The sequence below is a fragment of the Eutrema salsugineum genome, unplaced genomic scaffold (assembly GCF_000478725.1).
Source record: "Eutrema salsugineum unplaced genomic scaffold, Eutsalg1_0 scaffold_8, whole genome shotgun sequence".
Lineage (NCBI taxonomy): Eukaryota > Viridiplantae > Streptophyta > Magnoliopsida > Brassicales > Brassicaceae > Eutrema > Eutrema salsugineum.
This window is the reverse complement of record NW_006256414.1, coordinates 10084588-10156676: the sequence shown is the minus strand read 5'-3', so window position 1 is coordinate 10156676 and position 72089 is coordinate 10084588. Positions and strand designations below refer to the sequence as shown.

The 72089-nt window shown below is 39.4% G+C and overlaps 3 protein-coding genes, 1 long non-coding RNA gene and 1 other non-coding gene across 6 annotated transcripts; 3 read left to right on the top strand and 2 right to left on the bottom strand.

Moving 5' to 3' along the window:
* The first annotated feature begins 922 nt into the window (after positions 1 to 922).
* LOC112088710 lies at positions 923 to 3694 on the top strand. The gene is made up of 4 exons (XM_024159046.1): positions 923 to 927; positions 1099 to 2139; positions 2222 to 2561; positions 2636 to 3694. Exons 1-4 carry the CDS (start codon positions 923 to 925, stop codon positions 3692 to 3694), a joined length of 2445 nt encoding a protein of 814 aa, XP_024014814.1.
* A 25015-nt stretch (positions 3695 to 28709) lies between these two features.
* Positions 28710 to 28816, top strand: LOC112082692. Its single transcript, XR_002897320.1, has one exon. It is a non-coding gene; the product is annotated as a small nucleolar RNA R71 (small nucleolar RNA).
* A 22743-nt stretch (positions 28817 to 51559) lies between these two features.
* Positions 51560 to 52060, bottom strand: LOC18009674 (ubiquitin-conjugating enzyme E2 11). The gene is made up of 2 exons (XM_024159045.1): positions 51821 to 52060; positions 51560 to 51736 (listed from the first exon to the last, which is right to left on the bottom strand). The coding sequence occupies exons 1-2, from the start codon at positions 52058 to 52060 to the stop codon at positions 51560 to 51562; spliced, it is 417 nt and encodes a 138-aa protein (XP_024014813.1).
* A 1060-nt stretch (positions 52061 to 53120) lies between these two features.
* LOC112088650 (uncharacterized protein At3g43530-like) lies at positions 53121 to 54291 on the bottom strand. The gene is made up of 2 exons (XM_024159044.1): positions 53864 to 54291; positions 53121 to 53793 (listed from the first exon to the last, which is right to left on the bottom strand). Exons 1-2 carry the CDS (start codon positions 54289 to 54291, stop codon positions 53121 to 53123), a joined length of 1101 nt encoding a protein of 366 aa, XP_024014812.1.
* Positions 54292 to 58179: 3888 nt separating this feature from the next.
* On the top strand, positions 58180 to 59411 carry LOC112081482. Of its 2 annotated transcripts, none has more exons than XR_002896548.1 (4): positions 58180 to 58348; positions 58443 to 58592; positions 58716 to 58780; positions 58876 to 59411. It is a non-coding gene; the product is annotated as an uncharacterized LOC112081482 (long non-coding RNA). The 2 variants fall into 2 exon arrangements; XR_002896547.1 differs by having other exon boundaries at positions 58873 to 59189.
* The last annotated feature ends 12678 nt before the right edge of the window (positions 59412 to 72089 follow it).

Genomic DNA, 72089 nt, shown 5'->3' with positions numbered 1-72089 from the left:
CATGACAACTAATGACTTGGATGAATTCTTTTAGATGACGACTAAAGAGAGAAAGGATGGCTCACGTAGTATTTTATAGCCCCATACAACAACTATGCTAAATGTCAGTTGCAAATTAGGTTTCCTTTTCTAAGGCGTTTTCAATCATCTCCCAATGCTCTTTTATAGAAACAAATTGATTGAAGAAGAGAAATACATGAATAAGATAAGTTACAAAACAGTATTATAGAAATAATAACGCGAGATCTTTGTTTTGCTCTAGAAATTAGTGTCTTGCTTCTTTAGACCACTTTTGAACCACAATCCTTACTACTCTACTGTACAGTGACTCAACATTTCATTACTGTGTCAAGAATGAAGGCAAATGGAAGCATAAATTGGTAGAATGAATGCTCAGCTCAGGCACGGGAAGTTGGCTTTTTCAGGCTGGAACTTTCAGAAAATGTTAAATATATACTTAAACTTATACATGGTGCTTTAACATACTTCATCTATGTTAACATTTAAATTTCATCCTTAAACATTGTTTTAGTTTGAATTTCATCCTTAATCTTTGCTTGTTGTGCTAAAACCAATTTTTATCCTAACTCTGTTAATTATTCTGTCAGCCTTGGTCTATGTGGCATCCACGTAAGTGAGGAGATCATATTATTCTTTCTCAGTTTTAGAATACACAAACGACATCGGTTAACCCATCAAGTTATCGATTTTTATAAAACCCAATACGTAGTCGTGTAGTCTTTAAAAATTGATAAAAAGATATTACTTGGAAAATACTTAAACATCGATATAACCTTTTATATGCTCGTCTTCTTCGTCAAGCTAAAGTAACAGAGCGATCAAGTGTTTAAAAACCCTAAATATTGAGTTCAGTGTTTAAGTGGTATAAGCTTTTGGTTATCATCACTTACAGCTTGGAGACATGAGGTAAACTTTCAAATAGTGATTTTTTCTTTCTATTTTTGGCTTCGATCAGATCGGTTTAAGAGTTTACACAACGTAGATACGTTTTTTGTTCTAAGTCAATATCTCAGTTGACTTGGACAAGGCCTGTATATGATGTTCTATTCTTACTTTGTTCTAACTCTGTTGTTTTAGTGAGAACGAGGCTGTGTTTCAAGTTTATCACAATGGTAAATTTAAGATCTCCATTGACAACGGAACATCATATGTCGGAGGCGAAGTCCACACACTCATAAGCAACCCGGCATCACTGTTTGTTAATCTGATGGAATCATTGATCATTTCTTTGAGTGGACAAAGAATTTGGTACAAACTTCCGTTTGAAGAACTTGCGGATCTGAAGGTGCTCGAGGATGGGACTGCAAACTTTAAAAAAATGTGTGATGCTGTGTTTTGGACGAAAGCTGCAGATGTTTTCTTGGAACGTGAAGATTTTCTTGAAGGAGTTGATGCTGTTGTGGATCAAAACAAAGACAATGGTGCTGAAAACAGAGCTGCTTTGCATGATGAAATCCCTGCGGAAGAATCTGTGTCCGAGGAAGATTCTGAAGCCGGTGAAAACAATGGTGACGATGAGAGGGTTGATGAGGATGGTATAACTGAGGAAGAAGAGCAACAGCCTGATAATTCTGAGGATACTCCTCCGAATTCAGATGATGAGGATGGTGGTGTTCAAAGACGATTTCTGGCTTGCAAAAAAGGGAGTGGAGAACTTCAATTGGCTCAAGTGTTCGACAGTATTGCAGAGTTCAAGGAAGCAGTTGTCGATTATGTCCTCAAGGAAGGATACAACGTCAAGTACACAAAATGGGGATCAGAGCAGTCTCGGGTGAAGTGTGCACTTGGTGGAGATTGTCCATTCGTAATCTACTGTGCTTTTGAGAAACCAATTGAGAGGTACATGATTAAAACCTTTGTCAAGGAGCACACATGTATGAAAGATGGGCATAGCAAGGTAATAAAAGATGGTGTCATCGCTAAATTGTTCCTGAATGACATAAAAAAAAATCCGGATTACAGACCTTCGGATATGCAAGATGCATTTGAGGAGAAATACAACATTGCTGTCTCCAATGACCAATGTAGGAAAGCTAAGAGAAAAGCTTTAGACATTATTCAAGCTGAACACGATGAACAGTTTGCGAGACTTAAAGACTATAGACTCGCCTTGATTGAGTAAGTTTCTTATTCGTACCTGTACAGTGTTCGATTTCTAAGTGTCCCAATCTAACTTTTAAATTTGTTTTTTCTTATGCAGCTCCAACTCGAATTCAACCGTAGAGGTACGAACGGTGAAAAACGGTGAGGGCAAAGAGATATTTGATTGTTTCTACGTGTGCTTTGCCAATCTCCGAAAGACATGGCGTACTTACTGTCGTCCAATTATTGGATTAGACGGTTGCTTCCTGAAAAACAATGTAGAAGGCCAACTTCTTGCTGCTATCGGACGCGACGCAAATAACCAGTTTTTTCCTGTCGCTTGGGGTGTTGTGAAGAAGAAAAACACAGACAGCTGGCTCTGGTTTATAAAGCTGTTGAAGAATGATTTAAACCTACAAGATGGTTCTGGTTTCACTATTATCTCTGACAGACAGAAGGTTAGTAGCTTCACATTCGTCTTTGTCTTTTATAAACTCAGTTTTCTCTGTTTCTCACATTCTTTTTTTTAAAGGGTTTGATTAATGCTGTGGATCAAGAACTGCCTAAAGTGGAGCATCGGATGTGTGCACGCCACATCTATGGCAACCTGAGAAGAATCTATCCAGGCAAAGAGTTGCCTAAAGCTTTGTTTTGGGCTGTTGCGAAGAGCTACAATATTGGAGAGTATGACAAAGCAATCAAAGAGTTCAAGGAGTTTGATTTTGGTATTTATGAAGAAATGATGAAGAGGAATCCCCGTAACTGCAGTCGTGCTTTCTTCAGTTGCACATCAGTGTGTGAGGATGTCTCCAACAACTTCTCTGAGTCATACAACAACTCAATTAACAAGGCCAGATCGATGCCACTAGTAGAGATGTTAGAGACTATTAGAAGACAGGCTATGATCCGTATGGATGTAAGAAGGAAGAAAGCAATGAAGCATCAAGGGAAATACAGTCCCAAAGTGGCATCGACTATAAAAGCTGAAGAGAAGCAACGCATGTATTGCAGAGTTATCCCGAGTGGAAATGGTGAGTATGAGGTGAAGGAACATACCGTGAGTTATACTGTTGACATGGTTGCCAAAACTTGTGCTTGTAGGCGGTGGAATATGACTGGCATCCCTTGTCGTCATGTCCTTAGAGTGCTTCTGTATAGGAAGCTTGATCCCCAAGATTATGTTTCGAATTGGTACTTGACTTCAAAATGGAGAAACCAGTATAGTAATCCGATCCGGTCTGTGAATGGCATCGATCTGTGGAGGAAGTCTGGTGAGACAAAGATCCAACCACCACCAAGAGAAGAGTCCCATGGTCCTAATAAGAAGCAGAAGAGGATAAAAGGAAAGAATGAATCCCCAAAGAAAAAGAACAAGGGAAAAGAAGTTGTGGAAGAGGCTCCGGAGAAGATTGTGAAGCTTACTAGAGAAGGAAGAATCTCTCACTGTCGAGGTTGTGGTTCAGTCGGACATAACATCAGAAAATGTCCAACCACTGTGTATGTTCCAAAGCCGAAGGTGACACGCAAACCAGATGTCGTTGAGTGCGGTGATGGACCAAGTCAAACACAGCCATCACAAAATGGAGAGTGAAGGTGGTGTTTAAATTCTGTTTACAAACGTATTTTGAAACTTGTTTTGGTGCTTAACATGTTTTTTTTTCTCCGATGATTTTGCAGTGGGTTAAATGTTCATCAGGTGGCATTGAGTTCATGGAGAAGAGTGGTGGGGTTACGGAGTCTGTTTTCTTTGATTTTATGAAACTGTCGTGTTTTTCATTGATATTTCGAGATGGAGTTTGGTTTTTTATCCTGAGATCAGACTATTGCTTTTAAAAGCCCATGTTCATGGCTTCTGTGTTTGTTTTTTGGATTTTGAGACTCATGCTATTACTTCTTGTTTTCAAATCTCTGGTTCTCATAATGACATTGGTTGGTACTTTGTTCTACATTGTTTGTCATTGTCCCTGATTTTGGTTTTAGTTCTCGTTATGTGAATTCCGAGCTCTTGTTCCACGAAATTCTTGAAAGAGCGTTTAGACATGGTGGCTTGTAAAAGCAGAAACAAGAACAAGAGGAAACACAGCAATTGAATAATCATGTGAGATCAACTTGGTCAAAAAGATCAACCAAAAAACAGAGATCATGAGATCTTTCTCACTCTTTTTTGATTTTGTGTTTCTATTTCTGGGCGTGGAGAGTCTAAAACAGACTAGATTACTCTGGAATTTGATATTGACAATTTTAGAGATAATATTAATACGAGAGAGAGAGAGAGCTAGAGAGAGAGAGAGAGAGCTAGAGAGAGAGAGAGCTAGAGAGAGAGAGAGCTAGAGAGAGAGAGAGAGAGAGAAATTGGAATTGTGTAGATTTTTCCAGCTTAGACGTGTGAGGAGAACTTTGTCGTTGAAGGTAAAACTGAACCCAAACCATACATGACCGAAACAGAGGACATGCCAACACACACATACGACATGTACACCATACATGATACATGATATTGTTTGATATACGTTTGTCATTGTCCCTGATTTTGGTTTTAGTGTTCGTTATGTGAATTGAACAAAAATGACCACAAATTAAAATTGAACAAACTTGAAAAATGATGAAGGCTTGTATTCTCATCACCAAAATATAATCGAACCTGAAATAAGAAAATGCCAAACACTATACATGAAACGATGACCACTTCCACTAAACCAACTCAACACAACACAACATATAATCCTAATGGTAAATGAAAAACACGATTACAAGCATCACCAACCCACAAAACATCACATTTTTCATCGAACTAAGGCGTGCATTAAGATTCTCAATCTCATTTTTGCAGCAACTGACATCAGCTTTAAGCTCTGCAATCTCTTTTTCAAATCCAGTGGCTTTAACTTTCAATGCTTCAATTTCAGAAAGAAAGCTGTCTGCTACCGCCTCACAACTACTCTTCTTGCTTTGAACATCTTGAAACTCTTTCTCTAATCTCTTCACATCTATTTGCAGTTTTTCAACCTCTTCTACAATAGAAACATCTGTCCACTTGAACAAATGTTTGTTATCCTAACAACAGTACAAAAAATCGATTTATATGGGTCACTGCAATCAAAATAACGCACAAATTAATGAAAGGAGACTATAAAATACCTCCTTCGATCCATACGGACAACAGTAGAAGAGTCTCCCAGGATTTTGATATGTCTCTGAGGTTCTGATAATTGATCCTGCACCATATCGACATTTCTTCGGTATGCCTCTTCCTTGCTCAGTCTCCTGCCGCTTTAACGTTATTCCTTCACAAAATACAGTGTTAAAAGACAGGATTTCTTAGTCATCAGATATAAAAAATTGTCAATTCCTCAAAAATTTAAACACCCAAAACATAAAAGGAAAAATTGGAATGAACTTACCTGAACTGCTAGAGGAAGACATCAAGCTCTAACAAGAATTAAGAGATTTAAGAACTGGATTTTCAAATCCCTAATTCATCTCAGATTAATGTCGTCGAGGGGTTGAAGACAAAGATGAGACAAAACGGCGTTGTCTGGATTTTTTTTACAAAATCTTCGAAAACCAAATACGACATGTTACTTATGTGGCGGCCACGTAAGCGTCATCTGACGGAGAGTTAACAGAATTAGGATGAAAATTGGTTTTAGCACAACAAGCAAAGATTAAGGATGAAATTCAAACTAAAACAATGTTTAAGAATGAAATTCAAATATTAACATAGATGAAGTATGTTAAAGCACCATGTATAAGTTTAAGTATATATTTAACATTTTCTGAAAGTTCCAGCCTGAAAAAGCCAACTTCCCGCTCAGGCACCCATGCACTCGAATGCGTCTTTTTTGTACGTTGTAGCTAATACCCTGACCTATGAATGAAAACCAACAACGTAAAAAAATAAATGTTTGGAGGCCTGTTATAAGAGGCTTAAATATTTCTTGGATATATGGCGCAGCGTCAAGCTGGATAGACTCGAAGACCGTTGATTCACGAGGAATAGCCGTTCGACGAGTACTCGATGATCGTTGATTCCGAAGAATAGCCGTTCAAACGAGGGTTCTTGATGATCGTTGATTCGCGATGAATGCCGATAACAAGGAGGATGAACTGAAAGTTCTAAGGGTTTATTTTCATTAATCAAAGGCTACTTTACAAATAAGTCTCATGGCTCTTATATAAGAAAAGATATCGCAAAAACCCTAACCTTAACATGATTAAGCTAACGTAAAAACACTTAAAAAGCCCAACAGACATAAAGCCCAAGCAAAGACATAAACTAATATGATGAAAGTCCTTAAAGTCGTGATTGATGTGAAGATGCGCTGCCTCAGGTCCTTCCGGATAGGAAAAGATTCGTCCCTGAATCTGGATCGTCTTCAAGGATGAAAATGAGCTTCGAAATAGGAAAATGCACACAGACAATCTCGAAGTATAATGACGGGTGATAATTAAGCAATCAAGTGTTCACTCCCTTACGTGTGATCCAAATCAGTGCGCCTAGCTCCCAAAAAAAAAACCACCCTCCAATGAATAGATGTATTAGACGTTTGTGTACTATACACATCCCCTATTTTCAACTTAGCAGCTCCACACTTTAATCCATATAGTAACAAAACGGTTGTGAGGATCAACATCGGCACGATCGTGAACGCATGTCCAATAAATACAACAACCGCAATTGCCCACGGTGGCCATAAACACTATAACTCTTCGTCGCGATCGTATATAAGAATCATGAAAGAGTCAAAATGAGTCACAAACTACACTGGCACTCACATCGTGACATTCACTGTACGACAGCCATGCATACAAGAAAGCATTATAGCCCCTCACTATTGAAGGGAAAACAACCTTCTCCAACCGAAGACTTGTTGTGAGCTTCCCCTTGTCAAGTAAGACACATACCACAAAAACGTTGAAATGGAGTCACTAAACCACAATAAAAGGAGACCAAAAAGAGAACATGTTGAGCTTGCACAAGCAGCACGTTGCAAAGTTTTCTTAGAACCCCAACATAAAACACCACACCACTCATGAAAGACTCCCACATGGTTTGTTTTCCTCTGTCCGATAAATGAATTGCACAACCCTGCAAAAATAACCAGTGAGGACAAAGCTGCTGATCACAAATCTGGTCCAGCACGGCGAAGAACGCATTCTGTCCATTGTGCGTGACTTGATAAATAGCTACTCCTTTCCTTAGCCAAACAAGAAGAGATAGACGAGTGTATGATGTTAGTGGAGGAAAATAGTTTGTACCAAGTATTAATGTTTCCCCCACACCTTCAAAATCAGGGTGAAAGAAAGAGTGAAAGCACACCAACAGATTACTTGATTCCCAAGCAACATCAATCCAACAAATATCTGTCGTGGAAGTGTATTTGAAAGAAAGAGATGTCGCTGAATTCCCCATGTCCACAGTGTCAAAGGTCACCAAAGTGCCAAACAGATGAACCACATGCCCAGAAACAGTGATGAAGCGAAGAAAATTCTGTACTGCCACAAGCTCCACGTCAAACCAGTCCATTGAATGGCCAAAATGAGAGATTACACCACCACCATGGATAAGCAAACCCCAAACGATACAAAGGTTGTTGTTCTTTTTGTTGGAAGAAACACTTCCATAAAGGGAGATATCAAATACATGTTGGTGCCGTGAAATCGGGATTGCACGCACAGACCAATGGCTGGCGCAACGCTGTCTTGTTGCCACAATCATCTGTGAAACTTTTCCTTCCCCTGCGAATTGTAAAACAACTGTATCTCCCGCCAATTTTGTCGCGATACCATGCAGCAAAAGTAACGATATAGGAGGACAAATAGAGGTGCTAAAGAACACTAACTCCACACTTGTATGGTGAAAAGAAGGGTGAAAGTCAGATAACGTCAACACCAATTTGCATTAATCTACATTCCTTGAAAGATCCACAGAGCCTGGTTCTAAGTATGACTATGGCATGAAAGAGAATCATCATGGCTTTCAAGACAAGCAACAGAATAAGAAGACTTGAGCTCAATCGTATTTGAAGCCACTCCGTAAGATGCTTGTGTCTTATAGATCGACAAACATTATAATCGTCCACCATTGTCCATGCAAAAATAGCAAACCAATTGAATGATGGCGGTGGAGAAACATAAGTGACAAACCATTCGAAATCTTCACTCACACTGTGATAATCATGGTAGAAGTTAGACCGGGAAAGACACAGCAACCAATACCTGAAACCCGTGTTCTCAATCTCTCGCTGCAAGGCAACATTGAGCGGAACCAGTGGTATCCCTGGATCATGCACGAACATGAATCTCACGGTGGCACAAGTAAAGCTATGAAGGCTACTCTTCTCACTGTTTGTAACGTCTCCATCAAATTGAATTATTGACATGTCGTTAGAATTCCTAAAGGGTACGTCAAGATGCTTATGTGAATATAACAATTTAATTGTGTTATTTTCATCACAAGAATCATCTGCCAAATGAATTCCACCTGTTGTGCAAACTTTCTCCAGACAAATAAAATCATTTTTTCCAAAATCCTGATTCATAAGCTCTGTCTTTGAAGTGCCCACGTGGATGTATTTTTCCATTGGATTTGTTTCATAGCTCTTGTGAAAAACTTCCCTTGTGAACCCAAATTGACGAAGAACTACAAGAGGCATTCTGTACCCAATCACATCCATTGCAACTAAACCCATGTTGTGTTCTTCATAAGCCACACAAATTGAGTTTTCTTCAAAATAACTATCAAAAATTGCACCACCATGCACTTCATCGTAAAGATCTTCCTCACCAGAAAGAAAAAAATTCTGGTATCGACCGCGATCTGGCGGCTCGAAATTGATCTTCTGATGACGATGAACAAGAGAAATAAATTTAACTTGGTGTCGCTCATTCATGTGGCCGTAAGATGAGAGTCTTATTGGATCATCTTCTCCAAAAACCCAATTCGTGAACTCTGTTTTTGAATATCTCACGAGATGTTTTTCTCTTTTGAATTTGTCTTGTAGCTTGCTTCTCTTATCACTCCACATTGACAAAAAAAATTTAAGAGTGTTTGCACTTTCAATCACGTCAACTGCAAATATCCTCTCTCTTCTCCTTCATATGCATCGTTAGTTGAATTTACATCAACTCCGACATTGAGGATTGGCGCTGTAGATAATTCATATAATTCATCGCCATAAACATCATACACGGGCTCGCCGGTAAAGTCTTTAATTTGATCGTAAGAATCATCTGATTCATCTGCAAAGATAAACTGATAGATAAGCTTCTCTCCCCACACATCACCATAAAATTCTGGGAGGAATTGTTTTGGAATTGTTTTTGGGGAAAAGAAACAATAAATCAACGGTGACGTGGCAAGGGCGATTTTTTTTGGCGATTAGGGTTTGGTTTTCTCGAGTTTTTCTTCAGCCGCAAGCATGGCGGCGCCAGAGGATTCTCCGCCTCCGCCGTCGGTGAATAATTGTGTGGAGCTTCCGGCGATTAGTGATCAACAAGGTTTCATTGAAGGTGAAGGGAAAGTAGTGGATGCGACCACGGTTTCAGAGAATTCTTTATCGTCAACTCCGTTGGCTTCTCAGCCAGCATCAAAGCCGCTATACTCCTTTGTCGTTCAGACTAAGTCTGGTTTGCTTAAGCATGATTTTGTCGATTACCACGATTGATGGATCTCCTTTGGTGGAAATTCCAGATGATATTATCGAGGGTTCACTTCCTCTATGGGATGAGATCTTAGTCGGGAAATTTCTTTCTCGAGCCCCACATGTTGCAAAAGTACATGTGATCGTTAATAAGATCTGGCCGGTTGGAAATTCGAACACAAAGGTTGAAATCTTTGTAGTGGATGAATCCACAATGAAGTTCAAGATTCGCGACGAAGCTGTCCGCAACAGAGTCATTCGGCGAGGTATGTGGAATATTGCTAATGTACCTATGGTGGTGTCGAAATGGTCTCCGGTGGTAGAAGAAGCCCAGCCTGCTATTCAAGTAATGCCGATGTGGGTAACTCTCAAAAATGTGCCGCATAAGCTGTTTCATGAAAAAGGATTGGGTTTTCTTGCAAGCGCAGTAGGGAAGCCAACAAGACTTCACCTGGACACGATCGTATGTAAGAGCTTTGATGAGGCAAAAGTTTTTGTGGAGGCTGATCTTACCAAGGATTTACTAACAGAATACTGGTTCACGTCAGAGAAAGGAATTGATTCCTTTGTAGAGTTTGAATATCTGTGGCTGCCTCCGAGATGTTCACATTGTAACAAATGGGGTCATCTTGTTGATGGTTGTATGTTGCTAGGGGGAAAAACAGTGTCAACAAAGAGTAATGTGGAAGGTGCGAAGCAATCGTCCCCTTCTCGCAAAGATAAGGGCGGTGTCACACTTCTCGTCAAGGCTTCTTCTGTCTCTGTAGCAGATAGTATTGACATCACTGGAGAAATTTCTACAAAAGAGCCTCCACACAAGCCGGCTGCAATAAAACGGGGTGGTGGGGAAGTAGAGGATCAAGCTGTTCTTGCTGATAGAGAGGAAGGCGAGTGGTGTTCGCCTAAAAAGATTAGTAAAAGCGGCGAGAAATCTGGTGAGGCAGAGGGTAATTTTAAGATTTCTCCTTCGAGGTTTAGTGCTCTTATCGATTCGGAAGAGCAAGGTGATGAGATTGCGGTAGTGGAAGCTACTGACCTTGATCGCGAGCAGGTGGATGCGGCCTCTAGTGTATTGGTTGGGGATGATGCTATTCATACTAAACACAGTATGAAACAGAAACACAAGGAGAAGCAAGAGGGTCCCAGAACTAGACCTCCTCTACCTCGAGCTTCAAAAACAGCACAAAAACCTTTGGTTGACTCAGTTGCTTCTAGTGCTAGAGATTCAAAATCTAGTGCTTCAAGTAGAAGAGGATCAAAGGCACAAAACTAATCTGTGTCGGGTTTCGTATGGAATGTTCGCGGCTTAAACAAATCATCTAAGCATTCCATTATTAAAAGCTGGATTCAGCAGCATGATTTTCAGCTTGGAGGGTTTTTGGAGACTAGAGTGCAGGAGGGTAAAGCAATGAGGATTGCAGCATCTGTAGTTCGAGATTGGTCGGTAATTTTAAACTACGAATATAATCGTCTTGGCCGCATCTTGGTGGTTTGGAGTCCCAAGGTGAGGGTCACGATATTTTTTAAAAGTGGTCAGATGATCACAGTTTCAGTGAAGCTGGAGGAAAGAGAAGAAGAGTTCTTTTGCTCTTTCATTTACGCTTCAAATTTTATGGAGGAAAGACGCGAGCTGTGGAGCGATATCAAGGATCACCACAGCTCCCCAATAATTTGATCGAAATCATGGATTTGCCTGGGGGGGGGTTACAATGAGATACTTGATATGGAGGAGCATTCAGATTACGATCAATCTCCGTTTTTTACAATGGGTATGAGGGATTTTCAAGGAGTGGTTCGTGACTGTCGTTTGGAGGATTTACCCTATCATGCCCCTGTTTTTACGTGGTGTAACAAGAGGGATGAGGGCATGATTTCGAAAAAACTCGATAGAGTTTTAAAGAATTCAGGATGGTCTCAAGCTTTTCCACAGTCTTATAGCGTCTTTGAGGCAGGGGGATGCTCTGATCATCTGCAATGTCGAGTTCATTTAGATGTGGAGCAACCTGGGGGCAAACGTCCATTCAAGTTTGTCAATGCGCTGGTGGATTTTGAGGAATTTAAACCTATGGTGGAGGGTTTCTGGGGTAATACCCAACCTATATTCTGTTCGACATCCTCAATGTTGTGCTTCACAAAAAAATTAAAAGCTCTCAAACCTTTGATTCGATCCTTGGCAAGAACACGAATGGGGAACCTGACGAAAAAGACAAAGGAGGCGTTTAAAACTCTTTGTGAGAAACAGGAGGCAAATGCTTTTAGTCCTTCGACACAGCTTCTGGAGGAGGAAAATATTGCTTATCAAAGATGGGATTTCATTTCGAGGTTGGAGGAATTTTTTTTAAAACAGCGATATAAGAGTCATTGGCTGAAGGTGGGTGATGGAAATAACAAAATCTTTCATAAAGGAGTGACTGCGCGTGAGTCAGTAAATTCTATTCGAGAGATTAAACGACGTGATGGACTTCTGGTATCGACAAATGAGGAGATTAAGGCTGAAGCGGAGGATTTCTTTAGAGAGTTTTTGCAGCATGTTCCCGCTGACTTTGAGGGAACTTAGCAGGATGTTTTGGAGGATCTCTTGCGATTTAAATGCTCGGATGATGATAGGAATTTTTTGGTGAGTACAGTTACTGAAGAAGAGATCACTAAGGTTCTATTTGCTCTGCCAAGTAACAAATCCCCGGGACCTGATGGTTTCAATGCTGAGTTCTATAGGGCTGTATGGTCTGTTGTTGGTAAGGAATTTGTCATCGCAGTACAATCATTCTTTCAGAAGGGATTTTTACCTAAGGGTGTCAACACCACTATCTTAGCTTTAATCCCGAAGAAAACTTCTGCAGTAGAGATGAAAGACTATCGCCCCATTTCTTGCTGCAATGTCATCTACAAAGTCATCTAAAAAATCATAGCAAATAGACTCAAGTGTATTCTTCCTAAGTTCATTGCTATGAATCAGTCAGCTTTTATCCAGGATCGGCTTCTTATTGAGAATCTCCTCTTAGCCACTGAACTAGTAAAGGATTATCACAAGGATTCTATCTCTGCTCGCTGTGCCATCAAGATCGATATCTCGACAGCTTTCGACTCGGTGCAATGGTCTTTCATCCTCAATGCGCTTAGGGCTATGAACTTTCCTGAGATTTTTATTCATTGGATTTCTCTCTGATAAGTAAGAGTTTTCAAGGCTCTTTGTAGAGGTTATCAATCCCCTGTCTTGTAGTACAAGGGGTTTATCAATCCAGATGTGGTGTTAGACACTAAACTATGTGATCAAGTTCTCGATTCAAGCAAACAAGAGTGGTTTTGATTATCTAAAGACAACTACAAACTTAAACAGGATTAAAGACTAATGAAATGATTAAACAAGAACTAAACAATGACAAATGATGAGAATGTATGAATGATGATGAGAAAGGTATTAGACATGATAGTGGATTAGGGTGCCTTCAGTGATAAACTAATGAGCTAATGAATCATATGATCAAGCAAACCATTCAACATAAACATCTTTAATTAAGTTAATCCTCTCATGAAGGTATTAACTCCTATGCCAAAACAGTTTCTAACCCAATCATCATCAGTGAAACATGAGTTAACAAGCATTAAGAATCAGTTTAATCTGTCATTTAAGCATATAAACAATCATTCCCATGATGAATAACACTTAAACCTCTAACAACCTTGGTTCAGGCATTTCATCAAACACTTTTGGTGCATGAAATGCCAGAATCTAGACCACATATGATTTGTATGGATCTAGCATAGAGAACAGGTTGTAGAGAATGGAATATGCATGATCTAACCCCTAAGCTCACTAATCTACCACTTAAGCACCCTAATCTACATATCTAAGGCCTTAATATGGAGAGTACTCACTAATCATGATCAACACACTAGATCCTTTGCAAGATGTGTTGTTAATCATGATTAGAAGTGTATAGATGAAGAGATAGATGATAGATTTAGAAGAAAGCAGCTTTAAACACAAAGATCTCTTAAACTCTCTTGATTAAACACTCAATAATCGATATTTCTCTTCTTAGTGGAGTCTTTTTCACAAAAGAGGCAAGAGACAAAGGGAATAAAGCTTGGTATTTTCACAAAAAACCCTAAAAAGTATTTATATCTCTCTAAAAACGAACCGGGTCAGCCCAGAACAAACCGGGTCCTGACCCGACTTTAATGGATAAAGTGGGAATCCTGCGGATTGGTCCAGTGTCTCCCAGGTAGCATGCCCAAGTCGCAGTAGATGAAGAACTTGTCTTGTGAGACTTAAATCGCTTTGTCTTAGCCGCACGCCCAAGTAGGAGTGTTTTGCGAGTCTTGCTGCGGCTTAATCTTCTTCTTCTTCAACTCGCAGGACCAAGGCGGTTTCTGGGGAATGTACAAACCGTGCGGGTTGGTCTCCATTACACTCAGGTCGCAGGCTCAAGTCGGAGTAGATTGCGAGTGATCGTGCGGCTTGGTTCCAGGCGCGGCCAACTCGCATGCCTAAGTCGCACGATTGTGGACTTAGCAGTTTTCTTGCTCGGGAGCCTCAGACCTCATCCATTGATAACTTACCCTCACTTCTCAACTTGCAGCATCAATTTCCAGGCATTCGTCTTCAGGCCTGCGAGTTAACCAAGTCGCAAGGCTTTCTCGCAGCATTCAGAGCAGCTTGGAGCACTTCACATTCCGGAGAGTGTAACTTCTACGATACTTGTCCGAATTGAGTAATTCAGGTTGCAGAAGACAGAGGACTCATTTATCTCCAACTTTTGTGAATGAAGTTTCGGTGTTTGGGAAGTGGAAGGCTTCCTGGAGGGCACATCTTTGCAGTGCATTTACACGAACAGAGAGAGGCGTCTAGACATGTGTACATTCCGGAGACCGTATCTTCCTTCTCATAGCTCCGAATTGAATGATCTTGGACGTTATGGAAAGAAGACTCAAATATCCCTGATTCTCATGAAGGCCCCGGAAACTGAATCGGCCTGGAAGTACACCGTACTTCGCATTTTTCAGAGCTCATCGGCTTGGTCCAAAACAGCAGCGAGACAGGGATTTCTTCCGACGAGCTTAACTCTCTGCTCACGCGTCCGAATTCCATTATTACACTTGCTATGGAACCGTGATCCAATCTTCTCCAACCTTGATGAAGCATCCGACAACTGAATCGGACCGGAAGGTTCCCCGGACAGGCGATTTCGGAAACGTGTCTGCACCCGGAGATTTTGGCCGATACAATTCACTCGCGGTACGTGTTTTGGCCGATAGAGTCTACCCGCGGTACATGAAAATGGCCGATAAAAACCTTCCTGGTACGCGAGAATGGCCGATAACCTCCAAAGACCCAGTTTCACCATTTTTCAAGCCTTGATCACCATTCCACTTCCTGGATTCATCTTTTTAGCTCCAAATAGCTCCAAATATACCTGATAAACACTCAAAACATGCAAAGACTCATTGGGACCTAATGCATCTCCTAAGTTCTAAAAAAAAACCTAAGGACCTAAAATGCATAAAATAAAACATGATTTGGAATGAAATATGCAACCTAAATGATGCAAATTATGAACATATCAACTCCCCCACACTTGTCCTTTGCTTGTCCTCAAGCAAAAAGAACAAATGAGAGAGAGAGGTTGAATGCATTGGGAGTTCATATTTCCTTTTTGAGAGAAGTGATCACAATGAGAATTCAAGTTCATGCTCAGTTATGCAATGCAAAGCCATACTCAGATATATATCAACTCAACAAGGAATCTCCACAAGTTCTTCTCTCTCTCAACTCTTTCACATTCATTAAGCTTTTTACCAAGTGGATCAAATGATGCATTGTTTAAACAAACATAGTTTGGCTAGGGTGAGGTTATGAGACTAAAATGATCTCATCAATGCCTGAGTGGGTTCAATGCAGCAAAATGATCTCTCTATGAATGACCAAACTTTGGCAGAATGCTAAAGGTAAAAGGCAACCTATGCATACAAGGGCAAAGAATCATCCCACCCCACACTCTACTCAAAGTTTCCTCACTTGCTTACTTTTCACACTCATTCTTCTCTCACTAGGGGACTCTCTTTTCCTTTTCATACACAAGTCTTGGAGTTCAAACTTTCCATAGCTCTTTTTCACTTTCTTTTGTAACCTCTAACCTCTTTTTTTTTTTCTTTCTTTTTAAAACATTTGAGCTCTTTGGCTTCTTTTCTTTTCACTTAGAGGCTAGACTCTTTCTTTTCAAAACACTAGAGCTCACTTTCTTTGACTCAAAACTCCAAGACTGATTTCTTTTCTTTTTCTATCCCCTAGTTCTCACCATTCTCCTTTTATTTCCACTCATCTCTCCTTTTTCCACTCACCAACATGTATTCCCCCACACTTAGTTCTTGCCAAATCTCTCACCTCCTTGATGTTGGAACTTAGCACTCAATGAGACTTGCCCTTGTCGCCCTAAACCTAACACTTTCTGCTAAGTTTGGTCCAAGGTGGCCTCTCAATCACACAAAAACAATTGGCTTGAAAGAAGGATGGGTTCAGGGTGAGGAAAACTGATCTATTATGCAGATTCAGCTATTTGAGCTAAGGAAGAGGATGGTAAAAACAGGATTCTAGCTCAAATATGTATATTGGTATCCACAAGCTTATTCAAACAATGCATCACAAGATATTTTCAAGTCAAGTTCAAGGTTCCCACTTAATTAGAGTTGAGTTCAATTCAAAATTGCTTCTCAGATTCAGATCATTTCAGACTTTGCAAGCACATAAAAAGATTCACAAGCATATTCAGTTCAAGTTCTCAAAGTGATGTACTCTCTAGAAAACCTATCATTACTCCCTGCAAGATGCAACCTACATGAACATGCAATCTAGACTCAATCCTAAAAATGAGAATGCAACTACATGATCAATTTTTTTTGGTTTTTATATGCATTTAGATGAGACTACATGAATATGCAACTAGAATGTGACTCAAGACTCAAAGTGTAAAATAAGAACAGAGAAAACATGATTAGTAAAAGATGAAACTCCTCCCCCACACTTAAATAACACAGTCTCTTGTGTTATAAAAGCATGAGAAAGGAGTTAAAACAAAGTAAACAAGTAAAATGCAAAAGAAAATGAAAATCTACATGCTATTTACAAGGTTTTGAGTGTTACCTAAAAGCTGTGGAAGTCAGACCCCAATGAGTAAGAGGGGTTTGAAGTGTGACCGGATGGTGTCTCCCAAGAATGATGGCTTGCCTCATCAGACCCGTCGTCAAGATCCACCCAAGTGGTTCCATATGTGACCAGGGCTGTGCAGTTCATGGAACTCTCTCCAACTTCCTCTCTGTTCCTTGGTGAAACCGGTGCTGGAGACCCACCTTTCCAAGGGTTTTCAAGCTTCTTGATCCTCTTCTTCATCTCCTTGATGCACTTGGCCATCTTGTGGATGGTTTTGTCTTGGTACTTGCACCATTGTTGGAGAATACCAATCTTTTGTTGAGCTCTGAACCCTGAAGTGCCTGGCTCCTCCCAGTTCTAATCATCAAAGTGATATCTGTTTCCACCAAAACGTTTTTTTGAGGTGGAGGCAGATCAGCATCTTGAGCACCAGCAGCACTTGTGGTAGCATCTTCAGCGGTTGCTTTCTTTCCTTTGGAGGCTTCTTCTCTGCAAGCTTGCTTGTATGTGAGGATTGGTGGATCAGTTTGGACATTGTACAGCTCTTCCTTCAGCAAGAAGAAGTGAATGTTCCTTTTAACTTGGACTGTGGTGATGGAGGGATTGGGCAGGAGAACTTGGGCTGGCTCACTGATGAGAGTCTTGAAGTTGTATACTACCTTGGTACCCACTCTTCCTTGGAGGAAGCCAATCTTACACAAATGTGCTTCATTAATCAGATCAAACTTTGCCTTGTTCTCCTTGAATCTGTACCCCTTGGCTTTCAAGATCTTTGTTACCACCCATCCATGGGCCAGCTTTGCATCTTGCTTTGTAGAACCCCACATGCACTTTTTGTAGAACATTAAGGACCTTGCTAATTGAGAGGCAAGGCAAAGTGGGTATTCATAACCTTCATAGGGTTCCCCATCTTCATGAGTTGGCATCAGCGGTTTCAGCCCCACACCAAGAAGCATCAGATCTCCTTTGTGAACTCTTCCAACATCAATCTTGAAGTAGAAGCTGTGAGAGAGAATCTTGTGTACATATCTCAGAACTGGATTCCTTATCCAAGAGGACTTAGCTGTTCCAGCTGTGTACTTCCCAGAAGCAATTGATCTCCATAGAAGTTGGACCTCATCTTTTCTGAGATTGACCTGGTTGGAGAGAAGTTCATTTCTAGGTGCTGAAAACCCAAAAATCTCATTCAATTCTCTGAATGACACTGAATAGTCCTTCCCTTTCACAGTAAACTCCACATGTCCAAGCCCATCTCCTTGAATAATTCTTGAATTCCTTGGGTAGTAAATGAAAGCTTCAAAGGAAGCCAAGAATTCTTGAGACTCCTGTTCATAAGCGATCTCTCTCATCTCCAAAAGTGACTCAACACCCATGTTCCCAAGCAAAGTCTTGACATCTTCATAGATGCCAATCTTCTTCAGAAAGTCCAAATCAGGGAATCTCCCTTGCTGGATCTCTATCTGTTGAAACTTAGCGAGATAATCAAGTGTTTCTGGTTCAGTTTTCTTGAACCTCTTTGATCCCTCTTCAATGGTGCCTTGGGAACCACCAACTGAGCTGCTTGAGTCACTTTCAGTCTGTTCACTCTCAGATACCACAGCCAACTGTTTCCCTTTCTTCTTGGAACCAGAAGCAACCACCAAAGCTTTTCCTTCATGCCTTGTCCTTTTTGGCGCTGGATCACACTTCCCTTGCTTTGTGGTATTCTTTGCACCTTGACCTTTTTCTCTTGGCTGTGAAGACCCTGAGACCAAACCCTTGCCCTTGGATGCAGTGCCCTTCTTCTTTGCCAGAGAGTTGGTTCTTTCAGTCATCTGCCAAGAGATTCTCAAAAACAATGTTAGTACAAGAACAAGCTTCATAAAATTCTCCAAAATTTTGAAAAAAATTTGTTGCAAGAATCAATTTTAAAACCACATGAACAGGTTTCTCAAGCCAAGCATCAATCCAATAAGTTCATAGCAATGCAAAAACAAGAGTGCAAGAAACTAATTCATTTCTTTTTTTAAAAAATCGATTTTTCTCATGAATTTCTTGCAACAATTTTCTAAACTCAAGAACAAGGAATTACCAACAAAGTGCTCTGTTTTCCAAAACTATCTAGCACCCTAGCATTTATAAAAATAATCCCAAGATCTAAAACAACCTATTAAAATCGATTCCACACCTTGAAGTTCAAAAATCACCATTGAAGAACATGGAAAAAGGTGAATTTTAACAGAGTGAAATACCTTGGGATTAAGATGCAACGAGTTCGAAATGCAATCACAATGATGTTAACAACTCAAAAACGAGTTCAGAGCACTTTGAATCAACAAATTTGGTGGAGAAATGAGAGAGATATAATGAAAACAATGGAGAGAAATGAGATAAAGAGTTGCAAACTCGGGTTTATGGTGGGGAAGAGAGAGTGTGGGACAGGGTCAAGCCTTTGGACTGGTGGTCAATAGATCTATTTTGACCAGTCAAGGCTTTGACCCGTCCTTTTCTCGTTGACCGGCTTCCTTTCTCTCTTTTGTGCGACTGGGAACCGTCGGGATCGAGCCGCATGACCGTCTTGGTGTAGAACCGGAAATGTTTTTGTGCTACCTGGGATCTTCTGTGCCTACCTAGCACAACTAAGGCGGAGTGATTTGCGACCATGTGTGCGACTTGGTCTTCATACTTCCCTGGTAGCACGACCAAGGCGCAGGTTTTTGGACTTGGACATTTTAGCCTTTCTTCTTTCTTGCTGTGACCTGGAACCCTTGCTTCCCAGCTAGCACGACTAAGGCCCACACTCTTAACACTTAGGCGTCTCAGCATCCTCTTCATTTTGTGCGGCCTGGTCTTGTGTTTTCCAGGTAGCACGCCCGACCCGGAGTGAATTGCGAGTGGACGTGCGGGTTAAACTCCTTTGTTCCCAGGTAGCACGCCCATCTCGCAGGGTTTGTGACTTAAAACACTTCGGCCATTCCTCTCATGCTGCGGCTTGGCCTTCATACTTTCCTGGTAGCATGACTATCTCGCAGGTTTTATGACTTAGACAACTCAGGCTTTCTTTGTTTGGTGCGGCCTAGTCTTCATGCTTCCAGGTAGCACGACCATCTCGGAGTAAAATGCGGATTATCGTGCGGCTTAGCTTCCATTCGTCCCAGTTAGCAGCTCCAGGTCGCAGCTTTTGTGACTTGAACTCCTCGGCCTCTCTTCCAATGCTGCGACCTAACCTCCACGTTTCCCAGCCAGCACACCTAAGCCGGAGTAAATTGCGAGCATATGTGCGACCTAACTCTTTTGGTTCCCAGATGGCATGACTAGGTCGCAGGTTTGGACTTAAGATATCTCGGCCATTCCTCTTTTGCTGCGACCTAGTTTCTCTTTTCCCAGTCAGCACACCTAACTCGCAGCTTTTGTAACTTAGATACCTTGGCCGTTCTCCTAATGCTGCGACCTGGGCTCCTTGTTCCTAGCCAGCACGCCTAACCCGGAGTGATTTGCGAGTCTTCATGCGGCCTGGACTCCTCTCTTCATTGATAGTAGGAATTTTTCAATCCTTGATCAATTCCTCAACTACTCATGTCATTGTAGCACTTGAGGTATCAATCCAAATGGAGAGATTCTAGACACTAGAACTATGAGGATCAATTCTTAATCCAAGTCTAATAAGCAGATGAGTTGGTAACCAAGATTATCTAAAAGCATATAACAAAACAAGCAAGAACAAACAGTAATTAAGAATTAAACAAGCAAGAGAAACTAAACAAACACTCAAATTCAAATAAAAAGAAAGCTAAACCTCTAGATGTGATCATTGATTAGGGTGCTTTAAATGTGAATTCATGATGCTAAGCAAACAATGCAACACTTGCAAATCTTTAGTCTAGACTTCCAATTCAGATTAATTCATTCTCATGACATAAATCCCTTTGTTAATTACCAATTCAAGACTAATTCCCATTAGTGAATAAGCAATTAACAAGCATAAGGTTCCAAGTCTAACATGACCAGACAGCCTCTTTGTGCATCAAAATAAGAGCTAAGAAAGACTGAATCTTATACAGAAAGATAAAGCAAGCATCACATGATCTCAAATTCCAATTAACTTAGAACTCTAATCTAGATTAATCCTCTCATGAAGGCACTAACCTCTACACTAATCCATTTTCAAACCAAATCATCATTTGTGAAATATGAATCAATGAGCATTAAGAAACAGTTCTAATATGCCATTCATGCATTTAACAATCATTCCCATGACATTAATGCATAAACCCTTAGTTAGCTTTCATTCAGGCATTTCATCAAACACTTTTGGTGCATGAAAAACCCAGATTCTAGACCCAAGTGATGTGCAAGGATCTAGCATTAGGATCAGCTAACTAAGGAAAGGAGAAGAGAATCTAAGCTTAAACAATCATTAATCTACATCTAAGCACCCTAATCTACACACCTAGAAGCTTAAAATATGACTACTCACTAATCATGAAGAACACATCTAATCTTTTGCAAGAGATGATGTTAATCATGATTAGAAGCAGAAATGAGATGATGAGATGATGAGAAACAGACTTAGATTGATTAAATCCTTGAGATCTCTCTTAATCAAAAACGTTTTTACACTAAAAAGGAAAGAAAACTAGAGAGAAACTAAGAGAGAAGATGATCTCCCTTGGGTTTTTTCTCCCAAAAAACTATATATACCTAGTGCTAATGGACCGGGTCAGCCCAGGACAAACTGGGTACTGACCCGGCTCAGTTGGGTCAAGTGGAAATCCTGCGGGTCAGTCCAGTATGTCCCAGGTCGCACACCTAAGTCGCAGTAGATGAAGACTTGTCTTGTGAAGCCTGAATCGCCTTGTCTTAGCCGCACGCCTAAGTAGGAGTGTTTTGCGAGTGTTGCTGCGGCTTGGTCTCCTTCCTCTCCAACTCGCAGGGCTAAGGCGGTTTCTGGGGAATGTACAAACTGTGCGGGTTGGTCTCTATTGCACCTAGGTCGCAGGCTCAAGTCGGAGTGATTTGCGAGTGTTGCTGCGGCTTGGTCTCCTTCCTCTCCAACTCGCAGCATCCAGAGCAGCTTAGAACACTTCGCATTCCGGAGAGTGTAACTCCTATGAGACTTGTCCGAATTGAATGATTTCGGTTGCAGAAGACAGAGGACTCATTTATCTCCAACTTTGGTGAAGAAAGCTTCGGTGCTTGGGAAGTGTAAGGCTTCCTGGAGGGCACATCTTTGCAGTGCATGTACACGACCAGAGAGAGGCGTCTAGACATGTGTCCATTCCGGAGGCCGTATCTTCCTGCTCATAGATCCGAATTGAATGCTCTTGGACGTTCTGGAAAGAAGACTCAAATGTCTCTGATTCTCATGAAGGACCCGGAAACTAAATCGGCCTGGAAGTGCACCGTCCTTCGCATCCTTTAGAACTGATCTGCTCGGTCCGGAATACCTGCGAGACTGGGGTTCCTTCCGACAAGCTTATCTCTCTGCTCACGCGTCCGAATTCCACGATTCTACTTGCTAAGAGACCGTGATGCAATGCTCTCCAAATTCTATGAAGCACCCACCGTCTGAATCGGACCGGAAGGCTCCCCGGACAGGCGATCATTCAGGGGTATCGGATTGCTCCGGAATGAGTGCGAGACCTGTTCGTCTTCCGATTACCATATCTTTCAGTTCTGTGGTCCAAATGCCTTGATTCCAACTGTTATGAACTCTTGACTCAATTATCTCCAACCTTTATGAAGACTCCGATAGCTGAATCTGACCGGAAGGTTCCCTGGACGGGCGATTTCGGAAACTTGTCTGCACCCGGAGATTTTGGCCGAGAGACTTGACCGCGGTACGTGTTTTTGGCCGAGAAAGCTACCCGCGGGAAGGATTTTGGCCGAGAACCTTCGACCTTCAGTACACCATTTTGCCGAGAAACCCAAAATTGTTCCTTTTCACCATGTTTGATCATTCCAACTCCATTTCTTCATCTGAATCATATCCTCCACTCCAAATTGGCTCCAAAAGCACCTGTTTAACACTCCAAAACATGGAAAACTCTCTTGGACCTAATGAAATCTCCTAAGTCCTAAAACAATGCCTAAAGACCTAAAATGCATGCAAATGAGACATGATTTTGACTAGAATATGTACATTAAATGATGCAATTTATGAATATATCATTCATACCCGCAGCACCAGCTAGCACAACCTCGGACTTAGACATTTTGGACTGGTTCTGTTTGTTGCGGCCTAGTCTTCTTTCTCCCTGCCAGCACACCTAACCCGGAGTGAATTGCGAGTGGACGTGCGGCCTAGCTTCCATGCTTCCCAGGTAGCACACCTAACTCGCAGGTTTTGTGACTTAGACACTTTGGGCCTCTTCATGGCTTTGTGCAGCCTGGTTCCTCTTACACCAGGTAGCACGCCCAGGCCGGAGTAAATTGCGAGTTGGGCTGCGACTTAGCTTCCTTGGGTTTCAGGCCGCAGCACCAGGTAGCAGAGTTTGGGACTTAGAACTCTTGGCCTTTTCTTCTTCTTTCTGCGGCCTGGACCTCTTTCACCAGGTAGCACGCCCAGGCCGGAGTAAATTACGAGTCCTGCTGCGGCCTGGGCTCTTCTTGATCCAAACCGCACACCTAGGTAGCACTGAGGCGTTCTCCAAGTTTTTCATGCCTTAAACACTTCTCTCAGCCCTCTCACATGCTCCATTCCATTCATCACTGAGCTATGTCCTCCAAAAATCACCTAGAACCTGATACCAACTCACAAAACCCATCAAAAAGTTCTAAAACATAAAAGAAAAGAGAAGAAATCAAAAGAACTATGTACAAGGATAAGCTTGGGGTGTCTCCCAAGAGCACTTTGTTTAAAGTCTCTAAGTTTGAATTTGGAAACCTGTTTAACAGGCTGGTGGTGGATCAAGAAGGGGAACTGATGTAGCTTCCTCCTTCCTTTGTGAAACCAAATAGTGCTTGATCCTTTGGCCATTTACCACAAACTCTTGATCATTCTTTCCTTCCAAGACAACAGCTCCATATGGCCTGACTTCAAGAACCTTAAAGGGACCAGACCATCTAGACTTAAGTTTTCCAGGAAACAACTTAAGCCTAGAGTTGAACAGCAACACCAGATCACCATTCTTGAACTCCCTTTTCAGAATCTTTTGATCATGCAAAACCTTGGTCTTCTCCTTATAGATCTTTGAGCTCTCAAAAGCCTCAAGCCTAATCTTCTCAAGTTCATGGAGTTGCATGACCCTTTTCTCTTGAGCTGTCTTGATATCAAAGTTCAGCAACTTAACAGTCCACAAAGCCTTGTATTCCAACTCAACAGGAAGGTGGCAGCTCTTCCCATATAGCAGATTGAAAGGTGATGTCCCAATAGGAGTTTTGAAGGCAGTCCTATAAGCCCACAATGCATCATCTAGCCTTTTGCTCCAATCTTTTCTGCTTGAGCTCACAGTCCTCTCAAGAATGGCATTGATCTGTCTATTAGATACTTCAACCTGGCCACTAGTTTGAGGATGATAAGGAGTAGCTACCTTGTGTTTCACTCCATGCTTTCTCAGCAAACCCTCCAAAGTCTTGTTCACAAAATGAGATCCTCCATCAGAGATAACAACCCTTGGAACTCCAAATCTTGGGAAGATAATGCTCTTGAACAGCTTCACTACAACCTTGGAATCATTGGTAGGGGAAGCAATGGCCTCAACCCATTTGGACACATAGTCCACAGCAACAAGTATATACTGATTCCCATAGGATGAAATGAAGGGCCCCATAAAGTCAATCCCCCAGCAATCAAAGATCTCAACTTCTAGAATTGGGTTTTGAGGCATCTCACTCCTCTTTGATATGTTCCCATGCCTCTGACAGGCATCACATGCTGAAACAACTAACTGAGCATCTTTGAACATTGTGGGCCACCAAAACCCACTCTGAAGAACCTTGGCCACAGTCTTGAATGCTCCCATGTGACCTCCAAAAGCTGAACCATGACACTCTTGCAACACAGGTTGCATCTCCTCCTCAGCAAGACACCTCCTATACAGCTGATCTTTATTCAGAACATAGAGGTAAGGCTCATCCCAATGGTATCTTTGAACTTCTCTGAAGAACTTCTTCCTGTGGTAAGCATCTAATTCAGGTGGTTCCACTCCACAAGCAAGATAGTTCACAATGTCTGCAAACCAAGGCATCCTCCTCTCTTGAATGTTGTCCACTTCTTCAAACTCCAAATAAGAATGGAGCACCATCAGTGATTCCTCAGGAAGACTGTCATTAAGAGGCACTTCAGAGTCAATTCTCAGCCTAGAGAGATGGTCTGCAGCTCCATTCTCTATACCCTTTTTGTCCTGTACTTCCATATCAAACTCCTGAAGTAGAAGAACCCATCTCAATAGTCTTGGCTTAGCATCTTTCTTGGTCATCAGATACCTGAGGGCTGCATGATCAGTATATACAATGACTTTTGATCTCACCAGGTAACTTCTGAATTTATCAAAGGCAAAGACTATTGCCAACATTTCCTTCTCAGTGGTAGCATACTTCTCTTGTACAGAGTCAAGTGTTCTACTAGCATAGTAGATAACATGAAGCTTCTTATCTTTCTTCTGGCCAAGTACTGCTCCAACTGCAAAATCAGATGCATCTGTCATAACCTCAAAAGGAAGGGACCAGTCTGGGGCTTGGACAATTGGTGCACTGACTAATGCATCCTTGATCATCTTGAAGGCCTCTTCACATTCAGCATCAAAGATGAAATCCACTTCTTTACACAACAGCCTTGTCAAGGGCCTGGCAATTCTTGAGAAGTCTTTGATGAATTTTCTATAAAACCCTGCATGCCCAAGGAAACTCCTTATCCCTTTGACTGAAGTGGGAGTTTGCAGGTTCACCATCACTTCTACTTTTGCTCTGTCAACCTCTATACCCTTCTCAGATATCTTGTGCCCAAGAACTATTCCTTCCTGCACCATGAAGTGGCATTTCTCCCAGTTCAACACCAAGTTATGCTGCTCACATCTCTCCAAGACCTGTGACAAATTAGAGAGACAATCCGAGAAGGAGGAGCCATAGACACTAAAGTCATCCATGAACACCTCCACCTTCTCTTCAATAATGTCAGAGAAGATATGCATCATGCAACGTTGAAATGTGGCAGGGGCATTACAGAGACCAAAAGGCATTCGCCTGTATGCAAATGTGCCATAAGGGCATGTGAATGTTGTTTTCTCTTGATCCCGGGGATCTATGGGAATTTGGAAGAACCCCGAGTACCCATCGAGAAAACAAAAGAAGGGATGGTTTGCAAGCCTCTCTAACATCTGATCAATGAAAGGTAAAGGAAAATGATCCTTCCTAGAGGCTGCATTGAGCTTTCTATAGTCTATACACATTCTGTGTCCTGTGACAGTCCTGGTAGCTATCAGCTCATCCTTCTCGTTTTTAACCACTGTGATCCCACCCTTCTTGGGCACAACATGAACAGGAGACACCCATCTTGAGTCAGAGATTGGGTAAATTATCCCTGCCTCAAGAAGTTTTAGTATCTCCTTCTTAACCACTTCCTTAAGGTTGGGGTTAAGTCGTCGTTGATGCTCAATAGAGGACATAGATTGGTCCTCTAGGTGGATCCTGTGGGTGCAAATGTCAGGAGAGATCCCTCTAATATCAGCCAAAGAGTATCCTATGGCTCTCCTGAACTTTCTTATCTCACTAAGCAATGCACTTTCTTGATCCTCTAATAGGCTATCATTGATGATGACAGGATATGTGGAGTTTAAGCCCAAGAAAGCATACCTGAGCCCTGTTGGTAGAGGCTTGAGCTCAACAGGGGGTGCATCAGCCTCATTCCAATCCTGGTCCAAGCTGCTTTGGCTGTTGTCCGATCCTTTGATAGCAAAAACCTCAGATCCACTTTGTTCCAGCTCCAAAAACCTTGTCTCACGACCCAGCTCTCTTGCATTGTCCAGATACAGCTTATATCCTTCACTTGCTTCAGCTAAGAGCCCATTATCTCTTTGTTCTTGAGTTAGAGCAGCTTGAAGAGGATCCTCAGTGTTCAGCTCCTCAAGCAACTCATCAGCCAACTGATCCATTGTCTCCACATAGAAACATTGACCTTCAATGGTAGGTTTCTTCATCATCTCATTCACATCAAACTTGAGCTTTTCAGACCCAAGTTGAAGCTCTATTATCCCACCTCTCACGTCAATTATGGCTCCTGCAGTGGCTAAGAATGGCCTGCCCAGGATAAGAGGATCTACTGGTTCCTCATCCATTTCCAGCACAACAAAATTTGTTGGAACCTCAAAACCACCAATCTTGACAGGTAGATCTTCCAACATACCAACAGGCAATCTAACTGATCTATCTGCAAGGATAAGAGAAATCCTTGCAGGTTTGAAGACTCTAAAGCCCAGCTTCTTTGCTATGGAGAATGGCATCAAGCTGACTGATGCTCCTAGATCACAAAGACATCCAGAGAATATAAGAGGTCCAATGGCACAAGGGAGTGTGAAACTCCCTGGATCAGTTAACTTTCTTGGAATGGACTTCTTCTGAATGATAGCACTGCATTCATGACTTAGTACCACCATGCCTTGAAGCTCTTTTGTCTTGTTCAGAATGGCATCCTTCAAGAACTTCCCCATCTTTGGCATCATTAAGAATGCATCAATAGTGGTGTCTCATTGAGTGCCTTCTCAAATACAGCTCTTGCCTTGTCCACAAGCTGCTTCTTAAATCTCCCTGGAAATGGGAGCTTGGGTTGGTATGGAGGTGGTGGCACATATACCTTTTCTGGTTCAGGTTCCTTTGCTACCTCTTTACCCTTTTCTGTCCTTGGTTTCTCAGCAACCTGATCATCTTTTAAGGCTGCCTCCCCCTCAGTTTGATCATTGTCCTCAATGATCACATTGTTGTTCTCAATACCAGGTAACTCCTTTCCACTCCTCAGTATAATGGCCTTAGCATATTCCTTGGGGTTGGGTTCTGGTTTTCCAGGTAGGTGACCTTGGTTCCTTGAGCTTGATGCCTGGTTTTGCTTCAGTTCCTTGATTTCCTGCTGCATAGCTGCATTCTGACTTGCAAAGATCTGTTGACCCTGAAGTAGTTGTTGCAGAATACCAACCATATCTGTCCCCATCCGTGGCTGCTGCTGAACCATTGGTGGCTGAAACTGTTGTTGAACCGGCGCCTGCTGTTGGAACTGTGGTGGACCAAACCCTGGATGTGCCTTTTGCTGCTGTGTACTGAAACTAGGACCTTGAAAAGGTTGCTGTTGCTGACCAAAACCTTGATTCTGAGCAAACTGATTCTTTGGTTGAAAAGATCCTTGAAAGTTGTTCTTGGGAACAAAGTTCTGTGGACCTTGAGAATTGGGATACACCTGGTCTTGTGGGTTAGCTACATTGGTGTTCCTGTAAGAAAAGTTTGGATTGGCATTACCATACTGATATCTCTGGAACCTCTGATTCCCAATGTAGTTTAGCTCCTCCTGGGTAAGACCTTCTTCACTTATGTTCTCAAAGATTTGAGAAGGTTCCTCATACTCTCCAACAAAATGCATTGGCTTATGAGTGGTGAATTTCAGCTTGTCCAATTCACTTCTCAACTCCTTAACTTCCCTAGTGAGCCTCTGTTCTGAGCTTGAACCCTCAGACCTATTTAATCTGTCATAGTCTTCACCATAAGTATCATTGCTCAATGCTAAGTTCTCCACTAGCTCTAAAGCAGCATGAATCTCTTTACCCAGAAAGTTCCCATTGGAAGCAGTGTCCAGCTGGTTTCTAATCTTGGGAAAAGCTCCTCTATAAAGTGTGCTGAGAAGGGAAGCTTCACTAAACCCATGGTGTGGGCATTGGTTGGTGTATCTCCTGAATCTCTCATATGTTTCACCAAAACTCTCATTGCTGTGCTGAGTGAAGCTAGAGATTTGGTTTCTCAGTTTTGCAGTTCTTGAGGTGGAGAAGAACTTTGATAGAAAAGCTTGCTTGCATTGCTCCCAGGTTTGAATGGAGCCTCTTGGAAGATTCTTTTCCCATTGGTGAGCTTTGTCACCAAGACTGAATGGAAATAGTCTTAGCTTGAAGCTGTCTTCTGAAACACCATTAATCTTAGTCAGGTCACACACCTTATCAAATTGATCCAAGTGTTCCAAGGGATCTTCCATTGCTAATCCATGGAACGTTGAGTTCTGAACCATATTCAGCAATGATGCCTTCACTTCAAAGTTGTTGTTTTGCACAGGTGGTGTCTGAATTCCAGCTCCATACTGATGAGCATTGGCCCTGTCATTCTCTCCAACATAGACTTGGGGTTGCTCATATCTTCTTTGCTGGTGTTGGAAGGGCTGGTGTTGGTGGTGCACCTGTTGTCTTTGCTGTACATTGGCCTGATGCCTCTGTTGATGAGCTTGAGCTTGTCCCTGGTGGACATAAGCTTGTTGTTGATGCACTTGTTCCTGATGAACATTACCCTGATGTAACCCTTGACCAACTCCATTACCAGCTCCATTACCCTGAGCTTGTTGCTCCTGAACCGGTTGTTCTATATCCACCACATGCTCTCTTTGGTCTTCCATATCAGCCTGATCAATCTGTCTTCCACGTCTGCCCCTTCTCCTCCTTGGTACCAAAAGATTGATGTTGTCGTTGAGAGGGAAAGGTGGACCACAGCTTCTTGATCTAGACCTGAAATCACAAACAGAACTTGAAAGTAATTAGTAAAAACAAGAAAATAAGCACTTGATCTCAAGAGCAGATCAGAGCTTAATGCTAAACAACCACAATCTGGCAACAGCGCCAATTGATAAGTAAGAGTTTTCAAGGCTCTTTGTAGAGGTTATCAATCCCCTGTCTTGTAGTACAAGGGGTTTATCAATCCAGATGTGGTGTTAGACACTAAACTATGTGATCAAGTTCTCGATTCAAGCAAACAAGAGTGGTTTTGATTATCTAAAGACAACTACAAACTTAAACAGGATTAAAGACTAATGAAATGATTAAACAAGAACTAAACAATGACAAATGATGAGAATGTATGAATGATGATGAGAAAGGTATTAGACATGATAGTGGATTAGGGTGCCTTCAGTGATAAACTAATGAGCTAATGAATCATATGATCAAGCAAACCATTCAACATAAACATCTTTAATTAAGTTAATCCTCTCATGAAGGTATTAACTCCTATGCCAAAACAGTTTCTAACCCAATCATCATCAGTGAAACATGAGTTAACAAGCATTAAGAATCAGTTTATTCTGTCATTTAAGCATATAAACAATCATTCCCATGATGAATAACACTTAAACCTCTAACAACCTTGGTTCAGGCATTTCATCAAACACTTTTGGTGCATGAAATGCCCAGAATCTAGACCACATATGATTTGTATGGATCTAGCATAGAGAACAGGTTGTAGAGAATGGAATATGCATGATCTAACCCCTAAGCTCACTAATCTACCACTTAAGCACCCTAATCTATATATCTAAGACCTTAATATGGAGAGTACTCACTAATCATGATCAACACACTAGATCCTTTGCAAGATGTGTTGTTAATCATGATTAGAAGTGTATAGATGAAGAGATAGATGATAGATTTAGAAGAAAGCAGCTTTAAACACAAAGATCTCTTAAACTCTCTTGATTAAACACTCAATAATCGATATTTCTCTTCTTAGTGGAGTCTTTTTCACAAAAGAGGCAAGAGACAAAGGGAATAAAGCTTGGTATTTTCACAAAAAACCCTAAAAAGTATTTATATCTCTCTAAAAACGAACCGGGTCAGCCCAGAACAAACCGGGTCCTGACCCGACTTTAATGGATAAAGTGGGAATCCTGCGGATTGGTCCAGTGTCTCCCAGGTAGCATGCCCAAGTCGCAGTAGATGAAGAACTTGTCTTGTGAGACTTAAATCGCTTTGTCTTAGCCGCACGCCCAAGTAGGAGTGTTTTGCGAGTCTTGCTGCGGCTTAATCTTCTTCTTCTTCAACTCGCAGGACCAAGGCGGTTTCTGGGGAATGTACAAACCGTGCGGGTTGGTCTCCATTACACTCAGGTCGCAGGCTCAAGTCGGAGTAGATTGCGAGTGATCGTGCGGCTTGGTTCCAGGCGCGGCCAACTCGCATGCCTAAGTCGCACGATTGTGGACTTAGCAGTTTTCTTGCTCGGGAGCCTCAGACCTCATCCATTGATAACTTACCCTCACTTCTCAACTTGCAGCATCAATTTCCAGGCATTCGTCTTCAGGCCTGCGAGTTAACCAAGTCGCAAGGCTTTCTTGCAGCATTCAGAGCAGCTTGGAGCACTTCACATTCCGGAGAGTGTAACTTCTACGATACTTGTCCGAATTGAGTAATTCAGGTTGCAGAAGACAGAGGACTCATTTATCTCCAACTTTTGTGAATGAAGTTTCGGTGTTTGGGAAGTGGAAGGCTTCCTGGAGGGCACATCTTTGCAGTGCATTTACACGAACAGAGAGAGGCGTCTAGACATGTGTACATTCCGGAGACCGTATCTTCCTTCTCATAGCTCCGAATTGAATTATCTTGGACGTTATGGAAAGAAGACTCAAATATCCCTGATTCTCATGAAGGCCCCGGAAACTGAATCGGCCTGGAAGTACACCGTACTTCGCATTCTTCAGAGCTCATCGGCTTGGTCCAAAACAGCAGCGAGACAGGGGTTTCTTCCGACGAGCTTAACTCTCTGCTCACGCGTCCGAATTCCATTATTACACTTGCTATGGAAGCGTGATCCAATCCTCTCCAACTTTTATGAAGCACTCGACAACTGAATTGGACCAGAAGGTTCCCCGGACAGGCGATTTCGAAAACGTGTCTGCACCCAGAGATTTTGGCCGATACAATTCACTCGCGGTACGTGTTTTGGCCGATAGAGTCTACCCGCGGTAAATGAAAATGGCGGATAAAAACCTTCCTGGTACGCGAGAATGGCCGATAACCTCCAAAGACCCAGTTTCACCATTTTTCAAGCCTTGATCACCATTCCACTTCCTGGATTCATCTTTTTAGCTCCAAATAGCTCCAAATACACCTGATAAACACTCAAAACATGCAAAGACTCATTGGGACCTAATGCATCTCCTAAGTTCTAAAACAAACCCTAAGGACCTAAAATGCATGAAATAAAACATGATTTGGAATGAAATATGCAACCTAAATGATGCAAATTATGAACATATCACTCTCTGTATCACTACAGCGTCTTTCTCAGTTCAGATTAATGGAGAACTTGCAGGGTTTTTTCGTAGCAGTCGAGGGTTACGGCAAGGATGCTCGCTATCGCCCTATCTGTTTGTGATCAGCATGAATGTGTTGTCGAAAATGCTGGATAAGGCTGCTACTATTAGTCAGTCTGGTTACCATCCCAAGTGCAAAAATTTAGGTCTTACTCACCTAAGTTTTGCAGATGATTTCATGGTGCTAACTGATGGGAAAGTGTGCTCAGTTGAGGGTATTATTAAGATTTTTGAGGAGTTTGCGAGAATCTCAGGTCTTAAAATCAGCATGGAAAAGTCGACTATGTATCTTGCCGGTGTTACTGAATCGGTTCGTACTGAGCTACATAATAGATTTCACTTTGAGATGGGACAGTTACCGGTCCGTTATCTCGGCTTACCGTTGTTCACCAAGCAGATGACGCGGAATGATTATCAGCCATTATTGGAAAAGATTCGAAAACGTATTGGCTCATGGACTACTCGCGCATTATCGATTGGAGGTCATTTACAGCTAATCCGCTCTGTTTTGCTCAGTATCTCAAATTTTTGGCTTTCAGCATTTCGACTGCCACGCAAATGTCTACGGGAAATTGATAAGCTGTGTTCAGCTTTTCTTTGGTCTGGTCCTGAACTTAATCCGAAGAAAGCTAAAATGGCATGGGAAGATGTTTGTCGACCTGTACCAGAAGGAGGTTTGGGTCTTCGACCTCTCAAAGAAGTTAATACGGTTTGCTGTTTAAAGCTGATCTGGCGCATTGTCTCATCTCATTCTTCGCTCTGGGTAAAGTGGATTCAGACATACCTTATTCGTAAAGGTACCTTCTGGTCTATTGATGCCGATACTAAGGCTGGGTCTTGGATGTGGAGAAAGGTTCTCAAGTATCGACTCGCTCGCGAGCTCATTCCATCGAATGGATATTCATGGAGGTGACACAACAAATTTTTGGTTTGACACTTGGTCTGATTTGGGTAGAATCATCGACATTACTGGGCCTCGTGGTATCATTGATATGGGTATTCCTGTTACTGCGACGATTGCTTCGTTGACTCGCCGAAGATGAAGACAACATCGGAATGAGGTTCTTAATGAGATTGAGAATGTTCTTCACAACCAATTAATAACACTCAAGCCAGGGGCGAGTGATATTGCGATGTGGAAGAGCAAAACTGGTTCGTTCAAATCAGGATTTAGCTCGAAGGACACTTGGTTGCTTATTCGACATGAAGCAGGTAGAATCTCCTGGTCTTCAGGCGTCTGGTTCAAGCACTCTACACCAAAGTTTTCAGTATTTTCATGGCTAGCAATCCATGATCGGCTCTCGACAGGTGATCGAATGCAACAGTGGAACGTTGGGGCGAACGCGTCGTGTGTGCTCTGCAACTCTCCACTCGAATCGCGAAATCACCTGTTTTTTGCTTGCTCTTATTCTGCCAAAGTTTGGTCTGCTTTAACAAAGGAACTGCTCAAGAGTAGTTTCTCAGTTGTTTGGCAAGACCTGGTTCACCTCATCTCTGCAAATCAGCCTGATCGTAATGCTCTGTTTCTGCTGTGCTACTCCTTTCAAGCTGTAATTCATTGTCTCTGAAGAGAGCGTAATAATCGACGCCATGGAGAAGCTCTCCAAACAGCTCGCTCTATGATACATCTCATTGACAAACTCATTCGCTGCCGGATCCAATCTATTAGGGACTTGGGCGATCGGAGGTTTGAGGATGCTCTGCAACTTTGGTTTGCGATAAGATAACATAGCCATTGTTTTTAAATTTTTTTCTTTCAGCTCTTTCAATTAAAAAACGATGCACTCTGATGTAAAAAGCAGTTTTTTTTAGGTGAATAAATTTTACATTCTTTCAAAAAAAAAAAAAAAAAAAATTCTGGGATATCAGGCTTGGATCTAGATTTCCACTGGTGATTTTCCATTCGCAGATTTCGTAGAGAAGACGGAGCTGGTAACTCGTCACCGATTAACTTATCTTCCGCCCAAAGACTGTCCACTTCTATTAACTTACGAGGTTGTTCTCTCTGCTGTTGAATGGGTTCAAGCAATTGATGTATGGCTCGTCGGATAGAGGACTGACCCCTTTCATGGATCTCCCGAAGTTGGCATCGCAAGTCAGCCCAATCATGGATTGGTTTGCAGCTGCTTTGATCTGGTGTTAAGGAATTGAAAGATCTTCTCCTCGGTGGCATGATAAATATGTGTGAAAAAAAATTCCGGACAGGAACGTGCTTGCTCTGATACCAAACTGGCGCAGCATTAAGCTAGATAGACTCGAAGACTGTTGATTCACGAGGAATAGCCATTCGACGAGGACTCGATGATGATCGTTGATTCCGAAGAATAGCCGTTCAAAAGAGGGTTTTTGATAATCGTTGATTCGCGATGAATGCCGATAACAAGGAGGATGAACTGAAAGTTCTAAGGGTTTATTTTCATTAATCAAAGGCTACTTTACAAATAAGTCTCACGGCTCTTATATAAGAAAAGATATCGCAAAAACCATAACCTAAACATGATTAAGCTAACGTAAAAACACTTAAAAAGCCCAACAGACATAAACTAATACGATGAAAGTCCTTAAAGTCGTGATTGATGTGAAGATGCGCTGCATCAATATAGCTTTAAATAACTTATCTGTATTCAGCAATATGTAAAGGAGATAAGCTGATCTATTAGTGGAAATTTGATTTGAAAACGTACATGACCATCAACGAATTTTGTGTTCATGATTTTCATTTTAGCCATATCTTTAATAAGTTTTCCTTATTTCTCCATAAAAACAGAAACATTTTACTTTTCTTGCTATTTGTAGTATATATCGTAGACCTGCGGTGCTCAGGTTTGTAAACTTGAGATTGTATTATAAACTTGTATAATTGCATATTCTATAAATAAAGTTTTGAAGTGTTGGAAATTACCCGACTCTGCATGGTGATTTTGGCTCCTATCCAACTTTTTCTTCACTGGACTCCTGCTTGACCATGTATTCTCTTAGGTCTTTATAGGACTATCTACTACCTGCAGAAGGTAGCAGCAAGGCCGGATCTGAGGACAGCTTGATGAAACATTCGCCCATAGCTTCCAAAATTTTTCTTTGATTATTTACGATTTTTTCGGCTCCCAAATCACAAAAAAAAAAATTTGTTCTTAAATTGTTTTTAGCCCAGGGTAGCAGAGAAACGTTATTATAATTCCAAAAGTGAATACATGATGATTCGATCATATCAAAGCTTTACTTGCCGTGCTATAACCTTGATCGAATAACAACTAATCTCCAACACACTTTGATTTACTTTTAAAATAATTGTGGAGCAAAATTTGAGATGATGAGCTACTTAAAAGTAAACTCCAACACAATTTGATTTACTTTTGGAATAATTGTGGAGGCAAATTTGAGATGATGAGCTACTTAAAAGTAACCTCCAACACACTTTGACCTGAATGAATATGCACTCATATTCATTTCTAAGCTATATGGGAACTTGGCAGGCAATATTTCTTTAAATATTAAGGAGTCCAATCACTACCATTATACTTTACAGAAGAGTTATTGATTTTGAAGATGAAATCGTGATGGTCAAGCAAATGGAGATAAGTTCAAACTTACCTTGGTGAAACTAAAGTTTAACTCTGGTTGAGGTAAATGAAAATAGAGTTAGACATGCTTTTGGGACCACAGGCAGAGGAGGCAGCTACTTGGGAAACATGCGCAAGTACTTCTTGTCCTCTGGTGATTTCAAATGTTAAAGGTGTGTTTGTCCAAAATTGCAAACATGATTAAAGGAGCGGTTTTGGCGACTTGAAGAGAAGCCTTTGCGTTAGGTTTTGCACAGGTTCTTTTTTGTGTCATCACTATATACGGCACCAATTTCTTCGAATACGATGCACCAGCAATGTCTTCTCTATGCCTGTTGAACCACTCAGATACTTTTTCAATATACGCATCAATCAACGGCAATAATGCATACTTTCTAGCTTTCTTGAAGACACTGTTCATAGATTCACAGGCGTTGCTTGTGTCCAAGTTATACTTGTCTCCTTTGAAGTAGCACCTTGCCCATTTCTCGAGAGGAAGACCATTCTCTAAGTACTCGAAGCTTTGGGAAACATTCTACCAAATTCGGTATATGCACTTAGAAACTCACTTTCGGTGTACTTGTGAGCGCAGTCAATGAATTTTTTTGAGCGCAAATCTTTCCAACCATTGGCTGCTTTAACCCTCACATTCCGAGACAGGTGCCAAACACAAAATCCATGCTGAGACTGAGGGTACACCTCTTGCACTGCCTTCGCTATGCTTGTGTGTCTGTCACTCATAAAAACAATCTCAGGATTATCTGGTATAACAGTTTTGAGCATCTCTAAAAACCACCTCCAACTAGCATCTTTCTCACTATCGATTACACCCATTGCAATGGGATAATGGTGATGATTAGGATCCTGAGCTGTGGCAAATACGAGCATACCACCATAAACATTCTTAAGAAATGTTGCATCCACAACTATGACTTTTCTCATTGATCTAAACCCACAAAAAGATACTTGAACTTATTATTAGCATCCACTTCCACGCTCGTCACTGTACCGGGGTTCACCAGCTTCAGCATGTACAAATAAGAATGCAATCTTTGAAAGCTCTCAGCCGGACTACCCCTCACTTGACTAATAGCGAGTTTTTTCCCTCTCAATGCAGTAGAGTACGACACATTCACATGAGCTTCAGTTTGAACAACATTTACTATATTTCTAGGAGCGGGTGTATCCACTACACCTGGATACGAAGCACGCAAAACATCTGCTACTACTTGTGGAGTGCCTTTTCTTTTATTCTCAAGTGTGCTGGTAAGGACCCGAGAGCAACAATGCTTATTCCTGTAAACTCTAAGGCTGAAATAAGTTGAATCCTTCATTCTTACAGCATGTAAATACCATGAACAACCATGTTCAGCTTGACGGCATTTTAGAATGAGTCGCCCAGGATCAGACTTCACAGTTTTTACCTCAAAACATCCCTTATGCGAAGCTCTGTCAACCAATACTCGCAACGCCTCTTTCGACCTAAATTCTTGATGTTTCTCAAAACCAGCACCATCATCCCATTCAAGAACAAACTGCTGAGTTGGTTCTACTCGCCCTGCAGGCTCTACGTGATCATCCTCATCCATAATATACTCTGCAGGCTCTACATGTGCATGATCATCCGGTTTTGAAACAACATCATCGATCACCATCTGTTTCTCAGTCTCAGCCACGACCACAATAGCAAGTTCATTCTGTTCTTTCCCTGCTTCTACCGGTGTGTAAGTAGTCATCCCTTCCTCAATATCAAGCATATTATCCCCTGTTGCTAGCTCATCACTCTGATCTTCCATTATCTCCACATTCAACACAGATCTAAGTCCCTCTTTGTCCAGAGTTGTTAGATAGACATACACATCACCATCATCAACAATACGTGACTCATTGCGTGGCTTAGCTACCAATGGAATGTAGCTTAACTTGAGCTTCTTCGTACTATCGTTTATCCCAATCTTCTTGCATATACCATCTACAACCATCGAATAGGTTACCTCGTCGATAGATGTTTTAAATGATATAGCATAGATGGAACTCCTTGAAATCCATTTAAACTCTTCTCTTTCCTTAAAATAACATCCTCCATACTCAAAATGTATGTTTGTGTGGCCGCTCATCCTCTTCTGTTCATAAATACAAAAAAAAAGGCTTTTACGATTTACAGAAAATTAAAATTTACTCACAGTTATACCAATTGTACCAGTTGTCCCACATATCTCTTTAAGTTATCCCAATTGTACCAGTTGTCCCATTTCATTCAGTTTTCCCAATTGTACCAGTTGTCCCACATATCTCATTCAGTTATCCCAATTGTACCAGTTGTCCAATTTCATTCAGTTATCCCAATTGTACCAGTTGTCCCCTTTCATTTAGTTATCCCAATTATACCACTTCTCCTAATTCATTAAGTTATCTCTATTGTACCAGTTGTCCCATTTCATTCAGTTACCAATTGTACCAGTTGTCCCGTTTCCCACAGATTCACTATTTGTACGATTCAGCTCGATTCAGATCGATTCTACCGCACCTCGTTACATTTTAACACAGAGAAAACTAAATCAACCTATATAAGTAACTTAACTATCCAATGTGTAACCTAAACAAACCGAAATTGACAAATCGATTGAAAAATCTCCAAAATACAGAATATGTTCACCTAAAAGCGAAATGGCGGAGGAGAAACCAGTTACGGAGAATAACCCGACTTCAAAGGACGCCGGCGCACCGCTACGAACGAAAATACGCAACAGTTTACAAGATTCGAGCAGATCGAACGATATCTGGGTTTAGGGTGTTCGTTTGAGCGTTTAGGGTTTAGAGACGCAGGATGATTTTGATTTCCCTAATTTTCGGTTCAATATACCCAGAAATTCTGATAATACCCGAAATTGATTTGTTGGTTTGGTTTTTCGATTTCAATTTTCTATTTTCAATTAACTCGATTTTTTTTTCAAACACCAAAAATCATCACAATTCAAGAATGCCATCATCTCCCTTCATTAAGGGTAAAATGGGCATATCACACCTATTATGGCACTCAGACTCATTTGTGGCATAAGAGATTTTTTTTCTAATCTATGGCTTCTCAGCCATTCTTTCGCATCAGTGTTCTCGTCGGAAAAGAAAGGAGAAGAAGTGTAGAGTTGACTTGGGCTTTAGTCAACATTATTCTTGGGCCTATTATTTTTCCCAGCAAAGTTCTGAGTTTGGGCTTCAATGAAATCCATGCCATATGAAGAAGATTTTGTTATCTTGTTTACTAAAGGATAATGAGTTCTTGGTTCTGCAACTTCACGACCGTGAAGGAAAGGAGAATTTTGGAGGTGGGCAGTAAAAGGAAAAATCATGGTGGAAACAATAACACTTCAGGTGAACCTAAAGTGGATTTCTGTGGTGGTTAAATTTGTCTCCATAACAACATTCAAAGACTGATGCTGAATTCACATTATTAAAGATGGTTTTCTTGATATGTGGAGAGTTAAATCAGAGGTAAGTTGATTTGAGGTGGAGGTTCTGCAGTATCAGTTCGGTTCAGGTTTAGGAAGGTAAAAGTCAATGGTTTCCTGTCTAAGAAGAAGAAGAAGGAAAAAGGCATCAAAGGGTGGTTATGGTGAAGCTCGTAATCAAGACAAGCTCTGTAAGCAAGATGAAAGTTTCATCAGGTGAAGTTGGATTCAGATCCTGGAAATGTGTGAGTCGGGGTTCTTTGACTCAACTCATTGGATGAGAATCATTCGTTTTTCTCAAAACTCAAATTTTGGAGAGTTTAAGTCTTCTTCCGCTGCTACACAAGGTGTGTTGTGTGTTACTCTAAACTGAAGTTTCTGGTTTCCCAAAGATCTGCATATTCAAAGGACGTGAAAGCTGGGTGGAACACAAGGTTATGTACTGATTTTACAAGGGACTGGCCAAGATTCAGTGTTGGGTTTTCATGCTGTATTTTGGGATTGAATCAGTTTGGTGAAGTCTGCTACAGTTGGTGTTCAATTACTGTTGGGATGATACCCTCGGAAACTCATAAAGTTCATGGTATTAAGGTACGCCTTATAAGCTTGAATTTTATGGGTATTGGGCTGTCAAGTATCAATAAAGAGTTTTCTGGAATTCAGCTGTGAAAGGAAAATGCAGAATGGAAGCAATAAATCAGGTCATTTGTTGGGTTAAAGACAAGACTTCAGTGGTTGGTTGAGTTTTGAAGAGGATTTGTTGCAGAGTTCTGTCTAAGTATTAAGAGGTTAGCTTCTTGTGAATCTAAGAGTCTACACTCTACAGTCGGTGGATCATCAGAGATCGCAGCTACAAGGTTATTTCAGAGAAGATGACATAAGGTTGCTGAGTCTGTAGCAGTTGTTGATACAGATGTGTGCTGGAACTGAAAAAATGTCTGTTGAGACAGATGGTGAAAGACACGTATAGTGTAAGCCCGGGTGTAAGCTGGAAAGTGTCCTAGTTCTTGTTTCAAGGGTATAAATTCTTGGAAAGATGGCAGTAGCACAGGTTTACGGTTGTGCAGTGTTGTGTTTAATACATGGAAATTCTGCTGGCGTAAATCTGAGAGAACAAGGAGTTCTTATCTCAGGTGGAGCATTGTTTTGCAGGAAATTTTCAAGGAATATCTTGTATTTGGTTCAGATCTTCAAGGAAGAAGAATCTGATGGTCTTAAAGCTAAAGAGATTGGAGACGTCATGTTTCATGAAAGATGTCTCTCAATGTTGTTGTGCAACGGGATATACTATGGTCTAGTATCGAAAGTCTTCCTAGCAAGGAGAGTTAGGCGGCGTGTTCTAATTATTTCAGCGGTACAAGATCAGTATGAGTTGTGTTTTTTGGCTGCAAGAGGATACAAGGTTAAGTTTGTGAATTCTGTGATAGAAGCATGGTTCAATGGTGTATCAATTTAAGTTGATACATTATCATGTCATGAAGATGCTCGAGATAAAGAGAGCTCAAGCTGCTGAAACATATTGAAGTTCATGGCGGTTCTTCTAGTACTAATGACTGTGGTGGAGCTACGCTCATAAGGTGACAGATTAGATTAGATCCTCAATGATCTAAGAATTTTCTGTTAGCCTAAGGGAGAGTTAGAGGAGTATCTCTGTTGGAAAAGATCCATGGAAGCTCTGTGTTGCGAAGAAGAAAAGAATGTCAAGAACAATTGGTCATCAACTTGTTGGTGAGGACACTCAGGAGGAGTTGCAGTTTTCTGGAAGAGAGTTTCAGATTTCAAGGAAAGAGTTGCATTCTTCAGGAAATTTCAGAGGAGACTCGTATATTGAGATGAAGTTATTGAAGTTGTTCAGCGGGTTCTCTACAGAAAAAAGAGACAAGTGGAGGTGTTGCAGGTTTTGTCTCAAGGTAATAAAGTCATCTCAAAGCTGAAATATGCAACCAAGCAGTCCTAGAAATGATACAAATGCAGAGAATTGAAATTGCATTTGAAAAAAAAAAACAACTAAGTTGCATGTCATTCAAGTGAAGTATCTTCAAGTATCGAGTGATGAAAAAGAAGAGAAAGATTTCAGTGTAAGCCTGGAATTGAATGATGCAAGGTTCAAGTCGTTTTGGTAAAGTCTGTATACTGGTTGAAGTATTGCAGGGTATTATGGCTAAAAGAGGCATCGAAGGTTCAATATTTAATGCGGGAGTAGCGGTACATGGTCGTCTCAAGGCTATCACAAGTTTATGATCATATGAGACGAGTTTTAAGGTCCCTAGTAGTGTTTAAAATCTGCTGGTGGATGTTCTGTTGACAAACAAGGTGTTCAAGTGTTGTTTGTTTAAACAGGTTGATCTCAGGTTATACAGTGGTTCGTAAGAAGCTGTTGAGATTGTTACAAGGTTGAATCAGAAGGGTTTCAAGTTCTGAAACAAAGTTGGTTCTGTTTTCTGCATTTGATTCAAGTAATTCAAATGGTTCTTATCACAGTGCACATGAGTCTGAACTCAAAGGCTAGCAAGGGAATCAAGATGTTAGAGGATTAATGTTTTTTTTTCAGTCACAATTCAAGTCAGTGGTACAGACAGAAGCCACGGAGGATATTGTGTGATTGGAAAATTCATAAGTGGTGGAGCTTATGAAGAATTCATAAGTGGTGGAGCTTATGAAGAATTCATAAGTGGTGGAGCTTATGGAGAATTCTGTTGCGGTTAATTGGTTTAATGCAAGTCTAAACTGGTTAATGGGGTTCGCTGAGCAGTTATTTCAGGCATTCAAGATTTGAAAGCGTCATGGACTGATCAGTGGAGAGTTGAGCTTAATACAAGTCTGTATTGAAGCTGGTTTTCACAACTCTGGTGATTAAACGAAGCCTTGGTGGCTCAGGTTCAGCAGTGTGAACGTTGACAGCTGAAGTGCATCGAACATAAGTGAAATGCAGTGTGGATTGAGCAAGATAAGCTCAGGGAATCCGAGACTGGAATCCGGAACTAGATTCGAAGGTACTCTCTCTCAGTGTGTGCAGGTATTTTTGCTTATGCATCATGATTTCAGGTGGAGATTTGTGAAGATGAAATCGTGATGGTCAAGCAAATGGAGATAAGGTCAAACTTACCTTGGTGAAACTAAAGTTTAACTCTGGTTGAGGTAAATGAAAATAGAGTTAGACATGCTTTTGGGACCACAGACAGAAGAGGCAGCTACTTGGCAAACAAGCGCAAGTACTTCTTGTCCTCTGGTGATTTCAAATGTTAAAGGTCTGTTTGTCCAAGATTGCAAACGTGATTAAAGGAGCGGTTTGGCGACTTGAAGAGAAGCCTTTGCGTTAGGTTTTGCACAGGTTCTTTTTTGTGTCATCACTATATAAGGAACACATATGGAATGAGAGAGGGTAACCCGCAGGGGTTCAATGTAGAACGTAAGTTCAAGTGGAAGAAATTTTCATCTGCCAGTAAGTAGTGATGATTTATTCTACCCTGCCCAAGTTATTCTCTCATACCAGCGGTGGTCTTCCTTCCTTTTAATGAAATGTGTTATCCGCATATTACCCTTAACTGTGAATTAGGAAAATGAATAATCGACCAATGAGAATTAAGAATGTTCAGCCAATCATAAGTCTTGGTGGGAATTGTCAACCAATAAGAAAGAAGGAAATTTCAGCCAATAAAAACATTTCAATGAAACTTGTTATCCTTATATTACCCTTTTTTCTCGAAATTTCCATTAATGAAAAAGCCCAACAAGAAGCCCAATCCCCATATTGGTGGGGCAATAACTAAAATGAATAATTGGGATTCATGATAATTTCAACCAATCAAAAGTGTTAGTTTCAACCAATCAAAAGTGCTGGCTTGAAATGTCGACCAATAGGAAATAGGGAAGTTTCAGCCAATTAAAACGTTTCGGACCAAATTTTAAGCCAATCAGAAATCTGGTCGATCTTGGTCTTATTCTACTTTCCTGGGTTTGCTGAAATCAGAAAACTGGGTTTTCATGCAACATCTCCTCGCTCTCTTCGGGAAATTAGACAGGGCTTTTACTCTTCCATTCCAACGCCGAAGGACGAGGTAAGTTTTTTTTCATTCTCGGCGTCTGTATTTTCTTGTGAAGTCGCTAAATGATTATTTTGCCCAGGAACAATTGGGTTTTGGATACAATTTTGATTTACAAAATAGGACAATTCAGAATGGGGAGATTTAATTTTTTTATTCACATTGGGTCGCATATGCTCTTTTAATTGACTGGTGAGGTTTAATCGTAATGAGATTTAGTTTGTACACCAAATTCGCCGATTATAACTGGGGGACAATTTGGTTATAGTAGGAGTTTTCGTATAACTCGGAACAATTGGTATTAATGAGTTAAGTATATAATTTTTTTTTCAGAACACAATGATAACAAACATATTGTTTGATTATGGAGGACATTATTCATGTACCGATGATAAATGGATTTCAAGAGAAGGTTCCATGTACGGTATAATGTTTAAGACATCAGGCTTAGAGGAAATAAGCTATTCTGATTTAGTGGGTAGGATATGCAAGAAGGTTGGGATAGGAGAATCATCCACAAAGTTGAAACTGAGTTATATTCCGGTAGTAGTGCAAACGAAGAAACAGTGGTATATTTTGAATGACGATGATCTCGGTATCTATCTGATGTCTTTTGATAATGAGGGACGCAGAAGTGTCTTGTATGTAGAGGTCATCAATGTAGATGGAGTGTCTGAGGTGGCCGAGCAAGTTTCACGTGTAGAGAGGGTAAGTCCTGTTGTTGTGAATGTCAAGGAGGTGAGCGCAGCTAATGATATAGCGAGTGATGGCGTTTTTGTCGGCAATGCTGAGTTTAATGATGGTGCTATTGTTATGTACACAGGAAACGGTTCAACAGAACAACAACATGTGCCAGTAATGGGGAATGACGAAGGTGTTAATCTATCTCGTGAGAATGAGGAAAACGGTGGAGATCAAGATGACATAAGTCAAATATATCGAATGCTTGTATTGTTGATCCTCCAGACTGTGTAGAAGAACAACGTATTCAACGTGAATGGGCAGACGGTTTGAAACTGAGAGTTGGTGCAGAGTTTAGCTGTAAGCAGGAGCTAATAGATTTAGTTTACAGAGGTTCTCATAAACATTGTTTTGGCATCACTGTACACAAGTCTGATAAGAAACGATACTATGTGAAATGCGGTCAAGCTGAAACTGGATGTAACTGGTATATAAATGCCGCTAAGACAGCTCATTCACATATTTTCACGGTTAGAGTATATAGGAAAATGCATTCTTGCTCTCGGGCTTCTGCGTGTACTAGCAGCAAACGAAGGAAAGGCACACCTGGGTTAGTTGCAGGCGTTGTTAGTAAAACTTACCCAGGTCGATTAAAACCACCACCTCCTAGAGATATCATGGCTTTGGTTCAAACTAGAGGTCGTGTGGAGGTATCATACTCTACGGCATGGAGAGGCTGACAGAAAGCTATAAGTTATGTTCGTGGTACTCCAGAAGAGAGTTTCGAGTGCATTTGTATTTGTATGTGCTAGAGCAGTTTAATCCTGGTACGACATCAAGTGTTGAAGTGGATGAGTTAGGAAGATTCAAGTACCTATTCGTCGCTCTGGGTCCTACCATAGAAGGGTTTGTGGCAATGAGGAAAGTGATAATTGTTGATGCAACTTTTTTGAAGAATGGATTTGGTGGATGCCTTGTATTCGCAACAGCTCAGGATCCGAATCACCACCATTATCCTCTTTCTTTTGGGGTAGTTGATGGGGAAAATAATGATAGTTGGAACTGGTTCTTCACTAAACTTAAAACCCGTATACCTGACAGTTCTGAATTGGTATTTGTTTCTGACAGGAATGTAAGTCTGATCAATGCAATAAGGGATGTGTACCCGCAAGCTAAGCATGGTTATTGCATTTATCATTTGGCCCAGAATGTGAAAAAGAACTTTTGGAGAGAGAAAGAGTTAGTTGTAGGCAAGTTCATGGAAATTGCGAGGAAGTATACAGAGGCTGAGTTTCTTGTGGCTTATGGTCAATTGGGAGAAAGGTATCCGGATGCAATTACATATTTATGTAATAGTTTGCTTGAGGAAAAATTGGCAAGGTGCTATTTTTTGGGAGAAAGGTACAACATCGACACTAGTAGCTGTGTAGAGTCTATGAACAGCGTGTTTGATGATGCGAAGAAGTATGCTTTATTATCTATGATGGATGCCATCTTGTCAAAGGTATCTGAGTGGTGTAAACATAGGAAGGACGCTGCTACAGCACCTGGAGCACATAAACTGGTTCCCTATGTCGAAAATATCTTACATGGGAGAGTTGAAATTGCTCAGTCCCTAAATGTGACTGAGCTGAACTCGAATCTGCTTGAATACGCTGTAGTTGGTGGAGATGGGAAGACTTATCTGGTGAACTTGAAAACCAAATCTTGTTCATGTAGATGATTTGATATAGACAAATATCCTTGCGTCCATGCACTTGCTGCAGTGAGAATTTTTATGGCCAGGAAAGATAGAAGTGAGGACATCCACTCGTATGATTTGTGCTCGAAGTATTATACTACGGAATTGTGGGCACTAGCATATGCCAGGACGGTATACCCTGTTCCTCATCGTTCACAATGGGTAATTCCAGATGATATCAAAAAGAAGACTGCCCCAAAACCACTTGAGGTCCCGAAAAAAGCTGGAAGAAGGCAACAGAGAAGATTTGCATCGGTTGGAGAGCGTGGGCCAAGGCCAAGTAATAAGCGTAAGAAAAGGCAGGGTAATACTGAGGATGGAGTCGGGAATGCACATGGTAATACTCAGGGGAATGAAGGCAGGGATCCAAATTTCAATGCCAGTAATCCTGAAGGGAATGCGCATGGTAATACCCATGGTGGAGGCTGGTGGCAATATTTCAATGCCAGTAATCCTGAGGGCAATACTCAGGGTGGATCTAGTACTCAGGACAGATGACAATTTTAATTTGTAAGCTTATTAATAAATTGGTACAACTATGTGAGAATAAATTGGTACAACTACGTGAGAATGCTCTGTTTCATTTCATAGTAAATAGTTCATAGTCATACGTAGTTAAGTAAACAGTTCATACTAAACAACAATAGAAAATTAGTTCATAGTAAAAAGAAGTTGACTACAAGCAGAATACGGAGTTTTTAACTAATCGATAACACAAACATAACTAGTTCCAACGGATATGTAGCCATTCCCAGCTAGTAGTCAGTTACAGAAGTAGTAAATTCTTCGCACATTGGTAATGCATGTAGAGGAAGCAGAGCTCACAGCACTTGTTGTAGTGCTGGAATCGACATGCAGGGAAATTGAAATGTGGTGAAATAACGGAACCTATTACAAATTTGTAATGGATAAAAAAATAAAATATAAAAAATCAGAAGCATTGTCAGAAGAGAAAATAATTTCCGGAGAAAAACGTTACAACATAACTATGTTCTCACTCCACAATAGTTAACCATTTTAATTTGTAATAGTATGAATAACTTGGTACAACTATGTTCAACTATTTTCAGCTCTTGGTTTTGGGTTTGCTTGTCTCTCGTCCTAAAAATAAAGAAAATTTTATGTGTCCAAGGCTTTTCTAACAATTATGGAAAACGAGTGAGAATGTTCTGTTTCATTTCATCGGAAAATGAGATTCCGTGAGAAATAGACATGTATCAGTTACAATCAGTTACTTTTTACTTTATCAGATAAAGGGTTGTGGGCCAGACACCGTAAGTAGAGTAATGACTATACATTTATCAGACATGACCTTTTTCAGACATTCTAAATTAATATATTATTAAAATATATGAATACATTCTGTTTTGGTTCTAGATTTCGGTATTTATCGGTTCGGTAAACTAATTTCAAATTACAATAACCATGAAATCGAGTTCATATACACCAAATTATATGAAATCAATTACATTCTTGTAGATTGTATGCATAGTTATGTTATGATTAACATTTAAACTAGCCAAAATAAGCAATTTATAAATATTTGAACTTTGAAACAAGTTTTCTCATAATACACATCATAGTTCTATGAAGAGTTCACAATGAGTAACCACATAAGGCATCGAACAGAACGTAAAAAAGCGAAAACGAAATCTGATTACATGAACATGATGGGGCAACAAATTAAGTAGTACTTGTGAAAAGTTCAACTACATAATTACATATTTAATATAAGTATAACTAGTTTTTTGGTTAAAATCGGAAATGTACAACTACTGAGAGTGTGTATAACTGTCATACTAACAAAAACGTATCAAACCTCATATGAAGAAATGACATATGTCCACGCGTTATTGGATATTAGCTATTGGCGGCGGCACGTGACCGAATTCCACACGTGAAGGATAGCCCCATTTTCTGCGTGTAATACTTAAATAATATTATATTTCCCTTTTTCTCAGTTGTAATATAATTCAAATTTGAATTTTCTCCCAATACCCAAATTCACCAAAATTCGAACTTCCCCCCATTTTGAATTTCATTTCACATATTTCTATTCTGTCTCTCTCTCTTGGGACATTCCTCTCTCTCTCTTCAAATTTGTGAACTTTCTTTGCTACAGCGACTATGGACCCGACCTACAGCGACGAGAAGAGAAACAAGAAGCTTATCGACCGCCTTTACCACGTAGCCGATGCAGAGTTTGGGATTCCAACAGTTTGTCCATGTGGTGGAGGAATCATCCAGGAGATTTCTGAAGATCCAGGAAAGAGATACTACACCTGCAAAGTGTATAAGGTTTGAACTACTTTAATTTTCTGGATTTAGATTGATTTAAAATTCCTGGGTTGAATGTAGGTTTAAGTTTATGAATTTTTGTGTAGAACAACGGCTACCACTTTAGGGTATAATGGGATCACGCTGTCGATGATGAGATTTCTAGGCTAAAATGTGAGATTAAGGACCTGCGCTCGAGGATTGCGAAAATGTCAAACCATGAATTTCAAATTAAGCAAATGCGCATGGAGCTGAACAACAATGCTGAAGAGATTGCGAAGCTGAAAGGTGTATTGACGGATTTAAGGTTTAGTGTGTAGAACTGATACAGTTTTTAACAATCCCGTTGTTTAATGAATCCTTGTTTAATTCCCAGATTGTTTCTTTCGCAGACTAAGAAGTATACCAATTAGTACCAGATTTTATGGATTCCCAAAGTTACACGTAGTTGGGCCGAATTATACCAATTAGTACCAGATTTTATGGGTTCCCAATGTTACACGTAGTTGGACCGAATTATACCAAATAGTACCAGATTTTATGGATTCCCAAAGTTACACGTAGTTGGGCCGAATTATACCAAATAGTACCAGATTTTATGGATACCCAAAGTTACACGTAGTTGGGCCGAATTATACCAAATAGTACCAGATTTTAAGGATTCCCAAAGTTACACGTAGTTGGGCCGAATTATATCAAATAATACAGTTATTTCACATATTAAAGCATTAGATTCTTAATACTTACCTATTACAAGGCGATCTGAGTGGATCCTTACTAAGATGGTGCAGGAAGTGGTGGATGAAAAAGATAAACAACTTAGGAGGCTGGTGTTTGGATTTTTCCTCCAAACTCTTCGCTCAGTATCCTAAGTTGCTCATCTTCTCATCAACCACTTTCTGTACGATCTTAGGGTTTCGGGAAAACGATCTATTTCCCCCTGAGAACTTTCATATAATAATAAATCTCCCTGTAGTTTGACCATCGTTCTAATTTTCCCTTTTATCAAAGTTCTAATTCTATTTCCCCATAAAATCAAAATTTTAAACTTGTTTACCCGTATATATCAATTTTATCGGTTTATAACCTAAACCAACCTAACCGAATTAATAATCTAAATTAAATCTAATCTAAACCCAATGCACGAAAAAAAAACAAAAGATAAGTGGTCCCACCCACTTCCTCGCGAGTCTTCTTCTTCTTTTTTTTTGACGTGAGTCTTCTTCTTCCTTGTTTGCTGAAATACAAAATCAAAACAAGACAACTGAAAATCTTTTCAACTAAAATTAAAATTAGTTCTTATTGATATTAAGAGCAAACCCAGAATTTTTTTTGTAAACCACAACCCTTGAAACAAGACAATTGAAGAAATCTTCTAATCAAATTAAATTCAGAAAAAAATAAACTCAGAAATTAGTTTTTATTGAAATTAAAAACGTACATTTCTGCTTTGATTCGTTCAAGACTAATCATCTTTTCGGTCCTTCCTCCACGTGAGTGATCCCAACATCATAGAATTTGATTTTGTTTCTAGGGTTTTAGTTTTGCGATCTGGGTTTTGATTCACGATTCTCGGATCGGAGAAGAGAACAGTTCAATGGAATTGGAGGAGTTCAAGGTTAGCAGAGAGTTTTCATGGTCAGGAAAACGCCTAGTTTGATTGAAAATTCCCCAGTCTCCGGTGTGTTTGAGGTTTCCGGGTCGGGTAATTTCCCGAGACGTGAAGAAGATGATTTGAAAGACATTGAGGGATTAGTTTGGTTTAAATTAGGTTAATTTGGTTTTCTTTGGTATTAGTTTGGTTAACAATTAATTGGTATACAATAAACCAATTAAATCAGAGTTTGTGGGGAAATTGATTTCGAAGTTTGATTGCAGGGGAAAATAGGTTTCCAACTTCTATCTGATGGGGAAATAGAATTAGAACTTTGATAAAAGGGGGAATTAGAACGAGGGTCAAACTTCAGGAAGATCTATTATTATATAAAAGTTCTCAGGTGGAAATTAATCGTTTTCCCTAGGGTTTCATATCGAGAAGGATAAGTAAGCGGTTTTTTTCTAAAAGGAAATGAAAGGTTGGGGTGATGAAATGAGAAGGAGACTAGGGTATTTAAGGATAAGTGGGCGGTGGTTGGTGACGCCTGTACGCGTTACAATTATAATGTAAGACTGGTACAACTACCAAGCCTGGTAAACGGTATCATTTATTATCATTAATGTATTGAAAATAAAATAAAAAAGTCTCTTCCAAATAATAATTAATGTTGGAAAAGTGAATAACAGAGATATCATTACAAATACAAATTAAGTGAAAATATCAAAAAAAAAAGTACAAAATAAGAAAACAAAAACATATCTCAAGAAGATGCGGCCCGTGCCATTTTGAGAGAGTGCACTTGATGAACAGAAAGTTATTTAAAATTAGGGTTTCTGACAAGTCGAGAATAAATAGATGTTATAATGAATTAAATGAAATGAAAGAAATGAAATGAGTAGTGGAATATTAAAGGAAAATTGATGCGTTGGTTATTATCATTAATCTATTTAAAATGGGATTATAAAATTCATTGAAACACGACTACTCGAAAAAAAATTTATTCATTGAATCTAACTGCTTTCTTTACTCATCTTGTCCTTGACTATATATATATATTCCTGATCTTACCCTGGAGAAACGTCGTCCTTCAAAAACACATAAACCCTAAAATAATCATCAATATCTTACTCGCTGATCTCAGACTCTTCATCAGATGAAATACCCATCGTACACCTTAAAAGCAAGAAGGATGGGTATTTGATCTGATGAAGAGTCAGATCAGCGAGTCAGATCTTACCCTGGAGAAATGTCGTCTTTCAAAACACATAAAACTGAAAATAATCATCAATCTCTTATTCGCTGATCTCAGACTCTTCATCAGATGAAATACCCATCGTACTTACACCATAAAAGCAAGAAGGAAGGGTATTTCACTTGATGAAGAGTCAGATCAGCGAGTCAGAGTTTGGTCAGCGAGTTTGGTCACCTGATGTTGCAGACTGGGAAATACAAGGTTTAATCTTTGTTCAGGCAAGAAAAACATGATTATAAGTATAAAGCGTTGATTGGCGTTGATTGCTCATGCTTATATTTGTAATCTTGTTTTTTTTTTCTTGAACAAAATTAGGCTTTGTAGGATGCAAAGACGATGTAGGTTTTTGTATTCAGTTTTTCACATTTGGGTTTAGGTTTTCAGTTTTTGATTTTAGAATTGTGGATATCTTCGTTTGTAGTTTTTGGTTTAACCTCAGTTATTTTAAAAAATATATTTTTAAAGAATAATTACTTTAAATATTATAATAAATTCCCGTGATTTACGCTTATCCATTATGAATAAAAAAAGAGGCGTCTGCTTGATGACGTCTTCACGCGTAACCAGTATAAATGGGGCTATAAATGAGTGCGGATTACCGATGTAAAACTGGTCCAACTACCAAGTCTTATCAGAAGTTAGGGTTGCATGTAGGTTATTAAAAAGTTTGTGAAATATTTCCATTAATCACAAAAAATATAATAATATTAATAACCAAATAAAAACATAATATAACCATACAAAAAACAGAATAATAAGTTCAACGAAAACTAAAAAAAACATAAAAAAACACAATTATGTAGAGTCTTTTCCGCCATGGATGTTATGTTAACCATCCATGACGTGGATCTTGGTGAAGCTACGTGCGAGTTCCTCGTAGCTTGTCCAGTCTTCCCGATACATCACCGCCACCTCCTCCCTCACGACGTCGCCTTCCGCCACCAGCGGATGCAATAGCATTTGGGCCAGACTCATCAGCATCTGGGCCACAGATGTCGCGATGCACTATGTATCAGGCATGAGCATCGGATGGAAAATGTTGCCACGATGGCTCACATTGGGGTGGAAGATGGGGGTCCGGAAGTGCACCTTCGGTGGCTTCCAAGGGAAATCCGGGGGGAAGATGATGCGGGGAAAGAAGACACCCCCTTCGTAGGGAGTTCTCGGCGGACCGGTGATGGTCACCGCCCACACATACACGTCCTCCGCCTCCACCCCGGCAGAGTATATGGGCGATGGGTTTCGTTGGAGGTCAAGCAGGTATCGGTGCATCCAGTACTCGGGACGTGTTGATGATGCCGGACGAATGTTGTGAGTAAAGTGGGCCATTTGGGGAAATTAGGGTTTTGAGTTAGCAAAGGGAAATATAAGATTTACTTTTTTGACGTTTAGGGAATGTTTCTTTCTCTGCGATGGTGTTATGAGAAGGCGAGGGTGTGGTATTTATAGAAGAAGAAGTTAAGTGGTGGCATGCATTAATGGCGTCGTCTCACTATGAGACTTCTCTCACTATACAAATGCTGCCTTTCTCTATTCCCACACGCGTCGTTTTAGATAACATAATTTAATAACGACAAGACAGTTACCCGACAACCAAAGAGCAACAATATTTTAAACCGAGTAATACCAAACCAAAATCCTCTAACTAAATATAAACCAATTCTTATAACAATAACAAAACAATATCCTCAAAATAAATTTAAATTTTGCAAACAACACGATCCCACAATTTAGTTCCTAAAAAAACCATAAATTCAAATCGACAGCATGATAGAATGAACATCTGGGACTGTTAATTCCTACTCTTCTTCTTCTTCTTCTTCTTCTCATGCTGCACCTCCCCTTCCTCGACTGAAACACCAGATTGTTCCTACATGATAACAAAGATATGTGGTTTATACTATAGTTCTACCTATTAGTATCAACTAATACATATTACTACCAAATAATACCTATAAGTACCAAATAATACCTGAATTCCAGTCCGTTGTCTGGTCAAATACTTTCTGACAACCGCTGCCCTCGTCTTCGTCTTATTCTTTTCCTTCTTTGCCACATCACCTCCCACTTCTTCATTCTCTTCAACCCTTTCTTCATTCTCTTCTTCTCCTTTTTTTCCTTCTTCTCCCACTTCTCCTTCATCACCTTGTTCTTCTCCTTCATCACCTTGTTCTTCTCCTTCCTTCTCTTCTCCAAGACATTCACTTCGAATTGCCTCTTTCACATAAGATTCAACGGACTTCAATCTAATATCGATGCCATTGATGTGGTCTCTCATTAGTTGGAACTGCTCATCCATACTCTTCTTCAACCCTTGAATCTGGTCCACAATCCCAGTCGGCGCTGGAGATTTAGAGGAGGCATTCTTCGCTGGTTCAACTCGGTTTTTTTAATCGTCCAAGCTCATATCCTTCCAGAATATCGGCTTCCTATCATCAATTATACGACTCGTCCAAGTATCAGGAATTGTATCATTGTTATCTAGGTCTTCATACTTTTCCATGATACCAGCTAACATATCTTCCTCATCAGCAGATGGTTCCAAGATACTCTTGATATCTTTGGTATTACCTAGTGTTTCGTAGAGGTCCGACAGAGGAAATCCTTTGAGAGTGAATGGTCTGAACTTTGTCTTGCACATCCGAGGACACTCTATGTCTGCTCCTTTAGCTTCTTCTCTGTATGTGTCCTTCAGACAAGGTATTGCTTCAAAAGGTAGCAACTCCAAGGGAGTAACAAAGCCAGGAAATGTCCAAGAATCGGTTTCGACGACCCCATTGAAGTGCCTTAATGTATGTTCAATTTCCTTTAGATTCGCATCAAATGAATACCTCCCCCAAGGAAATGTTCTACACGCATCGAGATCTTCTACCATCCTCAATAATAAAGGGTCTACCGAGGGAGCTCCCTTCCCAGTCTTAGCCTTACCACCTAACACGCTTGCTAGAAAGTACAAAACACACATTCTTAAGCGATGAGGACCACCACGCATCTTTTCAAGCTTCTCTTTAACAACAGCAAGTGCAGGGACAGTTCCTTTCCTTAAAATCACTACTGCCCATCTTCTCATAATTCTTTGGATAATCATGGCAGTCTAATTCAGATATGAGTGCATGTTCCTTAAGCGAATACCGAATTGGAACTCTATTAACAACAAACCAACACTCTCTCCTCTTGTCTGTCTTTGCTGTGCGTAGAAGGAGCATCCACAACCCCTGAGTCTTATGAGTTGTATCCAAATACATGTCCTTGTGCATATGCCAGAAGTGCTTGAATTGAGGATGCTCGCTAAACCATCTTAGCTCCTCGGGTCTCAGTCCCAGTGACGGCGACTCGAGATTCTCCACTGCTTTGTGGATCCAACACCGAGTACCTAACTTTATTGCCTTGTTGTACTGATTTGGACTAAAATACATACTCAGCGGTTGCATTGGCGGCTGGTTTTCCTCATTATTACGCGTTTGCTCATTACGCGTTTGCTCCTCAACCTCACTACGAAAGCGTAATGGCTCCCACAACGTTAATTGAAGCGACTCACTATCTCCTCCGAATGATGTCATTACAGTATTTCTAAAAAGTTAAGACACATCTAATTATCACCGGGATCCACACATCAATCAAAGTGAACTGAACTCAAATTTTGCAGGTAATACTAATTTCAGTTCCTCGTTCCTAAACCCAGGTATCAGACACTACAGATTCATTCGTAAGCCTTCTGCCTAAAATAATCTACAGTAAAACGGCAAAAACGAAGAAGAAACGAAGAAAGAACATGATGCGAATTTGAAGATTGTGACCAGTTTAGAAAATCGAAGACTCTTCGTAGTATCCTCGTAGTTGTACCTAATGGAACGAGTTTCCCAGAAATGATTTACATTCGAATTTAGGATTATTCAAATTTAGACCCGAAATCGGATCCGGTATAGCTAATTGGGTGTGGATATTTGACCCATGACTGGTTGGGTCAGTAAATATTATGATGTTCTAAGGGTGACTGAGTATTTTCTCGCTTTTCCGATTTAAAAATAATTTAAAAATAAACTAATTTTTATAACGCTGGTATATGAGAATAAATTGCTTGGTCAACTGGTATATGAAATCGTGATGGTTAAGCAAATAGAGATAAGGTCAAACTTATCTTGGTGAAACTAAAGTTTAACTCTGGTTGAGGTAAATGAAAATAGAGTTAGACATGCTTTTGGGACCACAGACAGAGGAGGCAGCTACTTGGGAAACAAGTGCAAGTACTTCTTGTCCTCTGGTGATTTCAAATGTTAAAGGTGTGTTTGTCCAAGATTGCAAACGTGATTAAAGGAGCGGTTTTGGCGACTTAAAGAGAAGCCTTTGCGTTAGGTTTTGCACAGGTTTTTTTTTGTGTCATCACTATATAAGGAACATATATGGAATGAGAGAGGGTAACCCGTAGGAGTTCAATGTAGAACGTAAGTTCAAGTAGATAGTGTGAGAAGAGAGAAACTATAGAAAACATAATATGTTCTTAGTGTTCTCTAGCTTAGGAGATTGGTACAGAGTGAGTCTAAGTGCTGGTGAAGAGCATTATGCGGGTCACTTGTAGATCTCCTTTGTAATCACTATCTTGAATCTAGTGGATTCCGAGCACAGTATTGGCGAGATGTAGCGACCCTCATTAACGGGCATGAACTCGTTAAATGTTCTGTGTGCTCTGTTACTTTCTCTTCTTCATATCTTTCTTGCTCTGTTTCTCTTGTGGCTGGTGTTTCATGTCTGCGACAGATCTAAAGCTTGAACCTTAAAGAGGTTAAATCCTAACATTGATAATCCCGAAGAGTATTTAAATTTTTGTTGAGATCCACCATACCATTCGTCCACCTTTGTATAAATTGTGATAAAGTTTGATGATGAAGTGGTCAACCGCAAATACAACTGAAAAGAAAAATTAAGATGTTGTTATTCTTTAAAGCTCCCAGAGAAAATGAGAAAAATGGAGTTAAACTGAAATTCTGATACAGGTGAAACAGCAAGTTCAAACTCATGAGGCACTAAGCCAGTACTTATGGTAGTGAACTTTTTGTTATGAAACGCATGGTATCTCATGTAAACACGCATGCAGAACTATTATAGTTCCATAGATCCATAACTCAAGATAAGTGGAAAGTTAATAATTGGCAATTATATTCTCGAAATTTTCTTATCATCTTCCAGAAACCGTTAACACATTCATTCTTCACTGACATGGCATCATCCTGCAGTCCTCACTTCAACTGCATGAGAAAATAAAATAAATTAATATTATTAGATGTAAGTATAATGTAATAGTTAGATGTTTTACCTTTGGTTGTGTTGTGATCTACAATAAGCTGAGAAAAGGGTAAATCCAGGGTCAAAGTGGTTCATTCTCGTCGCTAAATTTGGAGTTCTTCATCCTCTTTTAGTTTCTTCGTTCCAAGACATGTCTTAAATCCCTGACATCAATTTTCTAAGACGGTGCAAAAAAGAAAAATGAGTACTAAAGGGGATGAATGTGTGGGGTGGTTTAAGGAGCCATAAATTTGCTCTGCAGTTTCGATTTGGAGATAGTGGGCATTGAGGAGAAGAAGGTGGAAGGTTAGTTATTATTTTGGAAACGGTTGCAAGAGGTCTGTCGATTAAACTTTCTGTTACCGTTTTCAGTCTTGCAAAGAATGAAAAAAATGAATATTGGGTTGAAAGTTTAATTTGGGCTCTAACAAATCTTTGGGTATTTTATATTGGGCTTTTGTGTATTCACCTTTTGAGTAATACGATGATTTTTAGAAGAAAATATGAAATATGTGGTGGGACATAAATATTGACGTTTGCATTTCGTTTTTTTTCTTAATGACATTGTTTGATATGATTGGTTGAATATAAACTTGATTATTTTTGCTGATGTGGACAGCCTTAGAAACCTCCAAAATAATCTTTTTTATATAAAAGAGATATAAAATAAGGATATTGTATTATTATTTGAAACAGCATATATATCAAATGAACTAATTGTTTATTTTTGCTATATATTATGATAACGATTTCGACTAATGTCTTAGCTCTTATGGCTTATTTCATTGGATTAGAAATCAACTTACATATCCATTATGACTTAATGTTCCAATGAATACCAGGCCCGAATGGTTTATTACTATTCCTTCTAGTGTAAATCCCATCAGTTCTGGCAGCCCATTCACGTAGCTGACGTTCTCGATTAGTACGTGCTGCTCTGTATACTTCTACGTCAAAAAAATACTCCATTTTAGGCCCATAGCTAAGCACACAATTCCATGTTGTCCTCTTATCTCCAGAATCCTTGAAATTAATGGTATAATTCCCATTGAATTCTAATTTTCTGATTCCTCTATCTTCGTTGTTGATGTTGCAACGACAATGATGCTGGAGAATAATACCAGAACCAAGTTGGTTTCGAATTACAATTACATTATCCTTACTCTTATCAAATACAAAAGATTCATGTAACCTAAAACACATAGAAGTAAATAACAAAAACACTATGAGATAACTCATTTTTTATGGATTAATGATATATATATTTTTTGATTAATAAGGGGGGCATCATTGTGCAGTATTTATAATCATTTTGTTTGGCACACTTTTTTTTGAAATATTTTAATTAGCCAAATTTGGAACAAAATATGAACCACTTAATTAAAATTTTGTCGGAGGAGAATTTAGTGGCTTAAAGTATGGTTGAACGAGAGTATCAAGCCAGATTAACTAACTTTAATATATTACTGGTGGATTATCCATGTCTTACGGTATATTTTATATTCTTTTTAGTGGTGTAGTTAGAAACAATAATAAATTATTATATATACTATTTAAAGGTTTCATATACATAGTATAATATATAGGGGTTTTTGCTAAAAATAACCTAAAACTTGATTCTGAATACAAAAATAGACTCCTAAAAAAACATTTGACAAAAATAACCTAAAAGAGTAGTGAAAGACCATTTAATCCTGTATGACTAAACAAAAAATGGATGTTCTAATTACCGTTTAAACCCTGACGAAGTCTACTAAAGAGTGAAAGAAGTCTAATAGTAGACTTCGTTTAAATGAAAAAAGTCTAATAGTAGACTTCGTTTAAATGAAATGAAGTCTACTATGTAATTAAATCATAAAATTTAATTTTAAAATTAATAAAAAATAATTTTAGTTTCAAATTTGTAATCATAATTTAGATATTGGTTACCCTAATGTATATAAATTATATTTTTGTATTCATAAGTTTAAATTTATGATTTCAAATTGAAAAGAGTAAAATATTTGATTTAAGGTTTACACTTAGTAGATTTCAATATAGAAGTCTACTAAACCGGATAAATGATTTTAACCGAAATTTAAACTAAAAAAAATTAATTAAACCAAAATTTTTTATTTCCGTATATAAAGAAGGTAACCCTAATTTTGTAAAAAAAAATGAACCCTTCTTCTTTCTAAAACGGCGCTGTGGCCATTATCTCTAGCCGCCCACTCTCTCCCCATCCATTCTACTTCCCCTATCTTCTTCTCTTACTCATTGATCTCCTCCCGATGATTTCATCAGGTGGTAGAGAAGCCCATTGCTTTCTCCATAGCTTCAGTTCTGTCCCATGGACAGGTTTCTCTCTCTTTCTTTCTAATCTATATTTCCTGAAATCTAACTTGAAGTAGTTGAAAGTAAGCTTTGTTTGGTTTTGCTGTTGATTTCTCAGAGAAGGCGCTGAGGGAGAGATTCAGGAGGCGTTGTGTTATTAAGACAAAGATCTGAAATTTTGTTCAGTTTCTCCTTTGTTTTTTTCGGTTTATTTATGTGAGATCTGTGAGGAGGAAGATGAAAGGAGAGCGCCATGGTACTCCAGCAGGTTGGTTCTCTTACTCTTCTCTTGTTTTTAACCTTATTGTTTCAGTTGAGTTAAGAAAAAATTGTCATGAATCTTCCTATCTTATTACTGGAACGACAACAAACATTAATTTTGTGAATGCAGAGAGGCTTTTCAATGCAGAGAGGCTTTAAACCCAAGAGATCAGATCCAAGCTTATGTATTTGACGGTAACTTTTGCTCTTTTTTTTTCATTCTTTCTTTTAATTAAGCTCCTTGATTCTTGATTTTCTTCAAATGTATGTTTGTTTCCAAATCAAAGAAGGTTGAGGGAAAAGAATAAGAAGCACAGCATGGGAAGAAGCGGAAGTTAATGGAGAATCTTGAAACACAGCGTGGGAAGAAGCAGTACAAGTGCTCATCTTAATTTTAAAATAGTTATGGTCATTGTTTTTCACTCTAATTGATGTTTTTGGTTTGGAAAATTTTGGGAGGCTTATGTAATGTGAATTTGGAGCGCGTGGCTGATATGCCCTAACTCGCAAAAAAAAAATCTCACCTGCCATAACATAATCTAATGCCATAAGTAAAAGTGTAATGACGTTTATAACTTTAATGAATTGAATATTAAATTTTAAAGAATGAAATTGAGTTTTTTGTTTTTTTTTTTAAAAAGCTGTGGCTTTCTTCTTCCCCTAGCTCGTTTCCGTACACCTCCGGCGAAGAGAGCTTGATTCGAACCACCGTCGTTTGCTGGCGCCGGCTCATTTTTGGTTGTTTAACTACTCTTTCTGATCCGGCCATTTGTGTGAGAAGACTTCGAATAGGTATGGTGGTGTGTATTTTGGGGATTTATAAATTAGGGGTTTTCTTTGTTTGTTTGGTGGTTGTTTAACTATGTACATTGCCTAAGTTTGTTGCTTATTAGTTAAGTTCTCTTCGAATCGATGTTAATTTGTCGATTTTTAGTGTTGAATCTGTTTGGTAGATGTGAAACGAGGATGTGGAACCAAAGGATTTAGGCAAGAAAGTTTGGGAATTTAGATAACTGGTACAAAAAGTATAAGTGAAAGATAGGGGACAAGTAGTACAAGTAGTACAAATGGTGGAACTGATAATTATGGGACAACTAGTACAAGTCTCCGGCTTATGGGACAACTAGTACAAGTCTCGGACTTATCATATTATGGGACAACTAGTACAAGTCTCTGTTCAAACTGATAATGTGGGACAACTGGTACAAATGTTATAGTGAGAAATTCGGGACAACTAGTATAAAAGGTATAATTGTGAGAAACATAATTGGTAATATGATTTTTTTTTGCTGCGTATACCATGATATAATGAGCATTGGCCACACCAACATACATTTTGAGTATGGAGGATATTATTCACGGAACGAGGAGGAGTTTAAATGGATTTCAGTAAAACCTATATATGCAATATCATTTAAAAGATTATCTTTGGATGGGATTACTTATTCAGCTCTTGTAGAGAAGATATGCCAGAAGATTGCACTAAGCTCCAATACGACGAATCTGAAATTGAGCTACATTCCTTTGGTAGCTAAGCCTCAAATGGAGTCATGTATTTTCGGTGATGATGATGTATATGCTTATCTGACGACATTTGATAAAGATGGTCTGAGATCTGTTTTGAATGTGGAGGTTATCGAAGAGGTGGATACAGACAAAAGAGATCAGCTATGTGAGGATGATGTAGCTAATGGGGATAATGTAGCGAATGGTGGTGTTATGGTTCTTTTCAGGGCTGAGGAAGGAGGAAATCAAGAGAACATGCCTACTAATGAGCGTACTAATGAGCCTGATAGTGAGAAGCAGATGGAGAATGAAGATGGCTTGGAAACCGGTTTTGATGAGAATGAGCATGTTGAACTTCCACCGGAAGAAGAACAAACTCAATTTGTTCTAGAATGGGATGATGGTGCAGGTTTTGAAAAAGGTCAACAGTTCTGTTCGAAGGAGGCATTGAGAGTAATGGTTGATAAAGCTGCACATAAAGGGTGTTTTGGGGTAAAAACTGAGAAGTCTGACCAGGGTCGAGTGATACTGAAATGCCAACAAGCTGATCGTGGGTGTCCATGGTATTTACATGCTGCCAGAATTAAGGAATCCACATATTTCAGTGTCAGAGTATATAGGAGTGTTCATACCTGCTCCAGGGTTGTCGCGAGTACAAGTCGGAAGAGAAGAAAAGGTACTCCACAAGTAGTTGCATCCGTCTTGCGTGATGCATATCCAGGTAAGATTGACACCCCCGCGCCCAAAAGTATTATCAATGTTGTTCAGGTAGAAGCTGGAATAAATGTGTCTTACTCTACTGCATTGAGAGGCAAAAAGCTAGCTGTTAGTGAAGTGAGAGGGAGTCCTGTAGAAAGTTTTAGGAAATTGCGTTCTTATCTATACGTGTTAGAGAGGGTAAATCCTGGTACAGTTATATGCGTGAAGGTGGATGCTGAAAATAAGTTCAAATATCTATTCATTGCTTTGGGTGCTTGTATAGAAGGTTTTAGAGCAATGAGAAAAGTCATAGTCATGGATGCAACATTTCTGAAAAATATATATGGTGGTATGCTTGTATTTGCTACAGCTCAAGACCCTAATCATCATCATTACCCCATTGCAATGGGTGTAATTGATAGGGAGAAAGATGGAAGTTGGAATTGGTTTTTAGAAACACTGAAAACTGTCATACCAGATGATGAAGAGCTGGTTTTTATGAGCGATAGGCATAGGAGCATTTTGAAGGCAGTTCATGAGGTGTATCCTAAGTCTCAGCACGGACATTGCGTGTGGCATTTGTCGCAGAACGTGAGAGGTAAAGCTGCTGTTGGTTTTAAAGATATTTGTGCTGCGAGATTTAGAGATTGTGCTCATATGTATACCGAGTATGACTTCATCAGCGCATACACCGATTTTGGGAGGAGGTTTCCTAAAGCCGCCGAGTATCTTGCTGCTGTTCCTGTGGAAAAATGGGCTAGGTGTTATTTTAAAGGAGACAAGTACAATTTGGACACCAGTAATGCTTGTGAGTCGATGAATAGTGTATTCAAGAGGGCAAGGAAGTACTCTCTACTGCCTTTGATTGATGCATATGTTGAAAAATTATCTGAGTGGTTCAATAAGCATAGAAAAGACACTGTTTCTGCAACAAGCTTAGGAAAACAGTTGGTGCCGTATGTGGAAAATGAATTACATACACGTTGTGCAGTTGCAACTCACCTACTAGTAACTGAGCTGAACGGCAGTGAACTTGAATACAGTGTCACTGGAGTTGATGGGAAGAGATATCAGGTTGATTTGTTAAGGAGAAATTGTAGTTGCAGATGTTTTGATATTGACAAGATTCCTTGCGTGCATGCTATAGCAGCGACGATGGCCCTAATGCGCCAAGAAGGAAGATCTGTGGATATAGAACTCTCTGATCTGTGCTCGGAATACTACTTGACAAAGGCTTGGTCATTGGCGTATAGCAGAACCATATATCTGGTTCCACACGAGTCTACTTGGGATGTTCCAGAGAACATAAGACAGTCAATTGTGCACCCACCAGACTACATCAAAAAGCGTGGAAGAAAGCAAGACAAGCGATTCCCCTCCACCGGAGAACCTCGCCGGAAGCGTGCAAACAACAGGTCTAACCCAGGAATTAACTTGGGACGGTGGTTATTCCCAGAGTCAAGTCCAGGAACAAACGACCAACAGGTGTAACCCAGGAAGAACTGGACAACTGTGTTTTTTTCATCTAATCATGTTTTGGGGTTTAGAGACAACTGGACAATTAGTACAACTATGTTGGAATTGTGATGTACAAGTAACGAAACATTTGGAAATATTTGGGACAACTGGACAACTAGTACAACTATGTTTATTGGGACAACTGGACAACTCGGACAACTATGTTGCATTTGTGTTGTACAATTAGAAGAAGCATATGTTTGAAATTGGGACAACTGGACAACTAGTACAACTATTTTATTGGGACAACTGGACAACTCGGACAACTATGTTGCATTTATGCTGTACAAGTGACGAATCATATGTTTGAAATTGGGACAACTGGACAATCAGTACAACTATGTTGTATTTGTGTTGTACAATTAGAAGAAGCATATGTTTTAAGCAACAGGTCAGAAAATAAGATAACAAATTTGTTTCACAGTGAACACTCCTTATAAAACAAGAGAGTCTTCACTAATACTCATCACCTGATGATGGATAAATGCAAATTTTTGTATTTTTCAAAACGGATCAATCAGAACCTTTTAATTGGTGGCATGAAACTGTAAACAATGATGGACAACTACAATCAGTGGTATATGGTCATGGGTCAACTGGAAATATTTGAAAACGCTTAAAGTACAACTCTTACAAATATTGGACAACAATACAACTACGTACAACTATGTGAAAACCTAAATCATATTGTTTTTGCACGTGAAGCACGTGTGTTTACTATGGCGGCAGAATAATTAAATAGTTTTTGAAATCTCTCTTCTTTAAATTGTTCTTCCTCTTATTCTAGTGAGCACTTCCTCGTTTTTTTAGGGTTTCAGCCGCAGAGCAATGTCGATGAAGGAATCTTCCTCAAAAATGTCGAAGAAGGAATCTTCCTAAAAAAAAAACTGCCTGGATTCCCAGAGGTAAGTTAAAATTCCCAGAGGTTGCTGTGGTCCCAAAAATTTCCCAGAGGTAAGTTAAAATTCGGAATTTAAACAATTTACAGATATACTATCTGGATTCCGCGAAAATTAGTTTTTCGTAAGTGGATTTTCAGGTTCCAAGCTGTGGCTTCAAAAAGTGGTGGGATGAAGCCATAGTTGAAGAGATTGAAATGGTAAAAGAAACTCAAGAGGAGATGAAGTCTTTGTTTGATGTCATTATCTTGAGGATTGAAGCTCTTGAGGCTGCTGGGGCAAGAAGAGGTGCTCGAATGAAGGTTGAAGCTCAAGATCCGTTATTGAACTACTTTGTTATCCTGTACTGAACTACTTTGTTGAACAACCGCAAACATCCGCAAGTTAAAAAAAGAACATAACATCCAGAAAACAAGAAAAACTACCACATCCGACACTTCTACTTCGATTTCTTCGTCTTCTTTGGCTTTCCATCTGAGACCCAAGGCGACTTCTTGTACGTCGATTTTGACCGTTTCCTCTTTTTTGGAGGTGATTCTGGTGCTGCTGCTGCTCGTGCTGACGACGCCGGTGCTGCTCGTGATGACGATGCTGCTGCTGGTCGTGAAGAGGATGTTGCTTCTGGTCGTGCTGACGACGCTGGTGGTGTCCTTGAGTGGACTGGCCTAATCTCTGAAGCTTCCACTATACGATTCTCCGCTGTCGCAACAAAGGTGATCAAGTAACGTCCACTCTCTAGAATTGCCTTAACCGTCGCTTGATGCCAAACAGAATCCTGTAACGCCTCTACACGTTCCAACAACTGATACGCTTCATGTGGTTGCCGTGAGGAGGTTTCAGGAAGTGGTGAACCGGTTGTTGCCATAGGAGAAAATGTTTGACCGAGTGGTGAAGATGTTGGTGCCATAAACCCACTCTTCCACATCTCAAGAACTCCAATTCTTCCATCAAAGCTTTCAAGCTTCTCCGACATATCCTTAAAGCCTTTCTCCATCAAAGCTTGGAGCTCCAAGAGTGACGTAATGGAAGGAGGAGGATTCGCTGGATTCGCTGCATTCGCATAATCAGGTGCCACATCCTCTCTGATCACACCGCGGGAGCTAATCTCCATCTCGTATAGATCTTTCCAACAAATCTGCTTATTCTGAATGGTTAGGTAATCAATCCAATTCTCAACAACTGGATCAATAAACCCTATCCCATCATCGAATCCGGGTTCCAATATGCACCCCAATAGACGAACTTCGCCTGAATCAGCTTCCAAGATGCTAGAAATATCCTATTAATAGTAGTACCAATCGCTTATTAAATATCATCATCCAAACATCCATACAAACTCATAATCTAATGCAATGAAAACTCACCTCGGAAGTAGTACCAATGGCTTCATTGATGTCATCCAAAGGTATTCCTTTCATTGCAATTTCAGTGAATTTGTGTTTGCACATCTTTGGACAGTCATCCGCAGCAGGTACAACTTCTCTAAATTTGCGTCCAAGATTTGGAATACACTCAAATGCAAGAATCTACAAAATACAATATCAAAGTTACAATCATAAAATCATAACGTTTAGACACCTATTAAAATGAGACTAACCTGTAGTGGAACAATGAAACCAGAAAACGAAAATGCTTCTCCTTTTGCTCTCACTTGGCCATCAAACTTGGTCACCACTCGCCTGATCTCCTTTACGGTCTCATCAAATGTGTAACGCCCCCATGGAAACCTTTTACACAAATTCAAATCAGAAACCACTCTAAGCAAGAATTCATCAATGTTCCCATCAATCTTGGATTTCGCTTTCAGTACTATGCATAAAAAATACAAGACTGCCAGCTTCTTCCTGTCTAGAGAGGGTTCCTCCATTGAGAGTAACTGAGCTTTCACATCTGCGATTTTGATTTGTGCTTTCCTTCCAAACATTCTCTCCACAAATTTCAAACTACCCAATTTCTTATAGCCTTGCGGGTAATCATGGCAGTCAAGTCCACTTAACAGTGCATGCTCTCTCATAGAATACCTGATAGGAACTCCATTAACCACAAACCAAACCTCATTTCACCTCTCAGTGTAAGCTGTGTGAAGGAGCAGCATCCAAAGTCCTTGATTCATGTGATTTGGCTCCCTAGCCATATGAAATATGTGCTTAAACTGCTGGTGTGATCTGAACCATTTATGCTCTTCTGGAAGAGACTCAATCACTTCAAAAACATGCTTCATACTACATCTCGTCATTATCCTTGCCGTCTTGCTATACTCGGTTGGACCGAAGTAGAGCTTCTCAGGTCCCATTGGTTGGTTTCCCTCATCCGTATCCTGAAATCCAAAGATAGTCTCACAAAGTTATCCCATTTGTTCCAATTGTACAACTACTCTACTTAACTCAGTTGTCCCACTTGTCCGAAACAACTAATCCAGTTAACTCAGTTGTCCCACTTGTACGAAACAACTAATCCAGTTAACTCAGTTGTCCCACTTGTCCGAAACAACTAATCCAGTTAACTCAGTTGTCCCACTTGTACGAAATTGTACCATAACCAATTAATCATATTTCCCACAATTGTCCTATTTGTCCGACTTATACTCCAAATACATAATGTTATCCCAGTAAACCTTAAATTAATCAAAGTTGTCCCATTTATCTCAGTAGACTCTATCTCTTACCCGCATACAATGTTTTCCCAATTGTTCCAATTGTACAAATAATCTAGTTATCTCAGTTGTCCCCCTTGTACGAAATTGTACCAAAACCAGTCAAACATATTCCCCACAATTGTCCTATTTGTCCTACTTATACTCCGATTACATAATTTTATACCACTACACCTTAAATTGGTCAAAGTTGTCCCATTTAACTCAGTAGACTCTATCTATTAAACGCATACCTTCGCCGGTGAGGGTTCGTGTTCCACTTCTTCATCCTCCTGCTCTTGCTCTTCAGCCTCCTGTTCTTGTTCTTCAGCCTCCTGCTCTTGCTCTTCAGCCTCCTGTTCTTGTTCTTCAGCCTCCTGCTCTAGTTCTTCAGCCTCATCCTCTTTTTCGTCAGCCTCCTCCTCTTGTTCTTCGGCCTCCTCCTCTTGTTCTTCGGCCTCCTGCTCTTCTTCTTCAGCCTCATCATTTCCCTCCTCTTGTTCATCAGCCTTTTCATTTCCCGAATCTTGTTCATCACCCTCCTCCTTGCCCTCCTCTTCTTCATCACCCTCCTTTCCCTCCTCTTCTTCTTCACCATCCTCCTTTCCATCCTCTGCTTCATCACCCTCAGCCTCTTCTTCTTCTTCCATGGGGTTAATCGTTTCGGTTTCATCTTCTGTGGTTATTTTTTGGGCCGCGGTCTCCTCAATAGGATTCGGAGAGGTTTCCTTCTCCATTTCTGTTTCTGTGGGAATAGGGTTTATCGCGGCTTGAGAAACATCTTCGCTTGACTTTATCGCGGCTTCGGCTTCGGTAGGAATAGGGTTTACATCGGCTTCGGTAGGAATAGGGTTTCCTTCTCCATTTCCTTTCTCTTTCTCCGCGGTTTCAGGATTTACTTCAGATTCTCTCGCTGCGGCTGGAGAATGCGATTCTGTTTCAGGCAACGTTTCCCGGCTTTCACTTGACTCATACTCGACGCCTTTTTGTTTCACACGAGCCATGGAGAAGTCGAAACGAAGAGAAGATGGAGAAATCGATTACAACGGAATTTGTAGATTGTGGAGTGGAAATAAAAAGAACGCACTCGCCGGATTCTTCGCCGGAAAACACTCAATCGGTTTTTTTCAAAATTCTTAACTGTATGGAGGTTTTTTTACAAAGAATTCAAGTTTCATTCGGGTAAATCCAAGGGGATACGCGGGTCGGATCCGATTTCAGTTGGGTGGGTTTTCATATACCCAGGTTTTCTCGTAATTAAGGAGACATTCATGGATAGGGTAGTAAACAACCACCTTTTTGCTATTTAAAATAAATCAAAACTGAATTGATTATTTCATCGATGGCATTGGGGCTCTTTTTTATGCGACTTATGGCATTGTAGCTTTTGATTCGTGAATTTGAGATCTATTTTGTAATGTACTCATTTTTTTTTTCATTTTGTGATTATATAAAAGGAGAAGTTGTGTCTCATTTTTTTTCATTTTGTGAGGTTTATGTCATATTAATTTTGTGGTCATCAATTATAATGATCATGAACTCGATTTGTATATATGGTGATATACTATTTTATATAGATATCTTGTTTTTCTTGTTATAGTCATTAAGCAGAAGATGTCAATGTACCAGAAATTTAATGATTCCAAAGAAACCTTTGAATCAAAACAATACTAAAAATTCTGGGTTTAGGACCTGTGTTTTTTTTTCGGATAATGATCATCAAGTGTAATGGTATCTATTTGTCATCATTTGTAATGAGCATAAGTGTATTGGTCATGTTATGTATTTTTATCACCTAAGACAACACATTATATCTAAAGCCACATAAAAAACACATTAGTAGACTTCAAAATTTCATTTGAAATCTAATAAAAAAAGTTAACTCCACCAACTCATTTTTCTTGTTCAGATTATAATCATTTTGTGTCATTAAATAAGTTCTTCAAAGGTACAACCATCACTCAAAAAGAACATTCTTCCTCCATAATCATCTTGTGCCATTTCAATAACCAGTAAGCTCCCCCAAGGTGCAACCATCGTTAAAAAACCACATTCTTCCACCTTTGCCCATGTCAACATACAAAAACCAGTAAGCTCCACCTTTGCCAATTTGAGCCATTCTCTGAAAGAATAACTATATAAACTATATAAACCATATTAGCAAACACTGCATAGAGACTTTTTGTATCAAGAGTGGACTTCTACCGAAAAGAACATTAGTAGACTTCACTACGAAGTCTACTTTGATAAGCTAAGTACCTTAAAAATCGAAACTTCTGATTCAACAATAAATATCCAATGAAACGAAATAAAATTCACTAGGTAGTTCAATCACTTACTAAGAAACAATTCTAAACCAAAAAAAATGAAAAATAGTTCATAAATTTGCTTAAAACGCGTTTTTACAAAAACATCAAAAAGTAGACTTCTAAGGCAGACTTCGAATGTAGACTGGAGGAGAAGTCTACTTTTATAAGCTAAGTACCTTAAAAATCGAAACTTCTGATTCAACAATAAATATCCAATGAAATGAGATAAAATTCACTGGGTAGTTCAATCACTTACTAAGAAGAAATTCTAAACCAAAAAATTTGGAAAATAGTTTATACATTTGCTTAAAACGCGTTTTAAAAAAAACATAGGAAAGTAGACTTCTAAATCAGACTTCAAATGTAGACTGGAGGAGAAGTATACTTTTTCATTGAGAAGTCTACTAATGAAGTCTACTAAAAAAAATGTCATTTTTGCAATTGACCAATCTGTTGACTTTTCCTCCGGTAGACTTCAGGAGTAGACTTCAGTAAAAAAAGGTTACTTTAGCATTTGACCGATGCATTGACTAACACAGTAGACTTCTATTGTAGACTTCATGTAAGAGTAGACTTCTCTGACAGTCTACTTTTGAACTCTACTTTTTAAATAGAAGTCTACGAAACAAAATAGGTTATTTTTGCAATTGAATTTTTTTAGTAGACTTCACAATGAAGTCTACTCAAAAAAGGATTCTTTCTAAGTTTGACCGAACACCATAAGTAGACTTCACAAAGAAGTCTACAAAATGTAGACTTCTTTGTGAAGTCTACTGAAGTTTTTTGGATTTTTTTTAATTTTTTTATTTTTGAAAAACAGAAGTCAAACACAAAAATGACCTATACGTTTTTGGTCAAACTACAAAAGTACTTCGTATGCAGACGTAAACAGTAGACTTCATAAGGAAGTCTAAATCCAAAAGTCAAAATACGGTCAACTACAAAAATAACCTCTTTTCTTTTGTAGACTTCTAAAGCCTTCAAATGAAGTCTACTATGTTTGTTTTTTTTTGTTATCAAAGGATATCGAGTAGACTTCTCGTGAGGTTTAATGAAGTCTACTTTTTAAAAGTCAATTGCAAAAATGACCTTATGTTGACTCATAGACTTCAGTATAGTTCACGAGAAGTCTACTTTCGCGATATAAAAACTGAAATGTGGAGAAATTGAAGTGCGAGGATTACCATTAACAAAATTGAGCTCGCCTAAGTTTCTCTTATCCACCCAGAACTCAGGATTTCACCGAAATTAAACAACCCAGGTGTCGAGTAACCAGAATTCACCGAAAAAGCATGGCGCGAAACATTGTAACTTTGCCCAGATGTTTTGGAGAAGAAATTATGAAAGAATGAGCAAGGTTATGAGTGAATGAGCTTAGATATTTGTTTTATTACAGCTTTAAAATTGGTTGAGAAGCATTTATTCCATTTTCATGGTTGTTCATGGTGGTTGAAGAAATTGAAGATGATGGCATTCTTGTAATTAAAAGGTCTTTAGAAGGTCCAAGAAGACTTTAGCCAAATTAAAGAAAAATCGAAACAATAGATGAATAATGGCATTTTCGTTAATAGTTTAAGTGGAAAGGATAAAATTGTGAGAAAATGGCAAAAGTTGGAGAGAGAGAAAAAAAGAGGTTAGTTTGGTGTTTGACTTGAAATATGGGTTAAATCTGAAACTCTCCCTAATATATATTAGGATAATACGGGTTGATTGTTATCATTTAATACATTATTATGCATTTAAGTAATATAGGTTATATATGTAAGTTTTGTGAATTTGTGTTTGGATAGGATTTAATGCGTTAATATGTGTAACTGTTTTTTTTTTGGTTTTGCATATTGTTTATTGTTTTCATTTTTGAGTATAAATAATTGAACACATGAAAAATATAAAAATTCTTGTATCTAGTATTATATTTGGAATTTAAAATTTCTTGTATCTAATCCATCATCATTTTAAGGTCAAATTTATTAATTTGTTAGTCACCTAAATTAGGTCTGAGCATTTCGAAAAGGTTTTCCATCACGATCCATACCGGTCCTGAATTTCCCGTTTTATTCTCATTTTTGTTTTAATAATTTTCCGTTGGGGATTATTTATTTAGTTCAAATTGATACAAAAAGGGTACAGGAAGGGAATGAGAATGAGAAAAGATACCCGTATTACCCGATTAAGAATTAAAATTCTAAAACATAATAAAATATCTAAAAATATCTCTCATTTCCCGAACTTCTCAAACTTCCCTAATTTCTCAAAATTTTTTAAAATATCCATCCTGAAGTTGATCTTTACCAAAGTTTTTGAGAGTTTGGGATGTATTTTTAGATTCCTGAATTTTTAGAATCCGTTCTGTACTCCAAACTTTTCGTCCTGTTTCTTTAAAGGAAACACTTTGGGTAGTATTTTTTTAATTTATGAATTACTCGTTCTTGTCCTTTACCCGCATTTTCCTGTCTCAATACCCAAAATGCGCCTAGGTCCTAAATACCATATTCATAATTTTTTTCTTAATATTGTTGCTAAGATAATTCATACAACTTTTTAAAGTATCTTAAAAACGTATAGTGAAAGTTAATATTGACCATATCTCTATCAGATTTAGGAATTTACAGCTGAAAATTTTAAGCTCAGATTAATCGTTTAGAGTTTTATCCATCTGATGAATATACATTAGAAGTTTTCAAAATTTCAAGTCAATATTGATTATTTTTATCTATCTCTATCTCTTACTTATAATCAGTTTTCTACATAGGAAAAAAAGGAAAACAAATCGGTTTTCTACATAAACACCATTTTATCAGCTTTTTTTTTTTGTAATTACTCATATCTAAATTATTCATTTTTAGTTATCTTTAGTGACACTTAAAAAACTTTACTTTATTTAAAAATCCTTAAAATTTTAATTTTCCAATAAACTTTTAACACTTAAAAATTCTATTAAAAAATCACACGGTCTAACATCATTTTTATGTTTCTACGATAGTGTTTTTTTATTAAAACCCAACAAAATAAGACCCTAATTCTTTTTTTCTTGAATCACTATCCATTATTTTAAAATTATTTTTTAATAATACTTTTCCTTTAGTAATTTAACAACGTAAAGTTAAAATCAATACTAACCACCTCTCTTTATCAGATTTAGGAACTTCCAGATTAAAACTATTGTAGGATCACACAAAGTATTTAAATCAAGCTTAAACTAATCATTTAGAGTTTTACCCTTATGGTAAATAATAATAATTATTATTTACCCATATGGTAAATAATAAACTAAATATACATTAAAAACGTTCAAAATCGATCTTAACTCAACTATCTACTATTGTTATTTACTATTATAAAAAATCGCTACATATTATTTCAAACTCAAATTCTCTACAACATTTTCTTGAAGTACATTGAACAATCTAAGTTAAAGTCAATTCCAATCACCACTCTATCAAATCCCTAAATTTCCAACATAGAATATTGTGGGAGTCACACATCAGTTAAAACTTATAAAACTAATCACTTAAAGTTTTACCGATATGATGATAATATATTAGAATTGTTCTTCTATCTCTTGATTATACTCAGGTTTATGCTGAAACTGTAGGCTACTGATTTACTATTTGAAATCTTATATCTAAATTGTTCCCTTCGAGTTTCTGGTTAACTTTACTGTCTTTGTATGTGAAAGAAATCTGGACCTCGTGGCCTTCCCATCCCCACCACCGAACAACATCACCTCAATCATGGAAGATCTGCAGGAAGTCACCATCCAATATATCAATTGCCCAGATCCAGTTGAAAGTGCAGCTCGACGACAGCGTGTCAATGAGGGTGAACAAAGGGGGTTAATGGCAGAAACCGCGACACTCATAGCAGCAGCAACAACCAGTAACACGAGATTCACCAGCTCACCTGAGAGACCTATCACCAGAAGCGAAAATGCTGGACTC

Bases quoted from the DNA above. Each gene is read 5' to 3' on its own strand.
- LOC112088710 (XM_024159046.1), top strand. The intron at 2,140-2,221 runs GTAAGTTTCTTA...TTTCTTATGCAG, and splicing joins TATAGACTCGCCTTGATTGA to CTCCAACTCGAATTCAACCG. The intron at 2,562-2,635 runs GTTAGTAGCTTC...TTTTTTTTAAAG, and splicing joins TTATCTCTGACAGACAGAAG to GGTTTGATTAATGCTGTGGA.
- LOC18009674 (XM_024159045.1), bottom strand. From the start codon at position 52,060: ATGGCCCACTTTACTCACAACATTCGTCCGGCATCATCAACACGTCCC. The intron at 51,737-51,820 runs GTGCACTTCCGG...CCTGATACATAG, and splicing joins TCCCTTGGAAGCCACCGAAG to TGCATCGCGACATCTGTGGC.
- LOC112088650 (XM_024159044.1), bottom strand. From the start codon at position 54,291: ATGACATCATTCGGAGGAGATAGTGAGTCGCTTCAATTAACGTTGTGG. The intron at 53,794-53,863 runs GTATTCGCTTAA...AATTATGAGAAG, and splicing joins GTTAATAGAGTTCCAATTCG to ATGGGCAGTAGTGATTTTAA.